This window comes from Phyllostomus discolor, chromosome 6, assembly GCF_004126475.2.
Source record: "Phyllostomus discolor isolate MPI-MPIP mPhyDis1 chromosome 6, mPhyDis1.pri.v3, whole genome shotgun sequence".
NCBI classification, from domain to species: Eukaryota; Metazoa; Chordata; class Mammalia; order Chiroptera; family Phyllostomidae; genus Phyllostomus; species Phyllostomus discolor.
Genome location: NC_040908.2, coordinates 124,942,291 through 125,013,843, shown reverse-complemented (window position 1 = coordinate 125,013,843; position 71,553 = coordinate 124,942,291). Strand labels below are relative to the sequence as shown.

General features: G+C 43.2%; 2 protein-coding genes and 1 pseudogene across 4 annotated transcripts; 1 reads left to right on the top strand and 2 right to left on the bottom strand.

The window, feature by feature from the left end:
- The first annotated feature begins 16,748 nt into the window (after positions 1–16,748).
- On the top strand, positions 16,749–18,396 carry CAVIN3 (caveolae associated protein 3). The gene is made up of 2 exons (XM_028517128.2): positions 16,749–17,251; positions 17,784–18,396. The coding sequence occupies exons 1-2, from the start codon at positions 16,868–16,870 to the stop codon at positions 18,180–18,182; spliced, it is 783 nt and encodes a 260-aa protein (XP_028372929.1). The 5' UTR covers positions 16,749–16,867; the 3' UTR covers positions 18,183–18,396.
- A 34,919-nt stretch (positions 18,397–53,315) lies between these two features.
- On the bottom strand, positions 53,316–54,256 carry LOC114498936 (annotated as a pseudogene).
- Positions 54,257–60,188: 5,932 nt separating this feature from the next.
- On the bottom strand, positions 60,189–68,805 carry CCKBR (cholecystokinin B receptor). 3 transcript variants are annotated; one of them, XM_028517108.2, is made up of 5 exons: positions 67,780–68,803; positions 62,290–62,541; positions 61,885–62,134; positions 61,434–61,606; positions 60,189–61,288 (listed from the first exon to the last, which is right to left on the bottom strand). In XM_028517108.2, the coding sequence occupies exons 1-5, from the start codon at positions 67,928–67,930 to the stop codon at positions 60,750–60,752; spliced, it is 1,365 nt and encodes a 454-aa protein (XP_028372909.1). In that variant the 5' UTR covers positions 67,931–68,803; the 3' UTR covers positions 60,189–60,749. The 3 variants fall into 3 exon arrangements, with proteins under 3 accessions (XP_028372909.1, XP_028372910.1, XP_028372911.1); XM_028517109.2 differs by having other exon boundaries at positions 61,449–61,606; XM_028517110.2 differs by lacking the exon at positions 62,290–62,541 and having other exon boundaries at positions 61,449–61,606; positions 67,780–68,805.
- Between the last annotated feature and the right edge of the window lie 2,748 nt (positions 68,806–71,553).

Here is a 71,553-nt window from a genome sequence, read left to right as displayed (position 1 = left end):
TACTTACAATGAAATAATCTGTCATCACTAAAATGAATGAGAGCTCATGCCACCCTCCCTCCAGTCCCACCCAGCACCTGTTGACAGGTTGAGAGGACCCAGCCTGGTTTGCAGGAAGCTCTGCCCAGACACAGACACCAGACAGACATGGATAAGAGGAAGATGATTCATGCCACCTGGAAGATGGGTGTGCCATTGCTCATAATTATACCTTAATAGTCATTCTCAAAATGTTGACTTCCTGCCACCAAGATTCTTTTACTATCCAGACAAAGACATTTGTACTAGAGGGTTTGTAGGGGAACTCACTTTAGATGCAATATGGCTCCAGTAGCAAAGGCATCTGGGAGATGCTGGACTCTGTTGGACCTTCTGTGATTGTTTAACTCTCTGCAACCTCAGGCTTGGCTGGCTACCCAGAAAGCCGGAATGCCACTCAAAGATAAATATCATGCCCCCAGGAGGGTTAATAAATGTATAGAGTGTGATAACTGCCTGATGTTATTTGTTAAGACTGCATTGTTCTTTCTGGTGGTCTGCAGGATTACCCACCATATGGTTTTACTATTAACCTCCTATAAAAACCAATCTTGTCCTGGGAGGGGAGTGAATTCTTCCAGGCCAGCCACCATAGGGAGCAGCTGCTTTGCCCGAGTATGTAAATTTCTCCTGTTAAAGCTCTTATGAATTTGAATAAGGCTATGTGTCAGTTCTTCTAAATCAATCCTGAATTTAGACTTTTGGAGCTTTCCCTCAACAGAGTTGTAATATGGTTCCATTAAAATGGATACTGGAAACTGCTAATTTCACATTTCTCATGACACATAGCAGAAAGGTGAAAAAGGTTCCTAGTATTGATTAGGATCACTTATCTTGACTGCAGTTGGAGAAAGTGCTTTCCACCACTCCCAGTGGTTTATTTCATATGAGGGAGCTTCTCTAGAGTCACACACTTGGTCTCTCTCCCCAGGAGAGAAGACAATAACTTGGTCTAATGACAAATTTGAGAGGAACAAACTGAGCATATTGGTGTAGCTCCTCCATTTCTCTCTCTGGGAGGCAGACTGGCCACCAAAGCATGTGCTCTGTAGGAGGTTTTAAAGGGACTCACCCCAGAGGGGGAGACCTAAGTTTTCCAACCTGATCCATGACTCAGTGGGTGAGCCTCTCTCTACTTCTGGGATTCACTATTACTAACTTTGTTTATCCAATGTTATAAGCCACCTTTTGCAAAATTAACTTTATCAGTAATAAAAGTAATATATTGACTTCTTTTAACTGCTTTTAAACTCAGGAGAGGAAAAGAGGTGGGTATTTATTTAGGATCCACAGAACTTCAACATCTGATTAACTGGACCAGGAGCCTTAAGAAATAAACAAGGAGTGGAGTTTGGGGACCCAAGCGACTTATGAAGAGGCTTTTGGTGAGGCCTGGGTTCATAGCTTCAGGCTTGGGCTTCAGAGTCCTCATATGGAAGATAGAATAGTGTGTGTAAAGGCGTCATGATCCATGGACCCATAGCACCTTAACAACAACTCAAAATCAATTTTATTTATCTGTATCCCCTAACCTGCCCTCCAACACCAACCTCCTCCCACCCCATCCTACCTTATTGTATAGTAAACCCTCGAGATGATATCATTTTTTGAAATTATATTTTATTGATTATGCTGTTACAGTTGTCCCAATTTATCCCCCTTTGCCCCCTCCACCCGGCACCCCCTACTCCTTTAGGCAATCCCCACACCATTGTTCATGACCATGGGTCTCATGTAGGTTCTTTGGCTATTCCAATTCCTGTACCATACTTTACATCTCCATGGCTATTCTGTAACTACCAATTTGTACTTCTTAATCCCTTTACCTCTTCACCCATTCCCTCACAGCCCCCTCCTATCTGGCAACCATCAAAACACTCTGTATCCATGATTCTGTCTCTGTTCTTGTTTACTTAGTTTGTTTTTTAGTTTCAATTATTGACACACACACACACACACACACTCACACACACACATATGGCCATTTTATTGCTCATAGTTTTGATCTTCTTTTTCTTAAATAAGTTCCTTTAACATTTCATATAATAATGGTTTGGTGATTATGAACTCCTTTAGTTTTTTCTTGTCTGGAAAGCTCTTTATCTGCTCTTCCACTCTAAATGATAGCTTTGCTGGATAGAGCAATCTTGGCTGTAGGTCCCTGTTTTTCATGACTTTGAATATTTCTTTCCAATCATCCTAGCCTACAAAGTTTCTTTTGAGAAACCAACTGACAGTCTTATGGGAACTCCTTTGTAAGTAACTAACTTTTTTTGTCTTGCTGCTTTTAAGATTCTTTCTTTATATTTACCCTTTGGTATTTTAATTATGATGTGTCTTGGAGTGGGCCTCTTTGCATCCATCTTCTTTGGAACTCTTTGTGATTCCTGGACTTGCACGTCTATTTCCTTCACCAAATTAGGGAAGTTTTGTTTTTCATTATTTTTTTCATGTATATTTCCAGTTTCTTGCTATTTCTCTTCTTCTTCTAGTACCCCTATGATGCAAATGTTGGACCTCTTGAATTTGTCCTAGAGGCTGCTTATACTATTCTTATTTTTTTGGATTCTTTTTTCTTCTTGTTGTGCTGAGTGGTTGCTTTTTTCTTCCTTATGTTCCAAATCATTGATTTGATTCTAGGCTTCATCCACTCTACTGTTGTTTCCCTATAAATTGTTCTTTATTTCAACTAGTGTATCCTTTGTTTCTGACTGGGTCTTTTTTGTGCCGTTGAGGTCCTTACTAGTTTCTTGAGCATCCTTATAACCAGTGTTTTGAACTCTGCATCTGATAGACTGCTTATCTTCATTTCACTTAGTTCATTTTCTGGAGTTTTGATCTGTTCTTTCATTTGGGCCATATTCTTTGTCTTCTCTTTTTAGTAGAATCCCTATGTTTGTTTCAATATATTAGGTAGAGCTGCTTTGACTTTGTGTCTTGGTAGTGTGGCCTAATGTAGTAGGTGTCCTGGAGGGTTCAGTGGCACAGCATCCCCAAGCCAGGTACTGGAGGCATGCCTTTTGTGTGAGCTGAGTACACCCTCCTCTTGTAGTTGAGTCTTGATTGCTGTTGGCAAGTAAATGGGAGTTCCTTACCCAGGCCACTTAGTGTCAGGGACTGACTGTGACCACTGACCACCAACCTCTGTGGAGGATCAGCTATGTTGAAGCAGAGTGGTGGTGCTCTGATGTTTCCCACTGGGTGCACAGGCTCTGGGATTTCCTGGGTGGTGCAGGGCAAGGTCAGCCCCTATCTGTGTTTTGCTCAGGGTCACACTGCCTGAGCTATAAAGCAATCTGAGATGGTTGATGCTTGTGCTGGGCTTGGAGATTCCTCAGCTAAGCTAAGCTGTGAATCTAGGCTGGATGTTAGTAGTTCCAAGCCTGAAGCTCACTGAGGCTAGCTGTTGCTTGTTTGAGAGAATTTAGGAAATTGTGAAGCATGAGCCAAGGTCAGTCATTTATACGGAAAAGCAATTTGAGTGGGCCCATAAGTTGGGTGGGGCACAGTCTCTGAGGATCTCAGATATGGTATCAGCTTGCCAGCTCTTTGGGGGGAACATGCAGAAAAGGGACAATAGCATTGGCTCAACCTGATGCTAGATACTTCAGTTTCTCCCTGTATGCCATGGGTGCCATTCAAGCTGCTACTCTGGTTCAAGAGTTCAGAGGGAGTGAGTCTAAGTAGGTGAGTTCATGTGTGTGTTTTTTTAAGAGGAACTGCTTGGGGATCCAGCAGTTACTTCCACCAACTCAATCCCTGCTGGTTTTTGCAGTCAGGAGTTGTGGGGACTTATCTTTCTGGAACCCTGGGCCAGGGGTGTCTTGTGTGGGGGCTGGGACTCCTTGCTCCCAAGGTATCCCTCCCGAATTTTCATCCACCACACGTGGGTATAGGACCAGCCTATTCTGTATCTGTGCACCTCCTACCAGTTTGGATGGATGTGGTTTCTTTAATTCTGTAGTTGTCCAACTTTCATTCAACTTGATTTCTGATGGTTCTGAGTGATGGTTATTCTGTATGTTAGTTGTAGTTTTGATGTGGTTGTGTGAGGAGGGAAGTCATATCTGCCTATGCTGTTATCTTGACAAGAAGTCCAATATTATTTTATTTGTAAATAATAAAGCATATTCCTCTAAGAGATACAGACACCAAAAACTTGACTAATTTTTGTAACAAGAATTGTTTGTTAATGCATTATGACCTCCTTATTGTATGGTTAACAAAACTAGAGACATATGGTGCAGATGCTTCAGAGTTAACATCTGTCTGGAGCCCATGAAATTGTAATTTACTTCTTTTGTGCCTGAAGTGTTTTGTTGACATTAGCAGTTTATCTTCTGAGATCAGTAACCAAGAACATTATTATTCACTTCTACCAGGTTTTGACTGTAGTACTTTCAAATGTGTGAGAATTAAAGACACTTAAAAAAACAGAACCACAATACCATTATGACAGTCAAAACTTATTTCCTTAATATTATATAATATTCAATTAGCATTCAAATTTCCCAAGTTGTTACTTCATTTTTTCAACTTGTTTTTGGAATCCGATTTCAAATAAGATCTAATCATTAATATCAGTTTAGAGGTTTCTTAGATTGCTTTTAATGTATACATCTCTCTTCCATAATTTTTTACTTGCAATTTATTGACTGAGGAACCCAAGTCATTTGTCCTGTAGAACGGCTCACAGTATGCATAAGTCCCTGTGATATCACTAAAGATTTTTGTTTTTTTTGGGGGGAGGGCTCACCTATTGTTGGTGGGTTGGTAGTTACATCTGGAAACTTGATAAGATTTAGATTTGATTTTTTTAAAAATTGATTTTACAGAGAGAGAGGAAGGAAGGGGGAGAGAGAAAGAGGAGAGAGAGAGAGAGAGAGAGAGAGAGAGAGAGAGAGAGATTGAGTTGTTGTCCCACCTAGTTATGCATTCATTGGTTGATATTTATATGTGCCCTGACAGGGATCTAACCTGCAACTTTGGTGTATCAGGATGATGCTTTAACCAACTAAGCTACTTGGCCAGGCTCATGAAGTAAAATTTAAAGGGGTCTTCCCTGGATAAGAGAAGGGCATTGGGTAGAGGGAGAGGGGAGCTATAGTTTTTTTTTACACTCTGTGAGTGGGTGGGTTAGTCTCCCTAATCATGGGGTTCAGTATCAAAAAGCCCACTTACTAAATGATATAGCCATAATTGCCCATATCAACATTATCAGTATAGTGCTATTTTGATCTCTCATTTGCCTTAAACTTTTGCATTATTTGTGAACTGATTCAGAACTTGTCCAGGGAGCAGGATCTCCAACAACCACCAGGAATAAATAATAGACCAGCTATTTTTATCAGACAAGTTTCTCTGCCTGCCTTGCCCACAGATCCTGTAAGACTCATCACAGTTACCACATTCATCTCATTCCCTCACCCCTGGGCAGCAGCTGATTGGACCTGACCCAAGCCTATCAGTCATATATGCTCATTCTCTTTCTCTCTCAAGAAATTTAACTAAGGCACAGTGACTGTAATCATTTGACAATAGGCACTTGAGCTGGATCAGGATGGACATTTTCTCAACATGTGCATTGCTGGTAGGTAGGGACAGAGAGCCAGCTTCATGGGAAGCAGTGAGGAGCCGGCCCATGGAGAGGAGTGGAACTAAGACATCAGGGGGCCTTTGGAATCAGAGGGAGAAGCTGGCTCACTGACCTCCTCTTTCTAGTTCCCCAAGCTTTTTCTTGTTGTTGTTCTTAGATTCTGTTAGATGGTCACTTGGCTCTAAGTGTGTAAGATAGAGGGACTCATACTCACTGGACTTGTTGAAGAGAGATCACTATAGTTTTTTGGAAGAACTTTCATGATAGGTTCATTTGAAGTACAAGCCAAGAAGCCAGAGTCTGAGTTTGGGTAAAACCATGAGAGGAGAAAGAAAAAACATTTTCTGATTATCCTGGAGAGGGAGGGAAGAAAGAGAGTAATGTAGGGGTAGAAGCTGTGACATTGATGTGACTCTTCCTATCACCAACTACCCAAAACATCAGAGTTCTCACCTCTTGAAGTAAGAAAGTTTTAATTTTTTTTGGTGAAAATTGATGAAGTGGCTGCGCTTGACACCAGATTCATGTAGAAGAATCAAAGAAACAAGAGGAAGTGTGGGAGCCTTGAGTGTGTGTGTGTGTGTGGTAGGAGTATATTGGAATGTATAGAACTTTGGACTTGAAACTGGGGATCAGAACGAATTGTAACCAGATGGTATCTGGTCACTTTGAACGTGTAGCCTCCCTCACTTCCTCTTTCAGAAGGCAGTGTCCTCTAACTTACAGGAAAACCCATAAGCTTCTGTCTTACTGCCTCTCAACTCTGTCATCTCTGTAGTGCTGTTCTATCATCATGGTTATTTTGGCCCAGCTCTCAGCTCAGCACATCAGCACCAGGAGCTCCATGTCACAGCCCACTTAATGTCTGTCTCCAATAAATCCAAGGAGGCAATGGCAGGGCCAATCTCTCTTCCCATTCCAGTTCTCCTGCTAGTCTTTCCAAAATTACCAACAGCCTAATTGATTATGTGCAGGTTTCTTCACTGCAATTGAGGCAGTATCAGAAGGGAAATTCAATGTCAAAGAGCACTCCCAACTTAAATTTTCTCTTTACTTCTCAAAGGGATGGTACCTACACATCAAATCCTTCACAAGCTCCCTGGCTTTTAGACGTATAACCTGTCTTTTTCCATGGGCCCTCCTTTTAAAATTTGCACCATTTGAAACCTCACCAACTTCCACACCCATCACAGGAAGAGATCCCACTTCTTGGCTCTCTGTCTCCAGATTCAACCTTCTTTTTCTACCTCAAAGTCCTAAATCTGAGTGTGTCAATTTTAGTAAGCCCCAAGACTTTAGGCAGTTAAAAATGATGCCTGCTGTCACCCAAGCCTTGCAGGATTGTGTGTATGAGTGGGGGTGAGGGGAGCAAGCAGGAAGAAGAGTTCCTGGGGATGTAGCTAGTTGTGGATTCAGACCTTCCTGGTCTGAGTTCCTTTTCCATATTCCTGTATGTGTGAGCAGAAATCATGGGAGTTCATTTGATTAATAAAATCGTTATGCTAGCTCTGCCACTGCTCCCAGAAACAGACATTAATTTTTAGAGAGTACAATCTAAACCCATATTGTAAAAGGATATATTTCCTCAATTAGAAGGGTGTCTTGCTTTTTCCCCAGAGTTAGTGGGCTCCATTATTGTGCAGAAAAGAGGTCTGGTTTCTTTCCTGTTCTGCTTGTGAAGCTATTGAAAGAATAAATAAGCTATATTATCCTTTAATGGCTCCTCCCTCTTGTTAATTCAGGAAGGGATCCAGACTCAATAAATTGTTTCAACACTCTGCTGCTTTGGGGTTGGAGTGACTGCCAATTTGTGTATAACAAACACACCTTCACTTAAGTTAACCAAGATAGTTTCTGTTTCTTGCAACCAACTGATCCTTGTCTAGAGGAGAAATGGATTCTGGCAGGAAGGTTTGCAGCAACAGAGCCTCAAAAGAATGTGCATGCTCTCCCCAGCATCACTGCCTGGTGCAGGGTGCTGAAGGGTCTCTCATCCTGGCCTGAGCAGTTTGGTAGAGTGGGCTTCTGTTCATTGCAAAAAATGTGATGCTTAAGTGGGATCCACTATAATAGAAGCATGGAGAAATTCTTATTCTGCCATGTCTGATGGCAAATGTTAATTGAAATATTAGCAACATTCCAGGCTAATTCACCAAGTGTTCAGGTTCTTCTGGCATAAACATTTGGGTCAGTTCACCTGGTAAAGAAACTTTAACCAGTGAGGTAATGGTTAAGAGCCGGGGCAACATGAGGTATGTGGTAGGGGACGTACTGGCTCCACTTCTTAAACTCAACCATCATTTTCTTATCTAATTGGCACTGGAATTTACTTTTAGCTTACTTTGTTTTTTAGTTCATACCTGTTTAATTCAATCTCTTTTCTGAGATTTTTAAATCTAGTCTTAACCAACTTCCTCCCCTCTCTTTTGTTTCCCTCTTTCTCATAATATTTGGCATTTAAAATCTTTCCTGTTTATTTTTCCCTCTCATTCTAATGGTCCCAGATGGACAATAAGGATGAGAGAGGGAGTCCTTGACTTGGAGAACACAAGCTTCTGGCAAGGACTAGGTTGTACAGGCTACTTTCTGAGAGACGGACCACGTGAAACAGCCAGGGGCAGGGAGGGTGTGATTTTCTGCACCCCACTCCTGCAGATCAGGTTCAGCAGTTTGTGTGCCACATGGTTAAACTTTGGGGTTCTCCCATGGTAACTGTTTTCAGTTTCAGCCAAGACACTATGGCTTTGGCCTGTTGGGTTGTCTTATAGATGCTTATGACCTAAATCTAGCCTGGGATAATGAACAAGCTTAAACAGTTCAGCCACGGGAAAAGCTTATTGCTTCCTCCCCCAAACAAAGAAAGACCTATGACAACCCTAAAGCAGAGGATTATTTAAAGAGGACAAAACAGACACACAAAAAAGCAGCATTTATTTCTTTCATTTATCAACCTTTGTTGTCAGGGTCTGATGACTCTCCTTCAGGGTAGGCATGTCTGGCAATGAATGGACAGTGATTCCTCTTGGACTGGTTGTGCTGGCTTTAGGGAAAGCCAAAGAGCATCAATTAACAAGCAGGATTCAATACTCCAAATGCTGTAGCCTCGGCCTGTGACCAGGCCCAGGACACTCATGGTATGTCCCCTACTTCTGTCATTGATTCTTACTGGTCTCTTTCTGAAGGTTGCTACATCAGAAGGAGAGACTTAACTTTTATTAACATGTTTACTCCCATGGTTAAAACTGGAAGCAAGATCCACTTCTTACTGGTGGCCTGTGTTGCTTAGCAATGTGAACTTTATTGTTTTTTTCAATCAACAAAATTGTACCAGGCCCTCTCATGTTCTAGACTCTTCTGTGCTGGACACTTGTTGTTAAAACTAAGAACTAAGATATCTGTGGTAACCAGCTGCAGATAAGTGCAAAGTTACATTACTTTTTAATTCAAAATTGCATGCTCCAAACTAAACATACTCATCTTTCTTATAACCCCACATCCTTTTTCCAGGTTGAGGCAAGTCTGAACAGTGAATGCACAGCTCATTTTCACTATGCAGACAGAAGGAAATCTTTTTGCTTCATCAGACACAATTTTTATAATATTTGTATCCAAATGATAAAATCAATTACAACAATATTCCCATGATCAAGGTAAACCATGTTGGAAGGTATACTTGTATATTTTTGAGAATATTGACCCAGGTTCTGAAGCATAGAGCCATTTAAAAAAATGTTCTTCTGTATCTTTATCTACCAATTTTATCTACCAGTTTTAAGTGGTCCCAAATGCTGATGGAAAAAATCACTTCTCCATTAATTGCTCTGTAATTTCATTCATATTGATCATTTCTTATCAAGGCGTGGCTTTCAGGTGAGATGGAAGATTTCTTTGCCTCATCTCTTAGAGAAGTCTGTGGGATTGTTAGTAACATTTGGGGTGGCTCATTGCCTCCCACCACCTGGGGCAGTAATAACTAGAGGTGTGCAGTCCCATAGGGCAGCCACTTGCCACCTGTAAACGTTAAACTCTTGAAATGTGAGTTATGTGACTAATGACTAAATTTTAAATTTTATTTAATTAAAATTTAAACAACTACATGTGGCTAGTGGCTATCATATTGGACAATGCAAGGCTAGAGAAATCTTTAAACAAATTTAGGAAAATGGGTTTTGGGTCACACTGGTTGTATCTGGCTTTACCAGGTGGCACTCTAATCTGCTTTCCTGATGATACTTTAGCTCCTTAGTGCAAAGAGCAGTTTCCATTCTTCCTTTGAGGATTTGCATTGTAATTCTACAACCTTCATAAATACAGCAGTATCCAAACATTACATTATTCTGTCCCATTCTAGTTGGAGCCATGTAAGTATATGGTCTCCCCAATATCTTGTACAGATTTTTCAGTTGTGGAAATACGAGTAAATATCTACCTTTTTCCCCTTCTCCTTTCCTTCCTTCTTTCTTTTCTTCCTCCCCCCTTCCTTCTTTCTTTTTTGTTTCCCGTTCTCTTTCTCCTTTCTTCCCCTGCCTTTGACATAAAGCTTTAGCCCACATCAGTGGGATAGCCCCAGCCCCACCCTTCATTCCTCCCTCCTACATTAGCTTCCCAACCAAACTGACCTTTGATGAAATTCACTTTCCTGGGACACAACTCCAAGACCATCTCCTCTTCTGCACCTGGTCTTTTTCAGTTGGCACAGGGCCTGAAGCAGTCCTCTGCACATTTATGGAGTAGGAGTGCCTTGTTTATTGCTCTCTGTTCCATTTAATGTGTGGCTTAGATACAATGTAGTGATAGGAAGGACATCCTAAAACCTGTGCCCTGCTATGTCAACTAATGCTTCCTTCATCTACACCCCAACCCTCACAATAAGAAAAAGTCATGTTTAAGTAGCACTTCCCACAAACAGGCAAGGTGAATAGCCAGGGTAGATGGATTTTGCATAGTATATTATCTCCAGTGGATTCAATGGATCACTGTGACACCATCACACTTAACTGGATGGGATTTTGATACCAAAAAGCTGGGGCATTAGTTTCAAGGACCATTCTACTAGTCTCAGGGATTGTTCTTACCCTTGAATTAAATGGTAAGCTTGCAGACCTATTAAAATATTTTTCCCTTTTCTAAACCTTTCAACTGTCAGACCTGCCTGGCTTAGTGAATGGATTGTTATATGTATGGTTAGATTCTGAAAACCTTCTTCTCTTCTGTTTCTATGATGCACTGAATCCAAACAGGATAAGAAATATGCAGTATCGTACTTTGTGTTGTGCAATGTAACTAAACTATGACAATTGCCTTACAATGGGCTGGGAGGGAAGAACCAATGCTATCCTTTGCCCAGGAGAGGCTCACTTCTTCCCTTCCTTGGTGGAATAGAAGAGGTACTATCTATCTTTTCTTTAGACATGAAACAAATGATTATTAATTTTCAAACAAAATCTTATAACTAAACACCATCCCACTAATGTAGTGTTAAATCTTACATCATATTATTTCCCAGTTGTGGTAACAGTGGGTGGTTCACAATGACTTCTCCTTCCTTGGGCCCAGCCCCAGATACACAGGCAGATGTACTAAGACAAAAGTAGTTGCAGGACCCAGGCTATATACAATTTCCTATAAGTCATCACCAGTCTGAGATTGCTGCCCATGGCCTCTCGGTCAAGGCTATCCTTGGTGCTCCATTCTACCTCGAAGGTTAAGGGGCTCTCTTTGATAGTAGAGCACACCTCATGATCTGCTCCACCCTTTACTATGTGGGTGGCAAAAAATGTTTCTGGACCCATCCAGAAACTATAGCCTCCCAGGCTATAGTTGAGAAATGCTGTATTAGCTTAAGATAGAGGGCTGCAGTGTCTTTGATGCTCAGTGATTTGTCTAAGAATGCAAGCTCAAATTCAGGCAAGGCCTCCCCCCTTAGGGCCCATTGAATTCTTCAGATTACAGAAAGAGGTTCAATAGAGTCTATTCAGTAACTGCTTCCAGGCTGCTTGCCTTTGGAATTTTCCAGGACATTTCTTCAGAAGAGCCCAACTCCCACAATCCGACAATTGGCTCTAGAAGCAATTAGAGTCTCCAATTGCTCCAATTAGGGCTCCTGCTAACCTCAGTCTTATCTCAGGTGCCTGGTGCTCTGATGTGTCCCGTTTGACTCTGCCAAAACCTCCATCCACGGCATGTTGATTGATTTACTTAGTTGGTGAAGTTTTTTTTCTGCCCCTCACTTCCTGTTGTCTCAAAGTTATAGCTCCTTTAATTGCCAGTGACAAAGAGCTCCCTCATTGTGTGGAATGGCTGTACCTCTTCCGCAGGCAGGATGTCAATGACAAAGGGTGGAAAGTAGTGCCTGTCTACTGAGGCTCATTCTTTGTAGAAGGGTAGTTCTGCTGTGCTGCACGTTGTTACTGTTTTTAATTTATTTTCATGTTTATATTTTTATTGTATTTTTTCCACATTGTTACTTTTGATTCAAAGGTTAAGTCCCAGTGTGTCTGTCAGCTGAATGTGAGGCTTGGGGTCAGGAATGTTTCCTACAGAATTGATTCCCATAATTTTTTTCCCCATTTAATAATCAAAAGGCTGTTAGCCTGTACTGTTATACGAAACTGAGGGTTCCAATTTACAAAACAACCCTGGGACCTCTGGTGACTTTCTCTCCACTGGCATCTGGCAGTATGCCAGCAATTGTCTTTCATAAGAAGTATACTTCTCAGCTGCTGGAAGTATTGCCTTAGTCCAACCTCCTAAATACTTTTGCTATATTCTTCCTGCTAGGATTTGCCATCTCACCCCCTCTCCCCGAATCGTATTGGTAGGAGAGGCACAAATCACAGATACCTCAAGTCTGATCTTTTTTCCTGATCTATAGGGCCCAAGGGGTAGGGCTGACCAGACTGTGGCTTATAACTTGGCCAGGGCCAATCACAGAGGCTCCTTTGAACCCATTTAATGTAGCCTTTTGGATAACCCAAGCTATTGAGTGTATAAGGACTACCAGGAGGAGCCTATGTTGACTTTAAAACCCAAACACCCCCATGAGGTGCTGTACTTCCTCTCAGTGGGGGGTATTATATGTGTTTCACTACTCCAGGAAAGCCCCGTCCACTGGATCCCTTGTGGCTGGCTTTCAGACCTAAGGACACATGCTTGTCCCCTCCAGGTATGATGTTAAAAGAACTGTAGTATCTCAGTCTCTCTCATTTCAGGGGATCTTTGCAACATTTACAGGGAGTACCTGATCATGTAGAAAAGAAGAAAGAAAACAAGGATGCATTATGGTACCACCTAAGGCACTCGAACCTGACCTGTCCCTCTTCCTTTTCCCTTCTCTGAAAGTCAAGGGAGCACCCAATTGTTATTGATAGAGGCAGAGGCAGAGGCAGCTGTATTGCAGGAAGGTCCAGCCCTGTGAAAAGTGCAGTGGATTTTTTTTTAAGATTTTATTTATTTATTTTTAGAGAGGGAAGGGAGGGGGAGAGAGAGAGAGAGAGAGAGAGGGAGAGAGAGAGAGGGACATCAATGTGCGGTTGCTGGGGGTTATGGCTTGCAACCCAGGAATGTACCCTGGCTGGGAATCGAACCTGGGACACTTTGGTTCCCAGCCCGCGCTCAATCCACTGAGCTATGCCAGCCAGGGCTGGATTTTTTTTTTTAATAAAGCCAACTCTTCCTCATAGTATGTTATGTTCTGGAAAGGGGATGGACCAGTGTATAAAAGGAATCCTTGAGAAGCAGAGTAGGCAATATCTTTGTTTTAGCTGCAGTTTTTTAAAGCATATGTTAGCTCAACCACCACAGCATTCATGGTTTTTTGCAAGACCCATTACATTTTGGGCAGCCATTAATTTAATTCTCTATGTTCTACAAGGAATCTTCAGATGTTATTACCTTTTCCTACAGAGAATTTCATACTTCCAGGGAATTAACAGGGAAGACATTTGTGGGAAGCATTCTGGGTAAGGGGATACAGTGATACTCATGGCAGCTAACCACTGGGTATATTAGTTTCTCAGGATTACCAAAGTACATTTGCACAGATGTGACTTAAAACAACAGAAACTTGCTGGCTCACAGTTCTGGAGGGTAGAAGTCTGAAATTAAGGTGCTGGTAGGGCCATGGCCCCTCCAGAGAGCTTCTAAGGGAGACTACTTCCTTGCTTCTTTTAGCGTTTAGTTTCTGCTCACTTCAGGCATTCCTTGACTTGTGGCAGCAAAACTCTAGTTTCTGCCTCTACTGCCACATAGTGCTCTCCCTGTGTGTTTCTTGTCCTTTTCTTGTAAGGACACCAGTTATATTGGTTTAAGGGCCCATGCATACTCTAAAATGAGTATGATCCCATCTTAACTTGATTAGATCTGCAAAGGCCCTATTTCCCCCAAAGAACATATTCATTGGTAGGACTTGACATCTTTTTGGGGGGGGGGACAAAACAAACCCACTCCAGTGGGTATCCACTTTTCATGCCCATACCAAAGAGTTTGAAGGCGTACATCCCAGCCACCCCCTTGATTTAGAAAATAGAAATATTTCAGCTAAGATTAGGTTACCCTGTCTTAGAACATATCATTCTGCATTGTTGTTTTCTTCTTTTCTCATCCTTATTAGAAACTGCCATATGTCTTTTTCTTGGAGACTCCACGATCAAGGTCACACTATATTTTCCTAAAACTTTTATTTATTTACTTTTAGAATGAGGGGAAGAGAGGGAGAAAGAGGGAGAGAAACATCAGTGTGTGAGAGATGCATCCATCAGTTACCTCTGAGACACCCCAACTGGAGACCTGGCCCACAACCCAGGCATGTGGACTGATTGGGAATCGAACCGGTGACCTGTTGGTTCACAGCTGGCACACAGTCTACTGAGCCACACCAGCGAGGGCAAGGTCACACACACTATTTTAATTTTTGTCATCTGGGGTTTGTTGACTCAGGGCATTCTTCTGAGTTGCTCTGAGTTATTTTTACCCACTTCATGGGCCTCTATTTTCCAGCATTAGCCAGTTCTTATGGCATTTATACTTGAAGTTTTTGGGAGATACCAGTAGAACTATCAACAGCTTTATTGGTAAGCTTTAAGGTCCTTCTTGATCTACATTTCCAGAGAGGGATATAGCAGGCCTTTGATTAACACATACCCACATAGTTCTTGCTTGCAAATGCTTTGGGCTCCCTTAGCACCATTCCTCAAAGCTTTCGTATGTTTCCTGTGGTAGATATGTTGATTGACTATCTATCCCTAGCAACACTCAGGTTTTAATACAGATATCAACTTTTCCTCCCATACCACCCACATGCTCCTGGGGAAGCTGACCTTATGCTGCTCCAGAAATGGGACTAATTTTTCAAAAGGAAATGATCAGCTGTCTTGTCAGTGGTGGGTTAAGGAACTCAGGCTGAAACTCACCAATGCATGATACTTTCTTAGCCAAGGAATTTTTTTTTTCTGGAATGGCTATGCGACACAGTGGGAGGCAAGTGGAAAAATTCTGCGGGAGTGTGGGAGGCTTCTGAGAAATAAATGTCTTAAATTTTAAGCTGGTCCCTTCTTTTCCCTCAATCTTGTGCAGAGGCCTGAAGTCTGGAACTGCGGTAGTTACCTTGCTCCCATCCTGGGAATAAAGCTGACACCTGTGGGGGACACAGTTGAGGGAAGTGTAGAGAACCAGATTTGGAGATGTGACCGATCCACATTCAATCATCACCCTACAATGGTCTTTTTCAATTACGTTGGGATTGGATTTCCTGTTTCTAAGAACTGTTTGAATTACTGTAGGTTTTCTGTTCCCTCAGTTTGAAAGCACTTTAACTGGCACATCCTGATGAGTGTCTCTGGGAAAATACAGGCCTATTAGAAGAGATGGTGATTCCTGTCTGGCTCCCAAGGGAGTCCATTTCTCTTGCGTTAAGCAGATTGGTCGGGCTCTATGACCTTGTATTTGTAGAAGTCCATCATTAATTTGGCATCACCAGATTTCTGGCAATAGTTGCCCATCTTCTGCTATACTTCTGTATAAGTCAGACCCTGGGACCTTCCAGACCCATTTAACTATCCCAAGTGACACAGTTTATTCTGTAGTTGTTATCAAGTAGCCCTTACAGATCGGGTGAGCAGAGAGATCATCAGTATCAATGGGTTGCTTGGATTTCTGAATCTACCTTCGGTTTACCAAGTATTGCTGAAGACAAGGCATGAAATTTTCCAAATTGAAGACACTGCAGATTCATGACCTACATCATTAACTGGATCCTCTATGCTTACTCTACTTCCCTATGCATCAGCAGTTTCAAATCTCCTTCACTTGCAGCAAATATCCTCACCTATTTCCACAAACAAACAAACAAATAAACACATCAGGTAGGAGCCACAATCTACCTTCACGAAACAAAGACATACCTGCACTTACTCTGATCCTCATAGGGGTTTCAAAGAAAGCAGTATTCTGCCTGCCCTCCAAGCTTGGGGTGCAGGAGCTAGGGGTTCTGCGCTTTACCCACGAAGCCCAATGAATAGGAGGGAAAGAAATGGAAAAAAACAGGGTAATGCTACCCAACAGTAAGAACTAGAGAAGCAGGAAATGGGACCTGCAGCTAAACTCTGGCGATGACTGTTTGGAACATACCAGAGGATGCCCCGCCTGCGGTTCGCATTGCGAAGCCTGCCCAGCCACAAAACAAGGCCTCGGGCCTAGACAGTCTTAGGTATGTAGCGGAACATTGACAACCTCCCTGTCTAGGGCACCCGGCCCGGGGGTGAAAAAACAACCCTCAGAGGTATGGGAGGCCAGGGCAGGCTGCTGCGGGGGCCTATCTGGTTATCCCTTTGCTGGCCTAACATAAACACTGTAGTCTCTCTGCCCTCTTGACACAGACAACAGAATTTTCCATGGCTCGCCCTCTCTGGTGGAGAGTATGTTCCAGAAAGAGGCACGCCAGGGAATTGGGGTAGAGGAGAAGTACTCAAACACAGAGTGGGAGTCTGCGGGACGGGGTGGGGCTGATAACTGGGCCAACCTGCTTCCCCCGAGGGGCTATGGGGCGGGGCGGCAGCAGGGGGAACTCGTACGCTGGACCTTGCTGCCAACATCCCGCCCGCCCCCCTCCCTCCCGCAGCCAGAGAAGGCCAACTCCGCCTGCCTGAGTCACTGCTGGAGCTGGGGAGGAGCCGGGGAACGGCAGCCCCAGCCCAGAGCTCAGCCAACGGTCGCAGGGAAAGCAGGTCGGGTATCATGGGGGAGAGCACACTGGAGCCGGGGCCTACGCCGGGGGCGCCGGCAGGGGGCCCAGTGCACGCGGTGACGGTGGTGACCCTGCTAGAAAAGCTGGCCACCATGCTGGAGGCGCTGCGGGAGAGGCAGGGGGGTCTGGCGCAGAGGCAGGGCAATCTGGCTGGCTCCGTGAGCCGCATCCAGAGCGGCCTGGGTGCGCTGAGCCGCAGCCACGACACTACGAGCAACACGCTGGTGCAGCTGTTGGCCAAGGCAGAGCGCGTGGGTTCGCACGCAGATGCTGCCCAGGAGCGCGCTGTGCACCGTGCGGCCCAGGTGCAGCGGCTGGAGGCCAACCACGGGCTGCTGGTGGCGCGCGGGAAGCTCCACGTCCTGCTCTTCAAGGTCAGTGACCTCAGCATCCCCCAATCCGGGACCTTTTCCCGCCTCCAGGCCACTATCTGGGCCTCTCCCCTCCTTTCCGCCCACCACACCCACTTTCCTGACGTGGCTCTGTGTTGAACGGACTTAAGAGCCCCTCCCTCTCCCCACACCCAGCCCATCCCAGCCTGGCCAATCAAAGCCCTGCCTGCCTACTCAGGACTCATCCACAGAATTTACTCCAAGTTTTAGCCCATCCCTGAGAGAAAATGACGGTGGTGGAAGTGCATCCCTCCACAGTGCATCGCCCCTCCTCCATCCAGTTCTTTCCCCTATGGTTATCATCCTCGTCTCCTGCCCCTAAGTAGGTCCCACCTATTTTACAAATTTCTGCAGTTCTTCCCGCCCCCTACTTTCCCACGCCTGCATTTTCTTTCCCACTCGGGTTGCAGAGGCTAAGGGTGGGGCGGATTCCCCTGCTGTATTTGAGGGGTGAGGCTCAGGCTGGTGCGGGGTGGGAGGCTTCTATGCTCAGTTTATTGTCCATCACATGCAGGAGGAGGCTGAAATTCCACCCAGAGCCTTCCAGAAGGCGCTGGAGCCTGTAGGCCCGGTGGACCAGTCTGAGCCCAGCCCAGAGCACATGGAGGCTGAAGTTGGGGAGAGCTCGGATGAGGAGCCGGTGGAATCCAGGGCGCAGCGGCTGCGGCGCACTGGGTTAGAGAAGGTACAGAGCCTGCGGAGGGCCCTTTCCAGCAGAAAAGGCCCTGCAGCGCCAACGCCTGTCAAGCCACCTCGCCTTGGGCCTGGCCGGAGTGGTAATGGCCAGTCGGAAGAAGCCGGGCCTGCACCGGAATCCAAGCTGCAGCCAGAACCTCCGGAGGACACAAAGGAAGATCCTGGGAGACCTGAGGCTGCCGACTTGGCTGTGCTCCAAATAGAGAGTGCGGCCTGATGGCTGGTGCTGTCCGCCTCCGCCGTGCCTATGCCTAGTCCCAAAATAAATCTTCCTTTCAGAATGCAGCATTCACGCCCAAATAAGGAATGAATCCTGCGTCCACAGCCCAGCTCTGGCCCCCCTCTTCCTGCCTTCTTCAGCCTAGCACCCTGTGTCCTAGGAGCAGCCACTCATACCTGCTCTCACCATCAATAAAAGTAATATTACCTAATCCAGATTCCATAGGGAGAGATGGGGGTTGGGGTGGGGTGGGGTGCGGGGGCGGGGCGGGGGGGAAGGTGGTGCAATGATTAAGACAAATGCTGGAACTAGGGATGTGGCTTCAGTTCCAAAGAGATCATTGTATGATTTCTTTAGTTTCCAATGAATCCTGGGCTCTACTTCAGTGACACATAGAAATATCCTGGTGGTGGCTTGCTCCTTAAGTGTTTTCTTCAGGGGTACACATCCAGTACAGTCCCTTGCTGTAGGTGCTCAATGCCACCTTACAGTTTTCCTTTGTCTCCTCTTCCTCTACCACCTCCTCAAATTTGGGTTTCCCAGGATTCTGTTCTCAGCCATTTTCTCCTTCTGGGTGCTCCTCGGGTAACATTCACTTCTACCAACCACATACACCCCAGACCATTGCCTTGAGCTGCAGTTCAAAAGTACTGCAAATTCAACGTGTTCAATTTATTTTGTACTTTTAAAGCAAGTTCAATTTCAATGCCGTGGCTACATGTTGAGCACTTACTGTATACATTCAAGATTGGTCCTTCTGTTGTATTTTCTTTACCAATAAAGGTGTCATCATCCACACGGAAATCTGGCAGCCCTCACTGACTCTTCTCACACCCCCCTAACATGGAAACAATTACCCCATTGCTTTGACCTCTGCAATCTACTGTTCTTAATACCCATGGCCACTGTTCTATTTCAGGCCTTATCTTTCACCTGACATTGGTGTTATTTGAACTGCCGATCTGATCTCATCACCCTCCCAGCCGAAACCCCTCAATGGCTCCCCATCACTTAGAATGAAGTCCAAGCTCTTTAATCACATTACCTTGAACATCTTTGTGTAACATTTAGTGATCGGGTGCCTGCCCATATTTATAGCCCTCAGCTTTTGCCACTTACCTTTATTCTGTTAGAATGGACTGAACTGTGTGCTCTCACTATTACCTCTACTGTCCTGCAAAACTCAGCAAGGTACCCCTGTTTCAGGACCAGACGCTTCTCTTCCTTGCTTCCAGCACGACCTGCATACCTCAGTGCTAACTGCACTAATTGTAATTATTTGCAACTTCTCTCCCCCTCCCCATACCATTAGACTGTGTTTCCTTTGCAGCAGGGACCATTTTATTCATTTCTGTATTTCCCACACCAAATACTATGCTTGGCACCCAGTGGGGCCTCATGGAGCAAGAGCATCACAGAAGGGAGAAGTGGGAGGGGTTGACTAGGGATGGGAGCATGGTCATCCACCCATTCATTCAGTCATGGTCATATAAAAACACATTTGAGTAACTACTGTGCTCCAGGCTCTCTGCTAAGACTTGTGAACATCAAGATGACAATCCTTTCTGAGGCTTTTGAGGGCTTCAGATTTTAGGGAGATACAAACATATAATTGAGATGAATGATGTAAGTACAGTGGTAGTTAGACACAGGTTATTTTGAGAGGAAAGAGGCAACCTAACCTGAAGGAGGAAAAGGGGGGGGTGTTTAAGGAAGTGCTCCTGGAAAAGGTAAATAGTGGGATGGAAAACAGGAATGGTGAGGGGCAAGAAGCTCAGTGGTTAATAATTTAGGCTCTCAGTTCCCTTGTCTATAAAATGGGAAAATGACAGCCCCTACTGCGCTGGTATGAGCATTACATGCAGTGTCTGGAACCTAGTTCGTTTCAGCTGTATGACTCATTCATCCACTCATTCCACAAATATTTACCGAATTCTGAGTATCTGCCAGACACTATTTTAAGAGCTCCCCAGGGGATACAGTGGCATGTAAGAAAGACAAGATCCCTGCCTTTGTGAACCTAGTAGGGGGGAGACAGGCAATAAACAAGTAAATGCATAAGCCAGATAAAAATGAGTAAACATGAACTAGAGGGACCTTCTGGATATGGGCTCTGAAGAAAGCAGGAAGGGTACATACAGATAAGGATCAGGAGGGGAGGACTTTAGATGAGAACATTGGGGATTTAAAATCGAGTCTCTCCCCTTGGCTGTCTTTGCTGCTATTGGTCCTTATGACCACACGATGCCACTGTTGGGAAACCAGTGTCCTGGCTGATGCCTCATGGAACAACCCTGGGATCTGTCTGTCCAGCTCTGTGTCCTGAACCAGAGGTCCTTCCATGGTCCCTCTGGGGAAATTCAGGGCTCCTCCTGCAGGCTTCCATGGCTTAGTGCAGAGGCTGCATCAGCTCCCCAGCAGCCACTCCTTTCAAGGTCCTGCCACCACAGAGGGGATGGTTTGAGCAGGCTGAGTTCTCCATCTCCAAGGAAAAATAAGTTCGTGTTCTTTTCCCAAATCCTTGGAAATCCAGCCAATTACCCCCTTTAAACCCATATACAAAATTAGGTGCCCAGCTGCACCTTTCTCACATAAAATGTCTACATAGCTATTTGGAAATCACATGAAAGCTCAGAGAGCATGGACCCTGACCCCTGGGACTACAAGCTTGGTGGAAGGGTTGGTACTTTTTATTCCTTCCTGATACATCTACAGCAGCAAATAATAAAAATCACATTGAAAAAGTAACTTCCTTTCCTCTTTTTTTAGTAGATTTTATTTATTTTAGAGAGAGGAAAGGAGGGAGAAAGAGAGGGAGGGAAACATCAGTTGCCTCTTGCACTCACCCCAACCACAGACCAGGCCCACAACCCAGGCATGTGCTGTGACTGGGAATCAACTGGCAACTTTTGTCTTTGTGGGATGCCACCCTACCCATTGTGCTATGCCAGCCAGGGTGTAACTTAACTTCTTAGTTGTCTTCGTCCCATTACACTCTCTATCATCACTGCTACGGTTATTACTGATATGATTATAAATTAAAAGGAGTGGAGATACTAACTCAGAGTCTCAACCTGGCAGCCAGCATATGTGGCACTTATATAGCTGCTTTAATCCGGAGGAGGCACACGGGTGGATTGTGGATATGCAGGGCTTGGTTCTCCATTCTTCAGACCCAAAGCACAGATTTATTATGCTTTCCAGCATGGTTAGGCTGGGAGGAACTGATCTGTAATTATCAAACTCAGAAAACACAGATTAACTTTAGTGCTGCATTCATTAATTTCCCTGAGAAGTCTAACTGATAAGTGATCTAGAATAATCTAGTTAGCTAGTCAGAACATACTTCATCCTGCAACACGGCAAGCCATGCAAGGCCTTAAAGTGTAAAGTAATAGAATAGTTGAAATGGGGTGAAGACAATGGGCAGGATAATTCAATCTGTGTGCCCATTTTCTGCTGTGATATTACTCCTACATAGGATATACACTTTCCTGGTAGAAAAGTTTCTCTGTTAAGTACTGGAGATCCTTTAACTTTCCTTTATTGAGAGTTGAATGGTATATCCTCAGAACTGAAGGGAACTCCATAGAGAACACCGAAATGTCCTCTACCATCTGCAGCCTATCCTTAGCTGGCCTGTACTTGAAAAACTCCAGTGACAAGGAGCTCACTACCTCTATACCTCAGACAGCTATATTTTTGGACATTGACTGATAAAAACATTTTCTTTATACTGAGATCAAAATCTGTCTTTACAGCTTCCAACATGAGACAGCTGGCCTCCTGGCAGCAACATCTGCATGACAAAATTTCTTTATTTCTGTGATGTATATATCCCTGGAGTCTAACTAGAGCAAGGCACATAAGACTGCCTCATTTAGAAAGTTTCCCACAAGCATTGCGGGTTTATTCAGCCATTCCTTGTGAAATATTATCACATCTGGGCCATTCTTCTGTGTACTGTTTTATTTACCCATATCTGTTTTAGAGTGGGAGGTGGCAAGGTGCATGGAAAAGCAGGGCTTTCATAGTCAAAAACATCTGAGCTTCATTTCTGGTGAGGGATAATTCTCTCTTTTAAAGGCCTGTTATGAGGTTTGCATAGCTTTCATTTACTTATTCATCCATTGGATATTTGTTGTGTCACATGATGGAGAAGGATGGTGTATTACTCCAACAGGGAGGCTACCCTCATGGAACTTACATTAAACTGGAAATTGTAACAAAGTCTTATGTAAGTGCTATGATGAGAGAAATATGCGGTGGTATGGCACAACGGGGCCTCTAACCCAGCAGGAGTGGTAGTAGTCACAGAGGAGGTCTCCCGAGGAGAAAAGATCTTCCCTCTGACCTGATTTTCTCTTCTGTTTATTTTTCATCCTATTCTATTATGTCTTTTTATTTAAGTTTCTCTAGTGACTTTTTAGAATAACCTGATATAATACAAATGCAGACATCTCAGTATCCAGTTGACACACTAAACCCAAAACTGTGTTTATCTTTCGCAAATGTCAAGACTCCCTTCTGTGTTCACCTTAGAAAGTATTGCAGCCCAAGACCTGACCCTTCACCCTCACCCCACCCCATCCTTACAGCCAATGAGTCTCCAAGCCCTGTAGATTATTTTTTAATAACTTGTAAAATTTTCTCTCATGACCAATTCTAATAAATCCAGGGCCACTATGAGAACTTGAGAAGAAACCTCATACTCTGGAAGGCAGAGCCAAGAGATGAAGAGAAGTTGGGTTTGCACTTTTCTCCTGGGCACATAGTAATACTACCTACCTTGTAGGTTTGTTGTGAGGTAAATGAATGGCAGCATGTAAAATGCCCAGAATTGTGCCAGACATGTGAGAACTTAATGTTCATTGCTGCTTTGTTATGATCACCTGATCTCTAGTCAGGCAGGAAACCACCTCTTACAAGAGACAGTTTCATTTATGTGAACTGACATGCTTTTTTGCTTAACCTCAGTTTTCCTTTTTTGTGTATGCGATTCTCCCTTACGACTGAAAAGGTTCCCACTAGACACGGCCCCATGGGCATTGGAACCAACATGGAAGACAGGGCAGCATCTTACTTTTGAATCCCCAGCACCTAGTGCAGTGCCTGGCACAGAGTAGGTGTCCACTGAATACAAAATAAGTGAATTTATCCTGGTTAGATGCCAGGGACACAAACATGAACAAAAACCTGTCCTCAGGGTGCTGGCTCAGTGGAGTCCTGTGATGTTCTTCTCTCAGGGCTGACGAAGGTAAATAGAGATGATGCTTGGGACCCACAATCCTTTCTGGGCTCTTGATAACGTTTGAATTTTCTAATCAAAAGAAAAAAAATGAAATTTTAGGTAAAAGAAATGTTTTAATATATAATATTAATCTATTTATCTTTATATCAACAAAGTTGTAAAATATCATTTTAATTGTTATTTTATGGAGGAAGGAGCCCATGAGGGAAAAAGTGCCTGGAGCCCAAAGTTATAATTCAACTCTGCTTCCTTGGTCTCCCCTCTGTCTACTTCCTTTGTGGAGTTTTCATGGTTTCATTTTTTCCTCTTACATTCAGCTTCACAAATTTGATCTTTAATTTAGTTCTAATGTTCTCTTAGGTCTGACATATTATTTCTAATGCTCTTTGGCTATTATTTATAATTAACCTCAACTATTTTTTATTAAAAATGCACTGGGCCCACTTTATGTCCTTTCCCTGTCCACCTAGTGCTACCTACCCTGCCCTCAGGCTCTTGGCCACTAGCCCTGCTCTCTGGCTCAGGTGGCAGAGTACTGAGAGTTGCCACATTTGTCTCATCTGACAATGCCTGTTGTCCTGACCATCTGGCAGCAAGGGCCAGGCTTTGGCTTGGGCTTCATTGCATCAGCCACTGTAGGAGCAACCTGCAGGAGCTCCAGTACTCAGGTCCAGCCACAGAGCTGCCCAAAGGAGCTATTTCCGATGAAGTGGTTCCATACGGCCCACTAATCAATGTTTCTGTGAGAAGCTGTAGCCAGCTGAATTATTGTACTATCTTTTGTTTGTTTTCCTTCCTTCTTTTTCTTCCTTCCTTCCTCTTTTTTCTCCTTGTCTCAATTCTCCCTTTCTCTTCATTCTTGCTTACCTCATATTGTGCTGCCCAAGAGCTTGTCACGTATAGGTTACATTTATTAAGATCCTCCCTATGCCAAGCATTGTCTTAAGCTTTTACACTGGATTCTCATGTCAGCTCTATGAAGTAGAGATTGTTAGCATCTCATTTTACAGATGAAGAAGTTAAGGCTTAATGTCACTAATCATGCACTACACTTGTTTCTTGATTTAGATAAGTCCCAATTTAAGAACCTCTAAATCTTTTTTAATTAAAAAATTTTAAAATTACAGTTGACATTCAATATTATATTAGTTTCCGTTGTACAGAATAGAGGCCAGACAGAACCTCTAAATCTTTAACTATTTATAATTGATATCTTTTCAATGAATGCAGCATTTAATATCCCACAGCATATTCATCCTCACATTTTTTTATCCTCACCTGAGATGATGGTTATTGATTTTAGAGTAAGGGGAAGGGAAGGAGAAAGAAGGAGAGTAACAACAATGCAAGAGAGCAACATTGATTGGTTGCCTCTTGTACTCCAATGACTGGGAACTGAACCCACCACCTTGGCATGTGCCCTGACCAGGGATTGAACCAACAACCTTCTGGTTTATTGGACGATACTCCAACCAACAGAGCCACTCTGGCCAGGATAGTCTGCATATGTTTTGTATCTCTGGGTTCTATTTTGAACTATTCAGTCCTTAGAATTCATTATAAAGGATTAGGTCACAATTTTCATCTTCTCTGTAGCAACTTTTTAAAAAGTATTTTAATGGATTATGTTATCACAGTTGTCCCAATTTTTCCTCCTTTGTTCCCCTCCACCTGGTGCCCCCCTCTAGCTTGACACCCTCTTCCTTCCAACAATCCCCCTCTTACTTCATGTCCAAGGGTTGTGCATATAAGTTCTTTGGCTTCTCCATTTCCTATACTATTCTTAACACCCCCTGTCTATGTTGTACCTACCAATTTTGCTTTTTAAACCCTGCACCTTTTCTCCCATTCCTCCCCCTTTCCTCTTCCAGCTGATAACCCTCCAAATAACTTTCATATCTATGATTCTGTTCCTGTTCTGGTTATTTGCTTAGTTTAGTTTAGTTTTAGATTCAGTTGTTGATAGTTGTGAATTTGTTGCCTTTTTAATGTTCATAATTTTGATCTTCTTTTTCTTAACTAAGTCCCTTTAACATTTCATGTAATAATGGCTTGTTGATGATGAACTCCTTTAGCTTTACCTTGTCTGAGAAGCACTTTATCTGCCCTTCAATTCTAAATGATAACTTTTGGTAAAATTTAAAGAAGAGTTGAAGAGACTCAATTTATTTTTATTTCATTTTCAAATATTATATTTTATTGATTATGCTATTACAGTTGTTCCAGTTTTTACTTTTTTTGCCTCCTTCCACCCAGCCCTCCCCACTCCCTCAGGCAAACCTCACACTGTTGTCCATGTCCATGGGTCATGCATAATGCTCATTGGATACTCCATTTCCCATGCTGCACTTTATATCTCCATGACTATTCTGTAACTACCTATTTGTACTTCTTAATTTTTTAACCTTTTTTGCCCATCTTCTTGACTCTCTTCCCATCTGGCAGCCATCAAAATATTTTCTGTATCTATGACTCTGTTTCTGTTCTGTTTGTTTATTTTGTTTTTTACATTCAATTGTTGTTAGATATGTATTTGTTGCCATTTTATTGTAAGTATTTTTGATCTTCTCCTTAAAGAAGACCCTTTAACATTTCAAAAAATGCTAGTTAAGTGGTGATGTACTCCTTTAGCTTCTTCTTGTCTGGGAAACTCTTTGTCTGTCCTTCAATTCTAAATGATAGCTTTGCTGGGTAGAGTAATCCAGTTGTAGGCCCTTGCTTTTCAACACTGAGTATTTCTTGCCAATCCCTTCTAGCCTGTAAAGTTGCTTTTGAGAAATCAGCTGACAGTCTTATGGGGACTTCCTTGTATGTAACTAACTCCTTTCCTCTTGCTGCTTTTAAGATTCTCTCTTTGTCTTTGACACTTAGCATTTTAATTATGATATGTCTTGGGGTGGGCCTCTTTGAAGTCATCTTGTTTTGGACTTCCTGTGCTTACTGGACTTGCATGTCTATTTCCTTCACCAAGTTAGGGCAGTTTTCTGTTATTATTTTTGATTGTTTGTTATTCTGTCATTATTTTTTCAAATAGGTTTCCCATTTCTTCCTCTCTGTCTTCTCCTTCCAGCTCCCCCATGATGCAAATGTTGGTATGCTTAAAATTGTCCCAGAGGCTCTTTATACCAGTGGTCTCCAACCTTTTTGGGAACATAGACTGGTTTTGTGGAAGACAGGATGAAGCGGTACAGGCAGTGGAGCTCAAGTGAGCTTTGTTTGCCCTACTCTGGAATTGGGTGGTAGAGGTGGAGCTCGGGTGAGCTTCGCTCCCCAACTGTGGATGGAGGGGGAGACAGGTGGCACAACTCAGGCCAGCTTTGCTTGTGGCCCAGTTCCTAACAGTTCCTGGACTGGTATCAGTCCATGGCAGGAGGGTTGGTGACCCCTGCCTTATAATATGCTAATTTTTTTGGATTTGTTTTTCTTCTTGCTGTTCTGATTGGATATTTTTTGCTTTCTTATATTCCAAATTGCTGATTTGATTCTCGTTTTCATCCACTCTGTTGTTGATTCCCTGTAAATTGTTTTTTATTTTAATTAGTATATCTTTCATTTCCAACAGGCTCTTTTTTTATGATTTCTGTGCCCTTTTTCATGCTGTTGAAGTTCTCACTAAATTCACTGAGCATCCTTAAAACCACTGTTTTGAATTCTGTATCTAGTAGCTTGCTTATCTCCATTTTGTTTAGTTATTTTTTTGAGTTTTGTTCTGTTCTTTCATTTGGACCATGTTTCTTTGTCTCCCCATTTTGGCAGCCTCCCTATTTATTAGGTAGAGCTTCTATGTCTCCCAGGCTTGGTAGAGTAGCATAATACACTAGATGTCCTTATGGTCCAGTGGCACACACTCTTCTATTACCCAAATTGAGTACTCAAGGCACAACCACTGTGTGGGCTGTGTATACTCTCCTGTTGTAGTTGAGCCTTGATTGCTGTTGGCACATCCAAGGTCAGCCACTGCCTGTGTTCTGTCCAGAATCACATAGTGCAAGCTACAGAGATATCTGCAGATGAGTGCTACTTGTGCTGGGCTTGGAGGTGCCCAGGAGAGGCCAGGCTGTTAACCAAGGCTGGTTGCTGCAGGTACTGATCCTGGGGCAACTTAATAAGAGGTATGGGGCTCACTGAACCCAGGTGCTGTTGTTTGAGATAACAGAAAAATCTGAAGCATGGGCCAAGACAAGCCATTTGTATGGAAAAGCCACTGTAATCAGCTTAGGTGAGCCCAAAAGTTGGGTGGGGCAGAGCCTCAGACAGTTACCAGAACAGGGCAAGCAGTGTGAGCCAGGTTGATGGAGTCTCAGCTATCATGCCTGCCTGCCTGCCAGCTAGCTCTGTGGCTCTGTGTGGGGAGGGATCAGTAAAGGAACAGGGGCCTCTGCCAGCACTTCTGTCTGGGAGAAAGCTGCCCCCCAGCTCTCATCCTGATGCTGGAAAATTCAGTTCCTCCCCATATGACTCTGATGCCTTTCAATCTGCTGCTCCAGTGCTGAAGCTTAGAGGGAGTGAGTCTGAGTGAGTCTGAGTAAGTCTGTGTGTGGGCTTTTTAAGAGGAGCTGCCTGGGACTCCAGCAGTTTCTGTCTTCCACAGCCTCAATCCCTGCTGGGTTTTATAGCCAGAAGTCTTACCCCTGGTTCCTGCTCAGTGGGCACCCCTAATCATTTCACATTTGGCATTGCCCGATTGGAATAGATAAATGCTCAAATAAACTCTTAATTTTTTAACATGCCTCAGTTTATCTTTTAACACTTCTGTAAACCGTACATACTTCTATTGTCCCAATTTCCAGTGCTCATTTTGTCTTTTCCCTCTCAATAATTTCTCATGCACTTGTTTTCCCCTTATCACCAATCAATGATGGAAATACATTAGCACACAGTCCATCCAAAATAGACTGAGGTTATCATCACTTTTTCATAAATGCCTATTTGCTGGTAAGTGTTAGCAGCTCTCCATGTACGTTGGAGATTAATATCCAGGCAGTGTTTTCCGTTAGGTACAAGGAGCTGCAGCCCCTGCACTTTCAGAGACAGCATTTCTTCATTGAGGATAATTCTGGGTTGACTGCAGTTACACTGTCACTACCACACAGGATGCTCTGCTTGCTTTGCTGGAAGCTCTTTGCCACTAGGAATCTTGGCTCCTCAAGCTGTCTTTCACTCCACCATTGCCAGTGCTCCAACATTCTGCTGCAGAGTTGAATCCCCCTGCCCTTGCTCCAGCCATAGCTGGGGGTAAGACTTCCTCTCTGGTCCCTTGGGAGCCCAACTCTCTCAATTATTCTAATTTCAGAGGGTAGGTCCTGTGTTACAGAATTTCTCTTATGTCTTACCAGAAACTCAGCACAAACTTTCTTTTAAGGGAAGGGCTGTGATCTTGATCATTTCTCTAGGTTGGTGGGTTGAGAGACTCAGGAGGATACTTCAAATGGACCCATGGTTCTTTGACTTTCAAGCATATTACCCTGCCTGACGTTTAAATAGTGTGGGGCTTTGCCCCGCTAGGACTTTGCTATTAGCCACTAATATGGCTCTAGACTTCCAGGGTACATAAACAAATGAACATAAGATATTTGCTTATGACCATTACTCTTTTTTCCTTCCCGAAGGACAGGTACAACAAGACACATGTGTTTGTCTAGTATTTTTCAGGTTATACTGGAAATAGAATTAAACAGGAAAAATGGAGCTCTGATCTAGATTAAACAAAAATGAACTTAAGGCTTATTTGAAGATGGCAGAATGTTAAACCTATAGATATAATATAAATACCTGAAGACAGAAAAAAAGCTTTTAAAACAAGAAATCTTGATACCTACATACAAAAGTAAAAAATAAATATAATAATAAATTAAAGAATTTAATACCATCAACAACGAACAAAACTACAAAAGTCAAACCCTACAGGGACTCTGCAAGGTGGTGGACACTTAGTAGGATTTCCCAGCACCATTTAAAGGAGCAGCCACACAGATTCAGCTATAGTTATGTTCTAATTTACTGGTCCTTGTCTCCTGGTCCCAGCTGCCTGGTCCACGACTAAACATTCCAACTGAGCTAGGTCAACCACAGCTCTTCCTCTAGACCAGTGGCCCTTAACTGGAGAGGACATTCAGCATTGTTTGGAGACATTTTTGAGTGTCACTACTAGTAGCACCTAGTAGGTAGAGGTCAGGGAGCTGCTAAACATCTTACAATAGACAGGACAGATTCCCCACAACAAAGAATTGGCCTGTCTAAAATGTCAATGGTGCAGATTGCTAAAGCTTACAGTTGAGCTTACACAGACTGTTCTTAACTTGAATAATTACTGTTAAGATTTGAGTTAAAAATATTCTCCTGATGTGTGATGAAGGGTGAAATGGAGGAGTATGAAGTTTTACTGATTCTTGAGTCAGAGAGAAGACATTGCCTAGAATTTATAAAAAGACTATAATGAGACAAGTTGCAATTCAGACAAATTGTCTAGTAGAGAAAGAGTTAAGTCTATTTTTTTTTCTTAGCTAGCAATAAACGTACCTTATGGCTCCTTCACTATAGCACTCAGTATATAAGACTGCTGTAGCACTAACCGAACAATTTATACTGTTAGTCAAAATGAACCCCTTATCAATTTGGCACCCAGTAACACAGAACCAGCTATTTCAGTTGTGAAGACTCTATAATTTAAGCCTCTGCCTTTTGTGCCTAATGAAAAAAGATGCAAAGTTAATTTAAAGCAAACTTTTTGTCCCATCGATGATACTACATCAACGTCCCCTTCCCCACTACCCCTAATAACCTTAGGTATGTGTGGAAGTAACCTCATAGAGCTTGGGAAATTTTGTTAGTTTTCTCTGCAGAAGTATTGGCACCCAGTATTGGGACACCTGCCTGTGCCTTTATTATAATGCAACAGGATTCTGGGGGCTGCCAAAAAAAAGAAATCAGTGAATAAACAATACCAAAGCCACCAGCAAAATAAAATAAAAGTGAGCAAAAGTATGTAATATTATTTGCCAAAAGTGATTTTTAGGACAAGATCCAAAAGGATAAGAATGTGCATATGTGTGTACATTTTTCAGTGGCATTTTAAAAATTACTTAAAAATATCTGATTGTGATTTAGGTACAATTACATAGAATGTTGGAAGAGACATAGTATAGATCTAGTGAAGACATGAAGTCTTCATCACAGCAGGAAGTTAAAAGAGGACTTAATGATGTAGAAAAGTCATTGAGGCCAGTCTATGCTGACCAGGCTTGTCAGCAGTTCGTCTGAGAGTAATAAGGAGGATTTTAAGTCAGAGCCTCATGTCCACTTGAGGGTCATGCCTCTCATAAAGATAGTTGTAGTGTTAAGGCAACCTGTACAGCCTCTCATAGCAGCCAAGTCACCATCACAGTGCCTGGTTTGCTGGATTGTTCAGTTCAGCCAAGTGGAGGGAACAGAGAGGGCTTCTGAGAAAGAAAAGTACTGAAATACTTAGGGAAAATCGATGGTACCTGGGGACCTAAAGAGTTATGTTGGGAGGTAGATATATTTCTGGAAAACATTCAGTTCTACGAAAGGCTTATGAATCATATCGGGACTACCAAATATTTCCATGAGTTTTGCTTCTGTTTAATATCCCAGAAGAAGACCAAGGTCAGAGGAGGTTTTTGGAGAGTGCCAAATAAAACCCAGAAGTTAATGAGTTTTGAATATATGTTCAGCTCTGGTGGCTTGGAGAAAGTCAACAAATCATTGTTCACATGGTGGGGATGGCAGTTGAGCTGGATGCGGGAACTTGTCCAGTGCAAATTTCAAACATATTATAGTAACTCAAAGCCCATTGCAGACGCATTCTTTTTTTTAATTTAATGTTTTAAAATTTTTATTTATTTTTTCTTTTTTATTTAATTGTTGTTCAAGTACAATTTTCTGTCTTTTATTCCCATTCCAGCCCCCCACCACAGCGCTCCCCACCTCCCTCCCATTTCCACCCCCCTAGTTTTTGTCCATGTGTCCTTTATACTTTTTCCTGTAAACCCTTCCCCTTTCCCCCTAAAGTTCCCTCCCCTTTCCCCTCTGGTCAGACTGTTCTCTATTTCAGTGTCTTTGGTTATATTTGCAGATGGGTTCTTAAACTTAGCAGGGTCTGTTAGAAAGAATGGGGGTGAACTAAAGATAAATAAAACATTTTTCTGATCAGGTAATAAACACCAAACATCCCTTGTGTCTAGATTGGGCAGTGAGGGGTGCCTAACGTGTGACCTAGTGGAGGAAGCTGTTGGGCATATTAAAACTTTAAACAGCCACTCTATGGACCCTCTAATCTTCCCGAAGCTTCCAGAAGCCAAGGTCTTTCTAGTGAATGAAGGAGTACTGCTCACATCTTTTAACATGGCCCCAAGTCAGTATTATGCAGGTCCTGGGCCAGCTGTTAGTAAGGTGGCCCTGAGGAGTGGATGAGAATTAACATAAGACACTGACCCCTTTCAGTGTATTATGCTGCTGTCCATCCTCATAGTTTCACATTAGCATTTTAACCAGGAAAAAAAAACTGCCTATGTCATACTCCTTGACTGCTGTTCCTCTTCCATCCAAAGATTGTGCTATTTGGCCCACAATTAGGGGCTACCTAACATGCTATGCCTGCCAAGAAGGGAAGAGTCTTGTCAGGTACTACTTCCTGGATGGCTTCACCATGATCAGAGGAAGCAGGTTGTCTTTGAATTCAATAGTTGTTCTCCCCGACCTCCCTATGGCTGTAGGAGACCACAACCCTGTGAAACAAATCACCTTTGGGCAACATTAGATGCAGCTACAGTTAGTTCTCACCAAGTGGACATCTCCATTTGCCAGTATATTGTTTCTTTTGGTTACACAGTTACAAGAACAAAACAAAACAAAAAACCAAGAAGGAACATCTACGTCAGGTCTTTTTTGGGATGTGCCAATTACCCATTGCTTCTGGAACACCTGGGATGCTCTTTTGTTTAAGGGTGGTCATAAACATGCAATTAATCTACACCTTGTTTCACTACTATCATGTCTTCTCAAGTCTGTACCCTCTTGTGAACAAGACCAAGTGCTACCGTACTGAGTACTGAAAATTGATGGACAGTGTTGGTGATTTTAAGCAATACTATTTCAGACTGAGGACAGTATAAGTGTAGCCCCACCCTGGGGCTGTTTTGTCTTCTTCTGTTTTCCAGGGTGCATAGAAAACTGATGTTCACATGCTGCTGCTTGTATACTGCCCATTATGGAGAAAAAGAATGGTCCTTAGCAGGATCTTGGTACCCAGCATAACTGGAGTGACCAGCTCATCCTGTTCTGCCCAGGACTGCTCCTATATTAACACTAAAAGTGTCACATCCCAGGAAACCCTTCATTCTCAGGCAAACTGGGATGGCTGGCTACCCTAAATAGAATTGAATGGGGCTCTGGTCAAAGTGTATGGGACTAACTGATGAGGACTAGTATCTTAAAGAAACTTCCACATTACTTTTGGTAAATATGTTCATCTGCACCCTTATAAAAATGAGGTTTCCAATTTCTAAACCACAAAGGGCAATATAGTGAGGAATGACTATTAAAAATAGGATACTGAGTTAAACCTCTATGAAATTCATTCAACAAATATTGAGTACTTACTATGTACCAAGCATTTTTCTAAGCATTAGACATAGAGAAATAATCAGAATAAAGTGCTTACTTTTCAGAGAACAAATTTTCAGGACTATAATCAGAGGCAGGTTGGTGTGCTTCTTCTGAATGAATTGTGGGATAAATGTGCATGATGGTCAGCCCTTTGCAATACCATCCTGGTTAGGACACCTGGGAAACACAATAACAAGATGTTTTCATGATATATCGTACTGTTTTCTAATCTTGATTGTACATCCTATGAGAAGAAGTTGGATGTTCAACCTGAACATACGTATATTAACAAATTATATGCATGTACTACTGTGCTTATTTATTAAACACATACACACAAAAAAATGAAGACAGGCTGTCCTGAGTAGCCCCTAAGATGTGTGCATCCAACTTTAGAGATGGCTGACATATCCCACGCCAATTCATAGGTGATGATGTGGTAATGTCTCATTGGAATGCAAAGGGTACTGGCATAGCTCAGACTACCTGCATCTTCACACATTGATTTCACCACAGTATGTGCTCTCTTGGGTCTCTATGACTTGCTTGACCATGTGGGGTCCTCCTTGAAGAAAATATGACCTCCTTCTACCTGCTTTCTAGACAACAGCAAAAAGCTTCACATGGCTTTAATTTAAATAAGCATGTAAAACCCCACATGGCAGTTTTTGAGCACTATCTTGCTCTTCTCTGTGAGAGTGAGAACAGGAGCATCTTAATTTGTATTTCCTTCCTGCTTTTGGGGTGTACACAGCCTTTTATAAGGAGCCAAATGACCAGAACAACATCTGTTAAGAAGTCCAGGCCACCTCAAACAGCAGAACAGAAAAACACCAAGTGGCTTCTGAATGAGGTTGCTATTATAAAGTTTCTAGAAAGTTCCTGTGCTGTGTTGCTTGAAAGGTACTCAAACTGGGCTGTTTCAAAAGTCCCTCTGACACTGTTGTCTGAAAGCCTCTAGGCTCTCTGTGGCTGATACAATACCTCAATTAGGGCATATGTGGATCAGCCATGAAAGGAAGGTTTAGTTCTACATAGGCATTAAAAGATAATTTTCAAAAGTGGGTAAAACCATGACTCTTCTACAGATATAATAAATACATGTTAAAGGTTTTATTTAACTAATTCACAAGGAAACTGGTGAAGTGTTGCAACCAGCTCATAGGAGATTCCTAAGAACAGACACAGGTACAGGTCAGGAATATTGTAATAAATGTGCATATAGAGACAAATTTGGATTTTTGTTTTTTTCTCCCCTGGACAGAATTTGTTTGCATGTCTATGAGCAGGAATCATTTAGCAATGCTGTCAGTTATCTACGGTTTACAGAATCAGACAACCCAGGCATGCTTTAGAATGACAGCACATAATTTTCCATTTAAGAACAAAATTTTTCCTATAGTTTTCCCATATTTGATGAAAAAGAATCTTAAGAATGACTTTTTACCGTGTATTTTTATTTTATTTAAAATTTTTTTTAATCAAATTTATTGGGATGACAATGATGAAAGAAATTATGTAAGTTTTGAGTGTACATTTCTATAATGCATCTAATTAGGTCCTTATTATATGTAATTGTCTAGGCTGGATCATATGAGCATTGTAAATGTGAGTAAAGTTTGATTCTGGACCTCTAGAAGCTATTAATTCAGTAGGAGAGATGAGATATATACATATAGATATATACATATAATGTGGATGGTGTGTCCAGAGGTGGACAGCCTTTAACATAGGCTGAAACTTGCAGAGGGAATAACCACCCCATGGGTGTACAAATATTGCTTGTGTGTAAAGATAGAAAACTGAGTGCTGGTGGCAGATCTAAAACTTGAGCAGGCTTTTCAGATGTGCTTAGGATTGTTGGTATCTGCTCTCATGTTCTTCCCCTGTGTTTCCTCTCCTTTCCTCCTTGAGGTGTGGTCAGAGTTCTCCTGGTCTCCGATTCCATGGTCCCCTGAGAAGCTGAGCAGACAGCTGCGGCAGCCGTGGCAGGACTGATCCCTGTGTTCCACTCTGTGGCCAGAGACTAATCTGGCTACTACAGCATACCGGGCGGCAGCTGGGGTTTGGTTTCATTGCTGTGTGTGGAGAGGTAGTGCTTGTGGTCCACATGCCCTGGTCCCGCATGCATGAAGACTTTTGGCGCCATGGCAACATCACCTATCCTTGGTTGATTGGGTATGTCAAACAAAGTTTTAGCAGTCCTGTACTGGAAATTAGGTACTTTTTCCCTTCATCCTCCTAGTCCTCTTCTTATTTGTGGAATTCTTCATGGCTCCGATTGGGCTAAGCAGATCAAAGGTCAAGTCAGTGGAGTCAGTGACAGGTAAAGTGGATGAGGGCTCCATGGTGAGAATCCAGGAGCATGTCCCCTCTTTGAAGAAGTCCAGCTTGAACTTCCATCAGGGAAGATACTTTTGCTTTCATATCTCCTTTACTTCCACCTGCAGGTTGGCACACAGTATGTGTTTTTGTTCCTTCTCATGTACCAACACCTGCCGCTGGTGAGCCAAGCCATTATGTACTGCAGAACTGATAGCTGCCCTGGACCCTACTTCTGCCTGACAATGAGGGTGTAGGGTGGGGTGGGGTGAGGGGGACCATGGAGAAGCACATGTCCACCTACACCCTCATCACCTTGTCTTTTACAGTCATCCTCTTCTGCTTGGGTTTTTTTGTTCACTGTATCCATCATTACCTGTTAAAAGGGCTTTCAAGTGCTAAGTTTTGGATTCACTGACATTTAGAAGTTCTTAGTAGAACCTTTCCTTCTTCAAACTAGGAAGTTTGTGTTCCTCTAAATATTGTGTCTGGGGAAGGGCTTCCTCCTGCTAACGTTCTTTGCATTCCTCCTTCATAAATAAACATTTGTTGTTCTTGTTTTCTCCCTCAACAGCTACACTCAGGTTATCTAATGGTGGGGTAGATGGGATGCACTTGATAACTTTTCATAATTCTTTCACACGTGCTATTTAATTTGGTCTGCACCAGAAGCCTATGACATTGAACTTGCTTCCAGTTTTTTCAAATCAGGAAGAGTTTCCATTGTCTTACAACAATGAGCCCTTAAGGTTTCATGCATTCTGTCTAGGATGAGGAAAAAAGTTCTGACCACCTGGATTTGATTAAGTTTTGCAGGATCCTGTTCCAGCTAGGGCAGCTACACCAGCCAACTCTGGAACCAGGAAACATGATATTCCTTCGTTGATAGCAAGCCCTGAAGCAAGCAGGTGATCAGGTCACTGATGAACTCTATCTACATCATCTCCGTGAAGAGCTGCTTCTAATTCTTCGATCTCCAAGTCGAGCAGGCAGAACGCCAAGGAAAAGAGAGCAAGCTGGCCAGAACTTCCCACCAGGAGCGGAGCTCGTCCTGCGGAAGCATTTCTCCGCTGCCCATCTGGACTCCCGCAGGGCGCCGGGGGCAGTGCCTCAGCATTTCAGGTGGGAGCAGGGGCAGCTGCTCCTCTCGCTGTTGCCGCATCTGGGCGTGGGAGTCGAGGGCAGGCGAGCACACGGTGGGCAGCGGCTGGTGGCTGGGAGTCATTGAAGAGGTTCCCGCCCTCGCCCCATCCACGGCTGCAGGTGCGGCTGCGGCTGTGGCTGCGGGGGTGGTGCCCCGAGTCCCTTACAATGTAATTATCTCACTGCCCGGGGAAAACAGATGAAAGATGATTCTTGATTACAAAATGAGTCTGGCCTCATTAGATTTGGCCTGATTATTTACACAGGTGCAACAACAGTTAATTTAGCATAAAGGCCTTCTTTAAGTTGCTCTGCTAAGAGGTTTCCATAAGGAATCTTAGGTTCTAAAGTCTTTATTACTTGCTGTTTTGAGGCTAAGACCATATCCAAGAAACTATCCACTGGTTTTCACCTGCAGTACCTATACACTTTGTGTGACTTCCTCTTTTTGCGAAGTTCTCCAAACATCTCTAGGCTCATGGCCTGCCATGGAAGTGACCTCTCTAAGCAGCTCTAAGGCTGGACCCTGAAAGTCAGGCCCCAGGAGGGCTTTCTCAGTATTGTTTCTATGAGGTCAACCTTAATTCCCTAAAAGTGAGTGGTCAGGCCCTGGCAACAGCTTCTCCAGGTTGACAGGCAGTCTCCCCTCTTGCCCCTGTGGTCATGTCCACCTGGAGGGGCATGGCAACAAGGTTTCTCCTGGCATGGGCAGGCTGTTCCCCTTAAAGCTGCCTGGCAGGTGGCAGGCACCGAACACCTTAGACTTGGAGCAGCAGTGAGTCGGAGAGTGTGATCCCCTCTCCCAACTTCCAGAATGCCCCTCCGCTTGTCTCTGGTTGTAAGAAACATTTTCCAAAAAAGACAAAAGTAGCTCAGATCAGTTGTCTATCATTTCCTGTCTAATAATTTCCTGGTTGGAAATTATTTGGTAAAGTCTCTTCTGGAGAAGAATCTTTAGAAAGATTCCAAAAATAATTCAGCAGGAGTGTGAAGCACAAACAGGGAGGACTTGCAAACCACTGCTTCAGTCTTCATGACATAATTTCAAATTCAAGCCTCTTCCTACTACCATTCTGATTCTGGAGTATGGGCCATATATGATTATCATTGCTTTTGTGTATTGTTGAAGAAATCTTTGCCTACCCCAAGGGAATCTTCCTGCCAAATTTGTGGAAGAAGCTTTACTTTACCAAGAAGAACATTACACCGTTGAGCCGAATCTCAACATTGAGCAATTAAACACTACATTAAAAAATTAAAACATTAAGCAGAAAGAAAATAATGCAATATAGTGATAATTTGAAATAGTGAAATGCTACCCATTTGGAAAGTAATACCTAGTAGACAGGAAGGCTGGAGAATTGGGGTGCAGAGGTTGCCCCCTAGTGTCCACAGTCAAGTTTGGAGTCTCTCTGTAAGAAGTGAACTGAGTATCATTCCTGAACTTCATGAAATACTTCTCTCCAAAGGAAAGGAATGCTGGCAAAGCTTCAGTAAAACACGTTCTCTCTAAATATATCATTCTCTAAATGCAGAAAGTATATCCATTCTCTAAATGCAGGAGGAATATCTGTTGATGATGCAGATGCCAATTTGGAATTAAGTTAGACATGTCTTATGCATTTCTGTCTCCCTACACCTTGCACAAGGACAACCCATATTATGATGTTTTACACAATATCTTGGGAGCATATTCATATTATAGGCCTGATGTTGGTTAGGTCCAAGGGGTGTCCTTCACTGAGGCAGGACAATTCTCAATGAGGAAGAGGTAGTTGTCTTTACTGCATTTGGAAATCTAATGAATAAGTCATGTCAGATGGTCTTTTTCTGTGTGGATTGCAGAAAGATGTTGACATATTTTAGGATATTTGAAGTATTCTTTTGAGGACATTTTTGTCAAACTTTTTCTTCACATCAGGTTTTATGGTCTTGCACCAGACACGTACTTGATACACTGGGTCTTCACACAGTAGCTCAGATCTACTTGACCTGTCTTGTCCTGTCTGGGATGTATTCTGCAGACAGGGAGGAATTTTTATCGAGAAATGGGCTAGAAATCCTCCAAGTACATGAAGGCATTTTCCTGCAGATAGACTTTATTCATATAGCACATTTTCTAACTGAATTGGCAAAGGATATCATGCAGGAAAGTTGTTCAGCTGTATTTCACTCAGGGGAGCACCAATAAATGGACTTAAGTCTTCATGTCTGTGATAAAGGATGTTCAAGGAGGAAACAAGAATAACAGTACTGCTTTGAATAGCTAATCCTCATAATAAATAAATGAATTATAAAAAGTATGTTTGATAACAGCATTTTGTTTCCTATGTAAGCAACATGGAGGGAAGCTAGAGAAATAAAAAAAATCCAAGAAATTAAAAATAGCTGATTTTGAATTTTGTGAGTGAAATAAAGCAAATGAATAACATTGAAATTACTATTAAAATATTTTCTAGGGACAGTCATTTTACAAAGGAAAAAGTGTAAATGTCTAGTTCATACTCTACAATTTGGGTTGAACAGTTGAATGCCATAATATTTTAAAACAGTTTTTTTTTTGAAAAAACAGTGGCTGGTTGTACCCAATTCTATAAGCATCATTCTTAAATATAACATTCCAGACAAGGCCTTAGCGCATAAACAATTTTTTCCAATTACATTTAGTAAAAAAAGTGACTAGATTCCTATTGAACTGATGCAAATAACTTTCCATTTAAAACTAAAATATTTAATAAAAGTTTCGGAATTTGGGAGGGTGGGTTAGGCATGGAGAATAAGATATGCTTTAAAAATTTTCCATTTCAATGCACAAACCCAGAATCTAATAAATTGTGTTATAGATAACTTAATAAGGAGAAAGAGCTACCCTATATATATCCAGGAAATAGAACATTGAAACATCAACAATATTCCAAATAGTTACAATCATCTCTCATGAGTTGATTCAGTTCTATATAATCCATTCTTGTTCCACTGGACCTTGGGTTAGCAGTATCATGAATATGAACTCCTTGGTCTCTTGACTCAAAAGAGTTTTGGAAATCCTGACTCTGCCCACTAAAAGCTGTTTAAATGATGACATCAGAGACCTGTGCTCAGGATCTATTCTTTGAAGTGTCAATAGTTTGAAGGACCAAGTACAGTCTTGTTCCACAGGCTCTGAGATTATGCTTCTTTGCTGAAGATATGAATTCTGGTCTGCAGCTGATTGCAGAGCTTTCAGGGGAGCATTAAGTAACACAAAAACTATCTGTAGGTGCTAAAGACTTAAAATGACTGGTAATAAATCTGAAGAAGGTTCATAACAAGAATGACACTACTAACAGGAAAATTTGGTGGTTTCTGTGTCATGAAAGAAAAAGCTAATGCAAATCAATCAATCAGTCAACCTTTAGACGCAATGTCTGTAAGGACAATGATTAAGGCTATTTTCAAAGAAGATGGTGAATATCACATCTAATTTATAATAATAAGTGAACATACAGAATTTACAGAGGAAAAAGATATACCAAATTCCTGAATCATAATGTATATACTGTATTTTACTGTGCATAATGCACACCCACGTTTCTGTGTGCATTATACATGAGATTATTGTACCCATGGCATGTAATCATTATACCCATGTATAATGTGCATCCTTATTTTTCCCTCAAAAACTTGGGCAAAGGAGTGCACATTATACATGGCAAAATACTGTACACACAAATATGCAATATGCAATATACTCAGAATATACCAAGAATTTGTTAAGAATATCTAGTCAAGCCCTGGCTGGTGTGTCTCAGTGGGTTGAGTGTTGGTCTGCGAACCAAAGGGTCCCAGGTTTGATTCCCGGTCAGAGCACATGCCTGTGTTGAGGGCAAGGTCCCTGGCAGGGGGCACGTGAGTGGCAACCACACATTGATATTTCTCTCCCTCTCTTTCTCCCTCCTTTCCCCTCTGTCTAAAACCAAATAAACAAAATCTTAAAAAAAGAATGCCAAGCCAAGAGATACTTTTAAACATTTGTTTTAATTAAAGTCTACAGGTAAATCTGATGTTTATCCCCAAATGAAAACCACTGGACTAGAAGATGTGATTCAAATTAAAAAAGTAAGATTCTCCTGGAGTAAACATTTTAAATAATAACAAACATTATGACTCATAACATCATATTGTCTAACATCAGGCAAAGCACTGTCAGGACACTGATAGTTAAAAAACTTGACAAATCTCCCAGGACTACTTGTGAAGCATTCGAGACCTAAAGTATTGACATTAATAATATTTTACCTTTAATTTAACTTAGGAAAGCCTGGGTATCTTTTACAATTTGATGACTTTCCATGAAACATATTAACAGTAACATAACAAATAAAATTGAATTATTTTTAATACCTGTGTTTGATGAAGTAAAGGAGCATCTCTGAATTTTAGGAAGGCAACAATCAAAAGCTGTCAAGAGACTTGAACACTTAAGATAGAATCATAGGTTCCTGAGACATTGTAGTTGGCTCCATTCGAAAGTGACAATGAAACATCTAAAAATAAGTGCGAACTGTAATATGATTGTAAAGAACATTAGTTCTTTCATAAGTGAGAAATCTTTGCATTTTAAAAATAGTCAAGAACATAATAAAGTTAACATAAAGTGTAGAAAATTATTCTGGTAAGATAGACTCTTTTGCAACCTAGACAAATTACACAGAACAAAGTTTTCACATTGTAGGTGAAGGCAATCAGCAGTAAGCCAGGGAAACTAGACCATCAAAACTGAGCAAACTTTGCTAAGATTTTAACACTTTTCATGGTTTTCAGACTCAGGTTTTATAAACCAAGGCAAGTAAAAGTAGAATGGTGGCTTCATAGGGTCTGAGGCGGGGCTGGGGGACAAAGAGTTTCAGTTCGGGAAGGTGAAAAGTTTCTGGGATGAATGGTGGTTATGGTTGCACAACAGTGTGAATATACTCAGTGCCACTGAACTGTACACTTAGAAAGTTAAAATGGTTAAGTTGTTTCCAAGGTTTGCCATTCACTGTGTTCTTTTATGTTCTGGAATAAACTCATACTTTATTTTAGGATGCATCTCAGGGCATCTGCAATGTCAGAACTAATTTTATAATGTTATACAATGTTATTAATATGCAAATGCTTTTGCTGTTATCTCCATATGATTTAATCAGTAAGAATTATAAACACTTCTCAATTTTGATTTCTAATATGATTAATACAGTGGAACCTCAGTTTTTGAACTTAATTTGTTCTGAAAGGCTGTTTGAGAACTAAATCATTTTTTCCCATTGAAAATAATGTAAATTAAATTAATCTGTTCCAGGCCCCCAAATGATTCTGCTTTAACCTTTCTTATATATATTACACATCTAATATACTATTTAATGTATATATAAACACTTAAAAAAGGGACACGGAATGTAAATGTACAATTTAACAAAAAGGAGATGAAATGTATCAGCACAAAAGGCTTGTTGGGTCAAGAACCAAAGCTTTATTTGACAACCAAGATATTTTTTCCTTGAACAACTTGGTTGAGAATCGAATCATCTAGATAGGAGACATCCAAGAACTGAGGTTTGACTACAGTTGACATCCCCACTCCTCCAGGCCCCAGCACACATACACACACACTTACTCTTTCAGGTTCTCAATATGTTTCCAGAGTGCAAAGGAAGCTCTGGAGACAAAACAAACACATGCGGACCCTGAGAAAGAAGACATCTACCAGGAAGGGCTCCTGGTGACTTAACTGGGGTCAAATTGAAAACAGCAGAGCCTAACAGCCATTTCTCAAGCAAACCGCACTTCAGGCAGAAGCCTGCACTGAACTAACTACCAGCCTCTGCACCAAACTGCCTGCCTGCACTGTGTTTCTGCCCTCTGAGTCAGTCCTTATAAAGGACTTCCTGGAATCCCATTTTAACCAATAAAACTGAGGTTTTCCCCATCCATTTGGAGCTACACAGCTATATCTCCCAATAAGAAATGGCTCTATTCTGATCAATCAAGACAGTGCCTTTTGGACCAATCAAACTGCAAGGGTTTGGAGTCTTCATTTACATGAGGATGAATGAGAACAGGAGCTTCTGTTCATATTAGTCAGCTCCCCTCTGGCTCTGAGAGCACACTTTTCCTTTCCAGGCTGAGCTGAAACACAGAGGAGAGTAGAACAGACCAGGGCAGGGCAAAGCAGATCAGTCCAGTGAGGACTGGAGCAGAGCTGTTTAGCTAGAGAGGGACCTGGACCCAGGGCTGCCTCACAGCTGCGCTACTGCACAGTAGGGCTGTTCCACTGCTGTGCTGTTTTCATAGTCAGCCAATTGAGCTATTTTGCACTGGATAAAGTTTTCTTCTTCACTGCACCCCAAATTGGGGATTCCTGTCAGTGTTGAATTGGTGCCAACAACCATCGACCATTGGTTGGCAGCAATGTAAAACCCTGAAAGCTATTGCTTTAGGACAAAATTATTTTTTTCTTGAAATACAACTATGTAAGTTGTATTTCTCCATTACTCCTCAATATAGCCACAACCACTAACATAAATTATAAGTTTTAACTAAAGCAACTTCTATTTTCACAGAGAAAACTGGGGCAGAGGGGAAGTAGAGGGTAATTGTGAACACTGTTATATACCAGCTTTTCAGTTTTTCAATAGATCAGCAGGGCTCAAAAATGCATATAACAACTCTTCACAGCCACACACATACCGTTCCATATAGAACAACTTATCAAAGTGGTAAAAATGAGCACATTTACTAACAGACTCAAAGATAAAGCCTTTCTGTAGCGTATGAATAAAAGAGGCAAACCCATAAACATAAAATTGTGCTGAATAATCAATGTTTCAATATTCTATTTACTTAATAATTTTGGTATCCAATGACTACTCATTAATTAACTCCATTTTAATATCACTTCAAGGTTTAAGTTACGTAAACCTCTTAGAAATTATTTTCAAGCTGACATACTACAAAACTAAATTACTGTTGAAATAAAAGGTATTTCAGAACAACGACTCAAGGTAGTTAAACACAAATTTCCATTTTTCATAATCTTAAACATTACGCAAGTAGTGTTAACTTATTTGTTCAGTAAATCTGCATATGTTTAGGAAAAAAACATATCCACATAGAATATTGTTAGGAATTATACTTAACATGAATAAATCAGAGAAAATAGAGCTGTCTTTAATGAACCCCAAATATTAAATTAGTCTCATTGTCCAAAGTTACACTTAAATTTGTAAACCTGAATTCTAAAATGTTATTGAGTTGGTTTCTGTAAAAATATTTTATTAATGCATGGCATTTAAAGGTTTAAAGTTCAATTTCACTACTTTTTAGGAATTTTAGGAATATTCACTTTATTTAAACATTTATTTATCTTTATCTGCCAATCAGAAAAGAACTCCTTTATTGTGACTTTATAATCAAATTAATTACCATATTTTTCAGACTAAAGATGCACTTCCCCATCCCCCCAAATTTGTGAGGAATAATGGTTGTTAATGCTGCTATTGAGTTCTGTTTACATTCACATTGGTGAAATATTATGTTATTTATGTTATTAAATATTTTACTACATTTTTTGCTTCAAAATTTTTTTTCGCATTTTCCTCCTCTAAAACCTAGGTACATCTTATGGTCTGAAAAATACAGCAACACTCCCTGGAGTTAGAAAGACATTGCTCATTCACACAATGAGGGAGAAAGGCCTTTCTAAACTACAGGCACATAGACACACAGAGACAAATAAGGAGAGTTTATAGCTTCAGTTCTAAAATTTCTGTCGTAGGCAAAGGGTAAATACAGAAAAGTCAAATCTCACCAGTCCTGCTATGAAAGAGTTGTTCTTCTTCCCAGTCGGCACAGGACTTCTAATTGCTTTGGGTTCAAAATAGACAAACAGACAGTAGGGCCAACAATCCAGATTTTTCAGTCTCCCATCCAACAGAGACTAGATCTCTATAATCCATTAATCCATTTACAGAGTTCACCAAGTGGTCAGACCATAAAAACAAATTCTCAGTCCCAGCTGCCACTAATAAGCATTGGCTGTAAATGAACCAAAACGAAAACCAAAAACAAGATTAGTAGAGAGAAAAATTTAAATTAAAAAAATAGCAAAGATGCTTTGCCACTTTGGATTACTTGTGGGAGCCAAGAAGCAATAAGCCAAGATGAGATGTACCTAGGCTTAAGCAGCCCGTAGGAAGTATGCTCTCTGGTGACCAGGCCCTGTGAGGCCAGATGGCCATGAATCCATGGGAATCTTGGTGGAAGACCTCTAAAACTCTTAAAAGGCCATTTTCAAAAGAAGAAAAAAGTATGATTCTTATACACATATAAACAAGTATTAAAGATTTTATTCAATATATTAATGAGGGAACTAATGAAGTGTTATAACAAGAAGGATTCAAAGGAGAATCCAGAGAGCGGACACCTTTATAGATCAGAAATATTGAAACACGTGTGCAAATGGAGCCCAAACTGTTTTTTTGCGGGGGAGTGGAAGAGGGGAGCAGAGGTGTTTTGCATTGCTATTATTTAAAACTTGGGAATTGTAAAATAGCACCAATAGACTCAATCGGATAATTGGAAGGGTGTACTACAAACAATGCAGAATGTTATTGAAGCTCATTTTTTCCCCCTACATAAGGTCAAGATGCTGATGACACTCCCTGTGCTAGAAAGATATGGTCCTACTGGACCTGCCAGTAATTCAACCACTCCCAGGCCCCAACTAAGGGTGGGGATTACTCTGGAATTATGATTACAGCCCTTCCCCAAGCCCAACCATCACATAACTTTCATCCAATCAGGCCACCTAACACCCACAATATTTCCTGCTAGGCTCCACACAATGGAAAAAAAAAAGAGCAAACTTCTTCCCATGTTTCTGAAATTCTGATGTGAAAAGCTCAGACCTAAAAAAATATTTTTTAAACTTGAATTTGTTCAAAACCTCTCTGACTTTAGTTTCCAGTGTAAAAAGAAAATACCCACTAATTTAAAAAGATTTGCTTTAAACTGTTTTTTTAAAGATTTTATTTATTTATTTTTAGAGAGGGAAGGGAGGGAGAAAGAGTGAGAGAGGAACATCAATGTGCCGTTGCTGGGAGCCGTGGCTTGCAACCCAGGCATGTGCCCTGACTGGGAATCAAACCTGCGATGCTTTGGTTCACAGCCCGGCACTCAATCCACTGAGCTACACCAGCCAGGGCTAAACTGTTTTCAGTAAACAAAACAGCAGGCTTCCCTACTTCTCTATAAAAATTCCTTTTGACTCAGCATCATGATGAATTGCCCAGTCTCATTTCTAAATGGTTTAAAAAAGGAACTCTTACAAAAATATACTGTGATAAACCGTTTATAAGAACAGAAAGAAAAAAAAGCAGTTTGTCACTTATAAGTCTAAAATAGTGTTTGAAAAAAGGTAGAGATGCTTTCTTCCCCTCTGAGAAGTTTTAAAATGAAACCTCGTGAGTACAGGGTGGAGCTAAAAAGTACCCATCTGATGTTAAAATGGACTCTCTCCACCTTGAATGCAGCTGAGGCCCAGAAACAAAGGAAAAAACAGTAGGTGGCGAGTCACCTTCCTTCAAGGAGGATTGTGAGACCACCTGTGAGGACCAGCAAAGGAGCTAGTTTTGTGACTCTGAAATTAACACTCACGCCTCAACCCCATAAGGTTTGGTGTTGAAGAACTTGAAAAGAGAGACTTTGGAAAAAAATAGTTAAAACCCTGTGGCATTTTCCCTCCCACAACCCGCCCCCTGGGGACACTGAGCTCCTCCTCACCTGAAGTCTTTGGAGAAGGGGTTTTGAAAGATCAGTTGGAAAATTGTGTCCCTTAGAATTAACAGGGCCAAATTGGGTGGCAGACCCATGTGGGAGAAGGTGAAAGGCAAAAGGCTAAATCTGAAGTCTGTGGTGCATAAATCACTAAGTGCAGAAGAGCAGGTTTTTAAATTTATTTTAATTTTTTAAAAATTATTTTATTCTTGTTCAAGTACAGTTGTCTGCATTGCCCTTTACCACTCCAGCCCACGCCCCCTCCCCCGCCACAGCCATCCTCACCTTCCTCCCCTGGTCTCACCTCCCACCTTGGTTTTGTTCATGTGTCCTTTATAAGTTGTTCCTGAAAACACTCCCCTCCATTACCCCCTCCCACCTCCCCTCTGGTTACTCTCAGTTTGTTCTTTATTTCAGTGTCTCTGGTTATATTTTGTTTGCTTGTTTGTTTTGTTGATTAGGTTCCACTTAAAGGTGAGATCATATGGTTTTGGGGGAACATATTGGGGAAGGGAGAAAATGAGCTTGAGGGTTGTTTTCCTAGGTGGGCATCCTGCTAGAGACTGGTAGGCAGCAGGCATTTGAAATCAAATGCAGAAGCCAGTGGAACACGTGCCAGCAGGGGAGGTGTTGGAGTCCTATGTTTTCAGTGTAGCCATCTCCAAGGGCCCCACAAAAGTGTCCAATAAGAGGAGGACTCCATAGTGGAATACCCATGAAGATCTTGGAACAACATCACCAAGTGCTATAGTTTCCCTGAAGTAAGACCTTTCCTCCTCTTGCTCTCCCCTCCTTCCACCTTTACTCCAAGTCCTGTAGGACCCACATTGTAGAGGTGTGGGGAGGTGAAGTAGAAGTTTTAGGTGGGAAAATAAGCTAGCTGTGCCATGCCCACCCCATTTGGCCCTCACCTCATTGTCTTCACTGCAGGCTTCCAGTCTGAATCAGCCTGAGCTGGGGAAAGAAAGAAAATGCCTTAAATCAAATTTAGAGTTTTAACTATTGACATTTCAATGTCTGAAATGAGATACTTATGACTAAAATTGACTGGAGGACTTTTTAATTTTTCTAAAAGTGTTAGGAAAAGCTGTAGGAACCCACCTGAGATTTCATCTGGGGGCAAGGAAGGAACTAGTCCCTGAGCAGAAGGAGCAGGAAAAAGTGAAGTTGCTTGATGAACACACCACATCCTCTGTTGTAACAAAACGGCTGTGCAAGTCTACTCCAAAGAAGCCGGTCTCTTTCCCAAGCTCTAGCAAGCCAGGCCCTGTCCTAAAATTATTCAACAGGACCTTAAAAATTCCACTGCTGGATATCCTAGCCAGAAAAAGACCCTGTAGGCTGTAAGGAACTTGTCAGCCACAGAGGATACAGCAGCCAAGCAGGATGCTGTATTGGCAAGATGTCATGTGTTTATTTGAAACCAATGTCTTCTAGCATAGGTTTCAGATTTTGAATAGCCTATGGGATTCATCAGACAGAAAGTTGTAGAGCTAACAGCTTGTTTATCAGAGGAGGGAAAAAAAATCAGTGCTGACTCATTCAGTTACTCAAAGTCATGGAAAAAATCAAACTATACCACAGATACAATGAGTTCTAAAAACTCAGGCACAAGGCAGTTCTTTGTACTTTATGAGATTCACGTCCCAGGATGCGTGCCAAAGAATGTTTGGGGAAATTCTAGAGACTCTGCATCTTGGAATGGCAGGTGGACATTAGCTGGAATCCTTTCAGCCTCTCACTGAGAGCAGCAATGTCCTCAAACCAATCTCTGATCTTCAAGGACCATCCACATGCATGAGTAATTTAAATGTAAGCTGTGCTGTTTATTTCTAAGTCCTGTAGGACTAACAGGGTCTACAGAGCCATCTCCTAGGGCCCCACAAAAGTGTCCAATAAGTGTCCAATCAGTGTAAGCACAGCGAATGTGTGCATCTGCTAACAAAATAGGTGCATTATAATCATTTCCCCCAATAATTATTCACATATAATTGAATATTAAAATGTATTGAGATGTTTTAAAATACGTCTGAAGGACATATTATGACGTTATAGGTGCAAATGATTCCCACATTCCTTCAAAACCTATCATTTTTACTGGGTCAGGTTGCTTTTTAATGATTAGGGAGTCTACAATCAACTGAGGTGAGGCCGTTTAAAGGGAACCCTTGCAGAAGTAGTGTGGCAGGCACATGGGAGACCATGCATGAGATGTTACTGGCAATTCCCAAATATAAAATTCTGGTGAGGGGACATTAAGGGGTAAGAGGTTGAGGAGTGTGTGACTGACAAAGAACCACAAGTGTGCTCCCTAAGAACCATAAAGGGCATCATGGCAGGCTGTGTCAGCCAGACGAGCAAGTAAACTACAAGAATGTGTAAATAATGAAGGCCGGCAATTTGAGCACTTAGATTGTACCTAAGTGCACTGTTAATAAAGCTATTGTAATAATCATAACCCACCTCTCTTTTTCCATATAAACAACTGTAAACCTACTTTTGCCCACCCTTGTATTTTTGTCTACATCTATGTCTTCCAAAGTGAACCTGTCCAGAAATGGGCCATGTTACATCCACTTTCACAGATCCAGCTTCTTATCTGTAGTCTCTTCTCTCCTTTCATACAGCAGGAAATATTGTTTACTCAGATTAATCAGTGGCTTGGCCAATGTTGAAATCCTTACCTCTTAGCCATATTCCCACTACTCCATGAACTAACTCGCATGCATGTTAAAAAGTCAGATTCCCGGCTTTTACCCTGAATCTAAAGAATTATGCTGTTCAGAGGAAGAGAATGCAAAATTGTACTACTAACAACTTCTCCTGGGTAATCCCTAACATGACAGAAATTCAAAAAACACTACTGAGTGTAATTTAGGTCAGAGAATTATCAGGTGCACCATAAGTTAGATCAGGTTTGCTCACAGCCCCTCCCCCAGCTGAACAGGTGCTATTGCAATAGGACTTGTTTTTCTGAAGCCTCTGGCCATTTTAAAAGGGAAAGAAGGAAATATATTTTAGATCTAGAAGTATTTCAGGATGGATGTTTGGAACTAGAAATAAAGTCTGGGCTGTAGACCTGGATTAGAGAGTAAATTTGCATAGAACAGACCAGAAACCCATATTTGCAAAAGAATCAGTATAAAACAGAGGCATCTAGTATATACTAGGGGCTGTTAGGTCTTCTATTGTGTAACCTCATATGAATTTAATCCTGACACTTACAAAGTAGGCCTGTTACCTACCTTTTACAGACTAGGAGACTGTGTTTCAAAGAGGTCAAGTGACACAGTTATAGTAAGCAGAAAAGCTTCCAAATATAGTGTGACAGTTTATTCATTTAACAAATATTCATTAAGCATCTCCCATGTACCATGAACCTTTCTTAAACATTATTTAGCCTGTTCTCTTTTTTAAGCCTTTCTCTTTTTCTTTGGTATTGTACGGTTTCATTGAGATGAATTAGCTGTTGATTTCCTTCTTGTTTGTTGGATTCATTGAGTTTCTTGAATCTGTGGCTTAACTAATTTATTTTTTAAAATTTTTATTTATTTATTTTTAGAGAGAGAGAAAGAGAGGAAGGGAAACAAAAACAGGTGTGAGATAGAAACATTGATCAGTTGCCTTTTGCATGTGCCCTGACCGGGGACCGAACCCACTAACTGGGCTCGTCGTGCCCTGACTGGGAATATAACCGGCCACTCTTTGGTTTGTGGGCTGACACTCAACCAACCGAGTCACACCAGTCAGGGCTTGAATCTGTGGCTTTAAGTTCTTGCTAGAAGCTGCCCTAAGCTCCTTGGCATGTGTTTACTAACAAGACTGAGACTTTTTATAACATAACAGTTATCTTGGGAATGACATCATATTCTCTTGGTTAGATTAAAATCATAGGTCCCTTTCCCTATACTTAGGGAGGGGAGAAGTGGGTACCTTAGAGCCTATGCACCACAGTCTCCTATTAGATGCCCCACTTTGCCATCCCCTGGCTTGATCTCTGTACACATGGACCCACTACGCTGACCAAGCAGATTCTAATTTGGGCAACGTGCAAGTGCCTTCAGGGCAAAAGCAACTCCTCTGCCTTCTTACCCCTCTCAAGACTTCCTTTTAGTTTTTGTCATAATAATTCCATATTGTTTTATTATCTTTTCATTGATTTTAAGAAAATGTTTTTTATATTTTGTCCAGTTTTTTCCTTTCAAGTTATTTTCACCTGGAGGGTTAATCCAAACAACAGCTCACCATTAGTGGGAAAAAGAACTCTTGCTTTAGTGTTTAGGAGATTCAGACTGCTGTTTGAGAGGAAGAGCTGGTAAGGATACAAGTGTGGAAGCAGGAAGATAAATTAGTTACTGCAATAATCTGGGTGAGAGATGATGGTGGCTTCATGTTAGGTAACAACAGTACAGAAACCCCCGACAGAAGGGGTGAATAATTTAAAAACAAGACCTTCGAAAAAACAAGTATTTAAGAGGTTTAGGTCATCACTTTCTCTCAAATGAAATTGTTAAAGCTAGGATTTTGGAGAAACTCATTAGGACTCTGAAATCTACCAGGTGGTGCTACATTCCAATATTCTCACATTTTAGAACTTTATCCTCTAATGTAACCACATCTAGCAGACAATCTGTGAAAACCCTATTAATATATTCTGAATATATATTTTAGAGGACAACCCTGAGCCAGTGAGTAATATACTTCCACTGACAATATAAATGATTTCCAGTTTTTCTACAGAGAGGGCAATGGCAAGGCACATCTCCATTCTTGGAGGTGGACACCTTGGAGACCTCCAGAGGGAAGTCACTTAAGACAGTCTGCAGCTTGAACTGGGTTTATGGTTTCAAATATCCTCTCAAACACCCTTCGTTTTCTGTGCTTGAGAGGTTGGTATGGCTCTTAATAAGGTTTCTTAGGTCAGTGCTCCCTGTGTAGCAAACTAGAGGTCTTTGTGTTTTTCTCATTCACCCCACATCATCTCCACCAGCCTTCCGCATGTAGAAGGCCAGCCCAGGTTGACATAGGTTTTCTTGTCTCACCTCCTCTGCTGTTCTGCAATATTAAATATTGGCCAGATTATGGCCTCTAAGGGGACATTCCTACCGCTGCCCAGATTTTATACCTTAGCCTGCAAGCCCCTTCTCCCCACTGTGGTTGGACCTCTGCCTTCCTCTCTGACTTCATTTCATGCCTCTTCACTTTCTAGTTGTGTGCTCCAGCCTTCTCAGACCTTATTTCCAGAAATTGCAAAGATCATTCTTGCTCCAGAGCCTTTCCCTCCCTATCCCATCTGCCTGAAAAGCTCTTCCTTTAGACCTTTCAGTAGCCGACCTCCTACCCACTTATTCCTGAGTCCCTGGTTCAGCATCAATAGATTAAATGAAACTAAATTACTTGGATTAGAAGAAGAAAGATTAAACATATTCTAAAACAATAGAGTCAGCAAGCTGGTCTAAGAAATTAGAAGGCTGTAGCATTGCCTCACTCCTGAAGAACAAAGGAGTGATTATTTCACCTGAGCACGTCTGACACCACTTAAGCAGTGAGTCCTTTAAAGCTCTGCCGTAGTCTGAATTCTTGTGTCTCTCCCTCCCGCCAATTCCTATGCTGAAACCTAACCGCCTAGGTAATGGTATTATTAGAAGATGGGGCCTTTGTGGGGGGAGATTAGGTCATGAGGGCAGAGCATGAATGGGATTAGTGCCCTTACAAAGGAGGCCAGAGAAAGCTGCCTGTCCCTTACAGCAAAAAGATCACCATTTTGGAAGCAGATCCTCACCAGATAGAAATGTGCTTGCACCTTGATCTTGGATTTCTCGGCCTGCAGAACTATAAGAAATAAATTTCTATTTCTGATAAGACTTCCAGTCTATGAAATTCTGTTATAGATGTCTGAACCAACTAAGACAGCTTCCAATATCTGAAATGATTGTTACTCTGAGTTAAAGCCATACCCAATAGATGCCTCCACACTGAAGGCTCTCAGAGATGCTGTAGAGGGATCTGGAGACCCACGGACCAGGCTGAGGAGCATCTGCCTTCCTGGACTTTATGGATGAGGAGGGAATAATTTTTGAGTCTGGGAACATTTTGGGGGCAGCTCAGAAAGTCATTAACTCTGTACCACTGAGTCATATCCTACTATAATTATTTTTATTCCAGACTAGGCCAATACTGGCTTCAATAAGATCACAACCAACCTCAGTATTATTTGATTTATGACTCTGGCCAGGTCATTTCATCTGAGATTTAACTTCTTTGTTTGTAAAATATAACCACCTAAAGACATCACCAGTGTTTTGTGTTGTTTTTAAATGTTTTGACATCACCAGTGTTGTGGCAGGTACCATGTTAGAACAAGGGAAAGCACTTTGAAAGGGTTAAGTATTATATGACTGGGAGTTAGGATTGTTGCAGTTGTATTTTGCCAGATTACAATAGTTACAACCCAACTCAACAGTTACTGCAGTGTCTTCTAAGTCTTGCCCAGTGACAGCACTACAGAGTCATCGAAACACACTAGAATCAAGGCTTAACCAGGCAGCTGCTTCTGGGCTCCACAGCAAAGCCTGTGTTTCCTGTCTCTGGTGAGAGACCCCCCACCCCACCCCCCGTGCTGCAGTCACAGAGCACCAGCTCTCCCCCAAGTTCTTTCTCTCCCCAACGTAATTTTCTGTCCTCGATTTCACTTTCCTTTGTTGTCTCCTTCTTCCTCTTCCTCTTCCTCTCCTCTTCTTCTCTTCTTCTCTCTTCTTCTTCTTCTTCTTCTTCTTCTTCTTCTTTCTCTTCTCCTTCTCCTTCTCCTTCTTCTCCTTCTCCTCTTCTCCTTCTTCTCCTTCTCCTTCTCCTCCTTCTCCTCTCCTCCTCTCCTCCTTCTCCTTCTCCTTCTCCTTCTCCTTCTCCTTCTTCTTCTTCTTCTTCTTCTTCTTCTTCTTCTTCTTCTTCTTCTTCTTCTTCCTTCTTCTTCTTCTTCTTCACCACTGACTTTATTGACTCAAAAAACTTTATATGGGCAGTAACTGTTCTGCTAAAAGACAAGCCAAATGGTATGAAACAGACCAGAGGTGAGGGTGGGCGTGAGGGAAGGGGCCAGGAATCCACTCAGAAAAGCTAAAAATTATTGACCTGAAACTGGGAGGGGAAGGAGAAGGGAGATGCATGCAAGAGCAAGAATTCCAAAAGAGCTAAAATGGTAAGGGGAGAGAACTCCCACAAAGACCCTGGAGGACATTGGAGGTGAGTTGACAGCAACTGTTTCCTTTGTAGAGGACAAGGGAGGAGCCCCCACTCAGTGCAAACTCTGGAGACTCAAGGCTGGGGTCGGGGGTTGGGGGCTCCCCAGAGAGCATCACAAGACGATGTAGCACCACTCTCGAAGGCCCCCGAAGCAGTCCCGGGACTGCTTGGCATTGGTGCCACCTGTGTCCTTTAGCCATTCCCGGAAGGGGTCTTTGTTTTTCTTTAGCACCAGAAACTGACCAAGGACCACGTAGGCCTTTCCAAAACCCCTTCATTCAGCTTCTTGCCCAGGACTTCACCAATTCCGGACAGGCTCCCCACTGGCTTTTCTGCCATGGGCCCTGCTGCAAAGTCTTGGTGCTTTTGGGAGGTTGTCAGTTTGATCAGGATTAACCTACAGCTCCTGTAACGGCTTCTCCCTTTGTCTTCTTTTTGCCCATCTATTCCCCGTCCCTGTCAGTCACCCCGCCCACTGGCCCTTCACCTCCTCAGTACATCCCATTCTTGTTGCCAGTGATGCTCACTGTCCCCAGACCACGCCATTCTTCTTTGTGCTTCCTCATTCCCTCTCTCCCACTCCCTGCTCCCAGTCCTGAAAGCCTCTTTCAGCCAGGGACACCTCTGTGCTGCGCCTCTTCCCCTCCACCCATCTCAGCCGGTTCTGGTGGTACAAGGTTCTGGTTCTCACCATCAGACATTGGAAGTTCTAAGTTTTCACGTGAGGGCCCAGGCAGCAGGGGCGAGGACAGGATGGCACAGCAGCACCTGGGAAACATGCAGATCTGATTTCCTTGGGGTTTACCGAAGAAAGGTGACCTTCCGCTGCATACCAAAGTATCTCAGGGTGTATATGGCAGGGCTTTGCGCTGAACCACCTGCCCTGGGTACAGGGCACATCTTTACACCTCTTCCTGAACTGGCATACATAGGGGAGTCTCTCTTTCTCTACCGGACCTTAGGAGGAATTGTGGAAGGCAAAGATCAGCCAGGTGAGAGCCAGTACCCATCCGGGGGAGCATCTTCCTTGCCCATGTTGTTTATACAAAATAACTGATTTTATAATTGCTTTTGAAAGATTTTTAAATTTATTTTTAGAGAGGGGGAAGGAGAAACAGAGGGAGAGAAATGTCAGCGTGTCATTGCGTCTCTCGGGTCCTCTACTGGGGGCCTCGCCTACAACCCAGGCATGTGCCCTGACCAGGAATCAAATCTGTGACCCTTTGGTTTGAAGGCCTGCACTCAGGGCTCTGAGCTACACCAGCCAGGACAATAAGTGTTTTTATAATTGTTCAATTGTTATTGTCCTAATTAAAGTGATTATTTGAGGGATATACTGAATATGCTGATAGTGAAACTGTACCTCCACAAGCACCAGTGGTGTTTGCTCCCAACACCACTCACCACTCCCTTAAAGACCCAAATTTACCTCCCAAAGCAGCCCATATAGTGCTGGATAATTTAATAGAAAAATTAAGCAGGAAATTGGAAATGTTTTTTTCCAGATCTGACCAGCCCAAGAGGAAAGACTTGAAGGTGCCAACACCTGGAGTTCCCCAACAAACAGCCCAACCTGACCACCCTACAATGAAGCTACAAGTTGACAGACTCCATCCACTGTTCAGAACTTCCAATCAGCTTTTATTTTAGTCTTCCACTGTTAAACAAAGTTCTGTCCTATCTTGAACAGGACAGACCTGTATAACCAAAAAAATTCCCAAATTGACAGCCACTGCATTAAGTAAAAGAGCAGAAGTTAAGTGACTTTGGACTTTATAAGAATAACATCTCCAAAATATTGGTAAAAAAATTTCCAACCTAGAATTATATACCTGGCCAAACTATGAATCCAGTGTGAAGGATCCAGTGTGAAGAATTAGACATGTATAGACATGAAGTTATTAAAAATTTTCTTTCCATGCATCTTTTATTAAGAAGCTATTAGAAGAATATGTTAGGGCTGGGACTAGGTAAAGTGTATGAAGTGCTTTTTTGCCTTGGGAGCACAATTTAAAGGGCAATAAAAAAATTAGTGATTAGGATAAAGAATATATTTTTAAAAGATTTTATTTATTTATTTCTAGACAGAGGGGAAGGGAGGAAGAAAGAGAGGGAGGGAAACATCAATGTGTGGTTGCCTCCTGCACTCCCCCAACTGGGGACCCAGCCTGCAACCCAGGCATGTGTCCTGACTGGGAGTTGAACTGGTGACCCTTTGGTTCACAGGCTGGTGCTCAATCCATTGAGCCACAGCAGATAGGGCAGGATAGAGAATATTTTAATGCAATATTTAAAAAATAAAATTAATAGAAAAAGTTTATGATGAACAAAACATCAAAATGTTAAATACAGGACCCAGTGGGGCCGGGCTGAGGTGAGGTGAGTGAGGCCAGCTCATGCAGTTGCAGGGGTGGATCTCATTTTCACTGACCATTTTGATATTCTGTTGCTTGTACAGATCAGCCTTACTTAAAGTAGGATAGTACTACATAAGGATAGATGTACAAAAAGATGTGTTATTGGGATCACCTTGGAGCCTGATTATCATAAAGACAAAATTGTGTTACAGTTTTACTGGGCAGAAAGAGGGTATAGGAATGTGTGTGAATGGTATGTTGGGGGTGGATATGCGAATTAAACCCCCATTTTCCATGGTTGGTAGTTAATAGATCATACTGCTAAATGGAAGAGCCAAGAAGCACTATTAACATGCCATTGAAAGATATGGGGATAAATACTTAAAAATGGATAAAAGATATGAAAGTTATTCCTTTTGTGGAGGGGAAATAAGAGAAGGGCAAAACAGGGATCTGGGGACTGTTATTTGTCTTAAATGTTGCAGAACCAGTTGACTTATGTGCATATATGACTAGTAGAAAAATTAAAATAAGTAAATCAATGTTTGGCATTTCAAATAAAAGACTCTGAAGTACTCATGGGGAAAGCAGAAGTTTATTGGACTTCTTACATGAACTTATGATTCAGTATTGTTTTTACTTTGGATTACATGTGGAGGTGGGTGCTAAACTCAGTGATAAGTAGGGCCTATAACAATCTTCCTGAGCTGGTACAGTTTCCAGGAGAGATAGGTGCTCCTTCTCATGTAACTCTCACTACATATAGGGCATAAAATATCCCTAGGTGAGGGATACTGACAGATGAAAGAAACTGAGGCTCAGAAAGGGAAAGTAACCAGTCTGAGCCAGTCACTCCACAGTAAATGGCATTGGGGTAGACTGGCTGCCAGATCCTTCTGCCAGTGAGACCAAGGATCATACCAGGAAACTGGTGTTAGCTCCCTAGACTGTAGTTGCACACTGGTCCCTTTTGGCCAGGTCCCCACATTTGCTGTCTAGTTCTGGTTTGACCTGCATCCCCACTACATGTTGGTGGCTGAAGCTGTTCCCTGACAGATGTGAAAACCCTCCATCTTGCTGGTTGCAATTCCTACAAACTCTGTCCTTAAAGTCAGACATCCTGTCTCAACAATTCCATTGTTTTTGTGCTTGCCTTTTCATGGCTGAACTACAGATCCACACATCTATGCAGCCTGGGGTCTGGCCTTCAATGCTCTGATGTGCTGCGCGGTACTTCAGAGAGGGTCAATACTATTAAATTTGGAAGGATCAGGGAGTTCTCTCTAGTTTGAGGCAAGAAGGAAACTTTTCATGAGGCTAGGAGAACCTGAAGCAGCTGAAGGACTGTAGCAACTGGAATCTGCAATCGGGGCCACCATTTCTAGGCATTATGTCCCCCAACACAGCTTTGACTTCTGTGGCCTGCTTTCTTCTCTGCTTTTTCTGTTTTCCTTCTTTCCCACATATCCTCTTCCAGAGATGATTTAAAGGAAGAAAGTCTTTACATAAAGCCTCTTTGGCTCCCTGCTAGTCAGACCTGACCAGAGCATATGGTTGTCTAATACTCTGGCTTGAGTTGTCTCTGAGAGGGGCCAGTTTCTGGCCTAAGGTCCTCTTTAGTGCATGTTTACTATGACACCACCCCTTTCTGATTCGTCCCCATGTCAGCCAGAGTTTCTGAGACTTAGCCAAGAAACTTCCCTTTTTTGGAGCTACAGGTGATTGGACTCAATCTCCATTCCCTCTTTTCTCCTTGGAGGTCAGAGAGTGAGACTAAAGTTCCAACCCTCTAATCACTTGTTGGTTCCTTTGATGTCCAGCTGCCATTCTTAGGTGACCTAGAAGCTTTCCAAAGGATACCTCATTTATATAACTAAAGATGCTTTTGTGGTTATCCACACTTAGAAAAATTCCAAGGATTTAGGAGCTCTGTGCCAGGAAGGGGACAAGGGCAAAGACTGAATATATTTCTTATTATAAAAATTACAACATCACAGAAGTTAATGTAGTTAACTGCTTTACAACTGAGACTGAGCCTCACTGAAACAACTTGCAAAAAATCACACAACTTTTAAGCGGCAGGACCACTGGAACCTGTCCACATCTTTAAGGCTTGAATGAAGGCAATACAGCATAATGAAAAGAGAAAAAGATTTGGAAAATATTCCTCAGCTTAGTTCTTGCCTCTATTCCAATTGTAGGGCCTAAATTTCTCAGGTTCACTTTCCTATCTGTCAAATGAAATGTTCTGTAGAAGAGGTTTGAGAACAAAATGAATTGTGTATACAAAACACCTGTCATGTAGCACCGAGAAGCATATTTCACCTCCATGCCTTCCATCACCCTGCCATCTAGATCCAGGTTTAGTCATCTTCCTACTACATCATGCTCTTCCCAGCCCAATGCAGGAAACAGGCAGGGACATGAATAACTATGATGGAAGAGAGAAGACAGTCAGTGCTGTATGAGCCCATGAGCTTTGCTAGGATAGCCAAGCAGCACTTCATGGAGGCTGAGATATTAAATCTGGACCTGAAATGTTTTGTCACATTTCAAGAGATGGAAAATAGATGGGAGGTTCCTGAGATTCCACATTTAGTAACTAGATAAAGCACTGGGCAATTGATGGGTGTGTAAGTATTCAATAGACTAAAAGGCTGCACTGTGTGTGAAATGGGATTATTTAGGCCATGCCTACTGTGCTAGATTCTAGGCTAGCCCTCTCCACAGTGCTTAAACTGACAATCCAGACTGAGGTGGGAGAGCCAGTTTAAGCACTCCAAGGAGCACCCCCCCCTTGGACTCTCCACTCCATCTGGTGGTCATCAAGAGCACAGGCCCCAGTTGGAGGGGCTGACCCTCATCAAGGATGCATGTCCTTCAGAAGGGATGGTGGGGATGGGGGCAGCCGCGTGGGCTGTGAAGCCTATGAGCAACACTACTTCTCCCTTGCCCCCCAATCCAGGAAAAATTGGCAGGAGAGAGAAAGGCCCAATATCTTGCCTTCAGCTCCTCACACCAGCTGGGATTCTATTTTTAACCGGCACTGTCCTGGTTGACAGCTTGGAACGCCTTCTCCCTCTGTTTTTACTTCGTCCTGCCTCTTGCAGCCCAGAGCCCAATAGAAACGGATGGATAGGAGCTGCTTTAGTGCTGGTAAGCAGAAAAACCACTCTCCCTTCTCACTGTCCTTCACTCCCCCCAGCCTTTGACCAGCATAGTTAGTGTGTAGACTACAGACATTATTAACTATGAAGCTAATGAGGCTTAAATTTCAGGACTCCTCACTCACACAGGCCTCTTCAAAGGTCCTGCTCAGTCTCCTAGTGATTTTGTATCTGTATTTTTGGTATTCTATTTCTTAAAAAAGGGCTCCCAATTTCATAAGTTCTGGGCACCACAAAAGTTGAGTCTGCCTTCTAATGAGTATGGCTTCTTTCCCATCTCCAACTCAGTGTCCGCTTTAAAAGGGTTATTTCTGTCTTGTACTTATTTACTGTATGACCTTGAGTGGTTTTCTTTCCTACTCTGGGTCTCAGTTCTCCCATGTATTACAAGATGAAATGTCAAGGAAGCCCTCTCCCAACATACCATACCTGTGATTATCCATGTGTGTCCCCTTGGGGAGCGCTTCTGTTCCTCCCTGTTTGTCACCGTGTGTGTGAAGGGGAGGATGTTGCTGTCTCTGCCTCTCTGGGGCTGGATCAGTCTTATAGTCAAAAGGAAGGCTGGGCTCTGGGAATCCTATTCAGCCCCAGCCCTCCCCATCCCCCTTTGTTATTGCTGGCCAGTAAGGGTGCTTCCATGGAGCAAAAGTTTGGCCAGGTTTTGCTGCCAGAGAAGAGTGCATTGAAAAAGCTTTACTCTTTAATTAGTTTCTGTACCCTTGTCGTGGTCTGACCCCTGGCTTTTCAAACACACATTGGATAAACTGAGTCTCATTATACAGTGTTTCCTCTTTTATCTTTTCATGAAGTATTTAATAAGTATCTATTAATATAATACCTTAACAATGACATGACTTTAGGAGAATGTGCTCAGAACTCATGATGTGCCATGGATATCCTACCTCCTACACTCATCCTATTCCCAGCTACTACCTGTGACACGGGTGTGTAGGTGGGTCCAGGAAGACAATCCAGAGAAAACACACAGCCTCGTCCAGCCTCAGACTATGGGCTTTTTGGCAGGGGGTCCTGCTGTGCATGACCTGACAAGGAACCCCGTGCTTCCTCATCTGACCCAAAAAAGGCCAGAATGGAAGTTTAGGAGGAAGTCAAGTCGTTTATTATTTCTTGAAGACATCAGGTGGGGAGCAGTGGGCAGGGACATAGTATTTAACTGGAAAGTAATAAAGGGGCTTTTTAGTTCAAAACAGCCTATTGGTCAGGGAGCTGTGAGATTAGGTTGGTGTTCCCAGGACTGACTGGGGGAAGGGTACTGTGAAGTCAAACTCAGCAGAGCCTGGAGCATCTCAGGAATCAGCCCAGTGGCAGGCTCCACATCCCTAAGTGAATCCTTGTCATTACTATATGTGTGTAAGAGGCAGGTCTCCCTTGTCATAGGGGTCCCACGGTGGAAGGACAGTCCACAACTCGTGATGCTGTGTCTGGGTCATCAAGTGTGCCTCCTTTTCTGTGTGGGGGTCTGGCTTGTTTACTTTGTGTTGATAAGCCAGATTTCCCTGTGCACTGGGATTAGGCCATGCCATTGGGTGTCTGTCTTTTGTGTCATTTGGTCTGTTGGTCTGTGTCTCTTGTGTGTCCGGGTGGGTCGGTGATTGTAAAAGTAGGTCTGCCCTGCCTTAACCCCCCGCTTGACCTCCACCCCTCAGCCAGGCCCCAGGGTGCTGACAGTGGTGTAGCTCAGCCGGGACAGTGAAGCAATGGAGGGGGTGGGAGGGTCCTCCTCTGGAAGAGGCCTGGGGCGAGCTCGTGGAGGCCGAGGGCAGCAGCGGGCACATGTGTCGAGACAGGCCTGGCGAAAGCGGCGGTGCATGAAGCAGTAGACCAGGGGGTTGACACAAGCCGAGGCATAGCTCAGCAAATGGATGAAAGAAATGGGAGCACCTGAAAGTGCTCGACGCGCTCCAGGGTCGTCGAAGGCCCGCCACGTATTTGCGCTGTACACTGGCAACCAACACATGAAAAAAAGCACAACGATCACCAGCAACATTCGCACCACACGCTTCTTCGCCAAAAGCTTGGCTTGGGTGGGCCGGTGGCCGGAACCTGGCCCGGCAGTGGGTGCAGTCAGCGCAGACAGCTCCAGTGCAGGCCGGGAGCGCGGAAGCTGCACGTAACAGCCATCACCGTCCTCACCAGCCAGCCGGGTGTCAGTCCGGCAACGCCCGTTCGGTAGCGCAGCACCTGAACACAAGAGAGTGGGCGCTCAGAGCAGAAGACTGAGTTCTCACAACCTCCAGACCAACCCACCTGAACCTCCCATTTCCAGCATCTTCATCCCTAGGCCCTGCCCCTTTCCAAAGCCCCTCCCCTTTTGGATTTTACCCACCAGGTCCTGCCACACCCGGCAGCCCTCCTTGGCTTCGGACTTGGCTCTGGCTCTCGCTGTCACTTTCACCATCAAAACGAAGCCCTAAGTAGAGCTCGCGGGAAATAAGCCCGTAGGCCACGGCCATAACCACGCCCGGGATGAAGAACAAGAGCAGGAGCAGCAGCACCGACCTGGAGACAGAGCACAGACCAATCACGCGGGTCTCTGTCCAGCCATAATCACAGATAGAAGAAGAGCCAAGAACTGGTGTTTCTAGGATTTGGGAGTGCTGCTGGGAAGGCTTAGAGAACTGCAGAGAGGCCCGAAATGGGCGTCCCAGAGTGGTGGAGGCAGAAACGGAATCGAAGTGGTAATTCTTGCAATAGCTGGAGGAATATTCTGGAGAATGGTCCTAAGCATCTGATGGAGATAGAGAAGGGATTCCCAGGAATGGGCAAGGCACCCTCACCAGGTTTGGCGAACCCTTGCACTGGGCCAGCGATGCATGCATTGCAGCGCCCGGGGCCCCACGGGCTGCACAACGGTGTACACCGGGTAGGGCACCATGAGCAGTCCGGACAGCATCCACGTGGCTACAATCACACGAGCAGCGTGGGAGCGCGTCTGCCACACGCGTGCCTGCAGTGGTCGGCAGATGGCGCTGTACCGTTCCAATGCGATGGCCACCAGGCTCAGCGTGGACACACTCACAGACACCCCTAAGCAAGGGAAGAGGAAGAGGTCACCTCAGAAACCTGAACTACACATTCACCAATGTGACTTCCTCATCTATCTTCGGGAAACAGCCGGGACATCGGGTAAGGACTGGGGAAGAGGAAAGGGGAAAGGGGGCCAGGGTGGTTGTCTCACCTACCCATGAGGTAGGCAACCGCCTTGCAGACGACTGTGCCAAAGATGAATGTGCCCATGAGATTGGGCAGGAGGGTGAAGGGCATGCAGGCCACTGCCAGTAGGAGATCGCTGACCGCCAGTGAGAGCAGGAAGGTGTTGGTGACGGTCCTCAGGTGGCGGCTCAGTCCCAGGACCACAATGATGAGCACATTTCCTCCAACACTCATCAGGAAGATGGCTGCATAAAGGGTGACCCTAATGGCAAGCTCCAATTCTGAGTAAAAAAAGGAAGAGGTGGCAAAAAAGGTCTAGCCCAGACTTAGCCAGACCCTCCAATCTCATCCCCAACCTCCACTACCCACCCAGATCCCCTGTTTCCCAAGAATAATGCCACCCCCTCAGTAAATGGTGAACTTGAATATTTTATCCTTCTAACCACTAGAGGCTTAATTAAATTGGCCTAACTTTACCCTTCCTTAAGAAAGTCTATCTGTTCTCAAGCTTTACATCAAATCTCTTTGTAGCCAAACCTCTCGAAAGAATTATATTCATCTTTCTGTTCACTTCTCAGTCCATTATATTCAGTGCCCCATCTGTCTCCCCATCACTCTTTGGACACTTCTTCCCAAGGTCACTAAGCTTTAAGTCTTACAGGAGACCTTTAAATCCAAAGGTCTCTTGTAAGCCTATTCTACTTAACCTTCCTGAAGTATTTGACACATCAGGTCACATCCTCATTGCCTAAAAAAAAAAAAAAGGCAACAAAAACCAAAACACCTTCACCTATTCTCTACTGTCTGCAACCTTTCAGCATGTGAAGATTCTCCGAGAACTGCCCTCTTCCTCCTTCCACCTCCTCTCTGCAATGAACCCACTGAAGCTACTGGATGACTCAGTTTCTTGAAGGCATCATGTGCACTCATGACTCCCTTCTTTGCTCACATTGGTTTCACAGCCTGGAATGCTCTTTCAACAACCCCCATCTCTCATCACAAATTTGTTTTCTGTACCTGGTGAATTCTTGTTTATCAATGTCCTTAACACTGAGATCAAGTACCCTCTTTTCTGTATGGCCTTTCTGAACAACTTATTTGGAATTAATCTCTCCTTCCTCTGACCAATGCATGTTCCTTACACATCTATTAGAACCCTTTTTACTTTCTGCCTTATATATTAGTGATCTCCAAACATTCATTTGCACTCAACAAACATTTACATGCCAGGCACTTGGGGTAGAGATGAACATGAAAACAGGGGGGGATACTTAGATATATAAACAGATAATTGCCACACAGTATAGTGAGGCATGGAGGTTGAGGTATACACAAAGCACTGTGGGAACTCACAGGAGGGACACTAGAGTTGCTGGGTTAGGCAGAGGGCTGACTCCATTCAGTGCATCATTGACTATTAGGAGATGGATTTATCTTTGGGGCTTCATATCAAAGTTAAGAAGATCCAGACAAAATTGGTTCTTGTCCATGTCACTCATGGCTTCAGCATGAGGGAGACCAGAGCTTGAAGGGAAAGAGGAGAGGGGCAGAGCCTTCTAGGTTGGGGAAGGGAAGGACTCAGAGCTGCTACTCTCTCTTCCTCAGCCCATACATTTGCTGACTTGCCTTAGCCACCAAATTAAGTTGTTTTCTTATCACAAATTCCAACTTATTAAGAAACTGTGGTAGAGGTTAAGTAAATGTTATATACAACAGATCCCTGAACTAAACCCAGCAGTGACATTACTTGCTCAGAGCACACAGAAAGTAAGGGGCAGAACCAGAATAAAAGCCAAGTCTCCAGATCTCTAAAACGCTTTGCCTCCTACTGCTCTTTGGCTCCTCTGTCATTCTTCATGCTGCCTTCTTTTTCTAATCAAACCTCAATCTCGGTGCTTCTTTCTCCCTCACTTTGTTTTGTCTCATGACACTTCTCACTGAATTGCGATGTTTAAATATCTGTCTCCCTCACTAGACTATGAGCAGCTATGTCCATCTCATTTTCCAGCATATCCCTAGCATTTGGCATAACGTCCCTTTCAGAGGAGGTGTCAACACTTGCTTGTTAGTGAATCTGGAATGAATCTGTCACTCTGCATACAAATGCACCTGCTTTGTCCTTCCTCATCCATCCTTCACCTCTGTGCCTCTAAAGCTCAATCATGCCCTTTCCTCTCTGCTTCTGTTTTCTTTGGAGACAGAACTAATATGCTGTCTCAAAAAAAAAACAAGAGCAGACAATATTTAAGTGAGTGTAAATATGAGATGTTAACATGTTAAGATGTTAAGTGAGACGTCAATAGGATTGAGTCAATCTGATTTGAGTGTTTATGGATAATATCTGAATGTGTAAGGGTAGTATCTGGAGAAGGGTTACTTAAATGAGTACAGGTAATATCTAATTGTGTGTAGATAATAATAAAATGAAAGTGAGTGTGTTTAATGGATGAGTGACATCTAAATGATTTGGGCAATAATAATGTGAATGTGGGTGACATCTGTTTTCCTGTGGGTAGCATCTAAGTGAACATGGGTACTACTCAAGTCTGTGTCTAGATGGATTACACCTGAATAGTGTGGGTAGTTTCCAAATTTCTACTGGCAACACTGTTGTGAGCCTGGGTAACATGCACCTGTGGGGGTAATATCTGAGCAAATGTGGCTAACAGAGCCTTTGTGGTTAACTTCTGATGGCCTGTGTAACATCCAGCTGTGTGTGGTCAACAGCATCCAGATGAGTGAGGCCAATTCTTGTACCTGTGACCTGAATCACTTCACTGAAATCATTTCACAGAATCACTTCATATTCTGGTTTCTCAGGGTAATTTGCTCTATTCACTACCCCCATTATCTTCTGCACCTTCAACCCTCATGGACTTTACTTTCTTTGCCTGCTTTTTCAAAGATTTTACTTATTTACTTTTAGAGAGAGAAGATGGGAAGGAGAAAGAGATGGAGAGAAACATGTGAGAGAGAAACATTGATCAGTTGCCTTTCACACACCCTCAACTGGGGACCTGGCCCATAACCCAGCATGTGCCCTGACTGGAAATCAAACCTACAACCTTCCAGTTCACAGGCTGGTGCTCAATTCACTGAGCAACACCAGCCAGGGCCTTTGCCTGGCTTTTTAACATTGGTCTTTTTCAGGGTTTTGTCCCAGTACCTCTTTTTTCATTCTACAGAAAATTTGATCTATTCTCATTGCTTCAGTTACCTCCTCTAGGCAAAGACCTTTGAAGTCTGTGTTTCCAGTTCATACCTCTCCCCCTAGGTAACAGACCCCTGGGTTCAGTAGTTTACTGGGCAACCCCATCTGAGTATCTCACCAGCATTTAAACTCATTGGGTTCCAGATGGAAGAAATTATAATCTTCTCTTTTAAACCTGATTCTCTTCCTTTGTAACCCTTCTCATTATACAGCACTGATATCCATTCAATTGTCCAAGCCAAAAACCTGAATGTCATCCCTTGATTTCTTCCTCCATCTCCATTTCTCATAAAGCACTAAATTCTATTTATTTTACTTCCAGAAGTGCCTCTCAGATTCATTCATTTCTCTCCATCTTCCTGCCAGTACTTTAGTCTAAGCCAGCATAATCTTTCACCAGGACTGGTATAATATAATAGCCTCCTAAAATGCCCACCCACCTTCATTCTCTGCCTTCCATGTTTTGTCCTCCAATCCATCCTGGCAGTACTGCTGAAACTTTCAGTAGTTCCCAGTGCCCTTAAGATACAATTGACACTCCTTAGCCAGGTCTGAAAATCTCTCCATAAACCTTTTATGGTAGTCTTCATTCTGAATGTTCATTACTCCTCTCTTATGGTATATGTTTCAGGTGCCCAGAAACTATGCCACACCGAACAATAGTGCCATGGATTTCAACTTTGGGCTTTGACATACATTGTTCCTCTGCTAGAGATACTTTTTGTTTTTTCTGTTTGTTCACTTAGCTGGCTTTCCCCCATCTTTTAAAATTTTTATTCAGTTCATTCTTCACCTTCTCAGGAGGTCAACTTTGATTCCTAAGGCTAAGCTAAGCAAGAGGTTCTCCTCTCTTATGTTCCCACAGCTTCCTCAAGGCACTTCTCACTTTGTGCTGCAATCCCCTGCTTTCTTCTCTGTCTCTTCCACTAAACTGTGAGCTCAGTGAAATAGGAATTGTGTCAGTTTTGGTGCCTCGTGCATTCTCTGGTTTAATAAATAGTTGTTGAATGAAAAAAAATTAAGTGAGAATATGTAATAGCTGGTCTGAAAAAGCATGCATTATTTTGCTGGGTAAAAAAATACTTGAATTATAATGTATTCCTACTTTCCTTTCTTGGGCTTGTAATAATTTCCTTCCGCTTAATTAACACTGTTTTCTCTCCTGAAATCCCACTCCTTCTTTTTCTGCCTAATAAATTCCAACTTCAAAACCCAGCTCCCAGGTTCCCTTTGTGAAGTTCTCAAACCCCATCTCCTTTGGGTGCTGATAATTTGGACCCTCTTGTGGGACTTCCCATGCTGACTGTGATTTTTTTCTGTTGGTTTTGTGTCCCTTTTGCACTTGACTATGGACCAATGAAGATCCAGACTGAGTCTAGTTCATTCCTGTGTCCCCAGCATCTAATTCAGGGACTACAATGGCAGGCGCCTGAAAAACATTTAAGGAAAGGCACAAGAAGGGGAAAATATATCTTGAGCCAGATCATCAAAAAAAAATTAGGATGCTGACTGATGGGAAGAGTGAAAGTTATTTCGGGGACTGGGTGAATGGATATCATCCGAAGGGGAGAGGGTTGATGAGAGGGAGGGGGCAGCCAGGCTCTAGGAGAGTGAAACCTAAGGCAAGGCAGGTTGGAGAGGAGGCTTCCAAGGGACTTGGAGACAGAACAAAAAGAGAGGGTTCAGAGCCTTCAGAAGAATTTTAAGTTGGGAGGCAGGGGGATTTGAGGATGAGTGAAATGGAGACAGGCAGCCTAATTTCCAGCCTAATAATCCAAGTCTGAGGATCTCTTTAGGAAAGCTGGAGGTTGGGGTAGGGAGCACAGGTTATAACTCTAATTTCCCACTCAGGTCTTGCAGAATGCTTTCTCCCCCAAACAATTCCCTTGTTTTCCCCAATCTTGCTTTTCTTCCACTTTCTTTCCTTCCCCATTGTGGCTCTCTGAACTGTATGTAAAGGAAAAGAGAGACAGGAAGATTGGCAAGAGGTCCTTGCTTCCCCACCATCTGTGTCTAGGAGGGGGCTGTGTGTTGGCGGAGGGGGTTGTGTTCTGGGGTTTACCAGAAGCTCCGGGTGGGATCAGGGGACCAGGGTCTGAAGGGGCTCTGACAAGGTGTGTGAAGCTGGGATGGAGTTTTGTGAGCTTCAGGGGACAAATGTTTCAGGAGAACTGTTTTGGGCCTGAGGTAGTGTCCTGAGGGGATGGGTGTGGGTGTTTGAGGAGGCAGTGTGGGGGCAGTGGGGTCCCTCTATTTGTATTGTGGAGGGCAGTGAGGAGCTTTGGAGGGGGCTTAGGGAGGCACCCACCTCGTGTCCCGTTTCCACGGCCGCGAGGCAGCTCGCAGCTGAGGTTGCCGGTACCGCTGCTGTTGAGGAGGGGAGGCGCTGGGCGGCACAGGGAAGCTCCTGGCCCGGGTCCGGATCCTGGCATGCTCCGGTTCAGCTTCAGCAGCTCCATGGCCCTAGCCCAGCCGCCGCCTCCCCCAGCTCGGCCAGGCGGGCTCCCGACACTGCTCCACCTGCTCCAGCCGATTCTGCGGAGGCTGCAGCCCCGCCTGGTCCCGCCCCCAACCTTGGCCCCTGCCCTCCACTCCTCCGCGGTGTTCCCCACCCGGGCTCGAGTCCCCGGCTTGGATAGGCAGCTATCCCACCAGGTGATCTCCGCCCCCTCGCCAGCTCAGGACGTGCCCCCCGCCTGACTGTCCTTCAGGCTCTCCCCCTCCTTCTATCTCTCTGCTCTTAGAGACTTCTTCCCCTCCCACCTCCCCGCACCACGGTCCCAGGCTCCGGGGAATTGTGTGTGTTCGTGTGTGTGTGTGTGCGCGCGCGCGCGCGTGTTGGCAGGGTGCAGTTGGGGGGTGGATGGAGAGATTTCGAGGAGGGAGCTTTCGGGGTGGGGAGAGTAAGAGGCGTGGGTAAGAGAGTAAGGGACGGCTGAAGTGGGCTCTAGCATCTTTTCCTGGTGTTCGGGGGCCTGGTGTAGAGGTGGCAACTGAGGGCGCACATGCCTTCGCCCACGCGGAGCACCATGGTTACCGTACTATACACCGCAGTGGCCGCGGTGACTCTCTACCGTAGTTTCCTGCAGCTCCTTGCTGCTGAGCTGGGGTAGTCCCTGCATCTGCTCCCGCACCCTGCACCTGCCACTTTCTACCGCGGGCCCAACACACAGACTTCCAACTAAAGCTGCCCCAAAACCCTCTGCAGTGGACGAAGATGGAGCTCCAGAGGCAGCGTTTGACCCTGGGAACCCTGGCAGGGAAAGGGCTGCCTCGGAGGCAGAGTTTGACTTGGGTGTTGAGAGCAGCGGGGGTGGTGGTGAGAACTGCCTAGGAAAAACGGCGGTGAGATGGGGTGACGGTGTGGTAGGGTTGCAATCCAGCCCAGGGCAAGCACATGTGGGGAGAGGACGGCTGGCTTTCTCAGTGGTCGCCAGGCAGCACCCACCGTCCCCCGACACACTGACGCTCCGTGTTTGCTCCCCGGGCAGGTGGAGCGGCCTGTGTAGGGCGGCAGGTTCCCACGGGAGGGGCTGGAAGGGTGCAGCGGGCACAAAGCTGATGGGGGCATGCGCGGGACTGAGGTGGGTTCAGCTCCTTGGGCAGGACTTGCCTCCTCTAATATTTTAGTGCAAAAAGCAGACTAGACTGCGGATGAGGTCCGAGTTTGTGGAAAATTCACTGAATCCTATCCAGTCTTTTAGGGAAGACCTGGTCCAGCCAGCGCTGAGTTTAAAGGGGCTGGGCCTCTGGAGGATTTAAGCCTGAGGTGGGTGGGTATGTTCTCACCTGCACCATGTACTTTTCTCCTGGCACTGCCGGCCTTCCCCACCAGAGAGCCTGGCCAGAGGAGCCTGATTTGCTGTTTGTTCAACTCCAGCACAGGTGGGGCCTCAGATAACCTGCTAGACTTTTCCCACGTTGTGTGAGCGTAGGGTGTGGGTGTCGGGGAGCAAAGGAAATGTAGGGGAGAGAGGAGTGAAAACAGGAGAAGTAGACTAACATTCACTTATTCAGCTACATATGTGCCAGGTAGAAGGCTGTGTACTAGCTGTCCCATACAGTATGTGCCTGAGTAGGTTCCACTCTAGTGGGGCAAGGAAGTGGGTGGGGAAGAACGATAGGTAAGTCAATGATTACAAGGTGTGGCCCACCAAGATTATATTATACAACACACACCAAGATGCAAAAATCAGAACTGTAGGGGTCATTTTGAATGCCTGTTCTTTTATGCTTCTTCATCCTGGTGTGGATGCTGTGATGAAAAGCCCAGACTCCTCTCCAGAAATGAAGGCTTTATTCTCCAGCAGCTGAGAGGGCTGTTGGAAGAGAGCCCTCAACTGTCAGGCCCTTCAGGGATTGCCTGAGCTGAAGAAAGCCGCCTCATGGAAGGTCATGTTCACTTTCTGGGACATCTTGCATCCAATGACGGATGAGTAGAGAGGCATAAAAGTTCAGCCCCTTCACCCCAACATAGGACAACTGTTAAACACATTTTCAGCTCCTTGTTGGAGCTGACTGAGGCCTTTGTTGGGACAGAATTACTGCTCAGCTTCTCTGCCCAATTTTCCTTTCACCCTCTTTCTTACACAGGTGTTGACTCCAAGAGCACTCCTTAGTAAACATCCTGCACAGTATTTCTGTTTTAGAGTCCACTTCCTGGGAACATAACTTCCTTACTCCCATATTTAATCATTCATAAAGCCTTGTTGATTTTAGCTACTGAGTGTTTCTTGAATCGGCCTGCTTGTATCTTCACTGACATCACCCCACTATTTCTTGCTCTATTCTCCTAACCTCATAAGTGGTCTACAACATTTTACTGATGCCTCCTTACATCCATCCTCCACCTTACAGCTAGAATGATAGGTTCAGAATACAAATCTGATCATGCCACTCTTCTGATCTCTGCTTTTGGTATAGATAACATCTTTTAACAGAGTCTATGAAGCTTGCATGCCTGGACTCCTTCTCACATCCCTAACCACTTTTCCAAGTCACCATGCTTCCCGTTCTGTCTACTGTAGACACAGTGGCCTTCCTTTAGTCCATTTTTTTGGATATACATCCTCCAGTTATGTGGATTTTGCACAAGCTTTCCCTCCTTATCTAATTAACTCCCACTCATCCTTCCTATCTCAGCTCAAGGTCTCAGCATTTCTTAGGGATGTTTTCCTTCTGTGCTAGGCAGAATTATAAAAATGACCCTCAGTGACTCTCAGTGTTGTATAATCTCCTTCCCTCGAGTGTGGCTAAAACCTGTGAATAAGATACTACTCCCAAGATTAAATTATATGGCAAAAGGGATTTTGCAGATGTCATTAATGTTACTAATCAGTTGACTTCAGAATAGAGAGATTATCCAAGTAGCCCTAACTAAATCACATGAATCCTTCACTCAAAATAAGCCAGCCTCCTACTTCATAGAGAAAATGGTAACTATCAGAAAGCAACTCCCATTAGCAAATCTATTCCATTTTTAAACGTGTTAAATTCCAGAGGTTTATTAAACATCCAAGTAGGAATTCTGGTAGGAAGCTGAATATACTGGTTGCATAGGAGGTAATGCAAACTGTAGAATTAATGGAAATGTGTTGTACAAGAAGAAATGAGGAACCAGGTCAGAAGTCTGGAAAAGGCCATTATTTAAAGGCTAGATAGAGAAAGACCAGCTTGCAAAAGAGACCAAGAGGAACAGAGGAATGGGAGGAAAATAAGGGGGAAAAGGCATCATAAAAGTGAAAGAAGAAAGTGCTGAACTAATTCAAAAACTGTTCCTGCACCAGGACAATGAGGGCAGAGAAATGTGCTCTGAATTTAGTGACCTGGAGACCTTTGACAACTTTGGAAAAAAGTACCATTGTGGTGAGGTTGTAAGAGAGGTTAATTACTAGTGCAAAAATTCTGAGAAGGCAGGAAGCTATGGAACCCAGAGCACATATGGAGAGTTCTAGATAGGAGTAGAGATTCAATTGTAAGTTAGTAGAAGAGAATAATTAGAGATGAAAATAAATCATGGCGAAACAGATAACAACTATATTTCCTAGATTTTTGGCAGCTAAGTGTGGCTTTATGACCATGT

Excerpts from the sequence above, each read along its gene's own strand:
- CAVIN3 (XM_028517128.2), top strand. The coding sequence starts at position 16,868 with ATGGGGGAGAGCACACTGGAGCCGGGGCCTACGCCGGGGGCGCCGGCA. Across the intron at positions 17,252-17,783 it reads TCCACGTCCTGCTCTTCAAG|GAGGAGGCTGAAATTCCACC; the intron begins GTCAGTGACCTC and ends CATCACATGCAG.
- CCKBR (XM_028517108.2), bottom strand. The coding sequence starts at position 67,930 with ATGGAGCTGCTGAAGCTGAACCGGAGCATGCCAGGATCCGGACCCGGG. Across the intron at positions 62,542-67,779 it reads CCGTGGAAACGGGACACGAG|AATTGGAGCTTGCCATTAGG; the intron begins GTGGGTGCCTCC and ends TTTTTTACTCAG. Across the intron at positions 62,135-62,289 it reads GGCGGTTGCCTACCTCATGG|GGGTGTCTGTGAGTGTGTCC; the intron begins GTAGGTGAGACA and ends TCCCTTGCTTAG.